At 36.8% G+C, this 72,089-nt stretch overlaps 3 protein-coding genes across 3 annotated transcripts in view; 1 reads left to right on the plus strand and 2 right to left on the minus strand.

Annotated features, from left to right (window-relative positions):
* Positions 1-43,099: 43,099 nt before the first annotated feature.
* Positions 43,100-44,038, plus strand: LOC308254560 (olfactory receptor 4F6-like; the record flags this gene model as incomplete). Its single annotated transcript, XM_080680760.1, has 1 exon — positions 43,100-44,038. One exon carries the CDS (start codon positions 43,100-43,102, stop codon positions 44,036-44,038), a length of 939 nt encoding a protein of 312 aa, XP_080536886.1.
* A 1,837-nt stretch (positions 44,039-45,875) lies between these two features.
* LOC308254621 (olfactory receptor 4K1-like) lies at positions 45,876-46,787 on the minus strand (the record flags this gene model as incomplete). Its single annotated transcript, XM_080680869.1, has 1 exon — positions 45,876-46,787. The coding sequence occupies one exon, from the start codon at positions 46,785-46,787 to the stop codon at positions 45,876-45,878; it is 912 nt and encodes a 303-aa protein (XP_080536995.1).
* Positions 46,788-64,589: 17,802 nt separating this feature from the next.
* LOC308236526 (uncharacterized protein) overlaps positions 64,590-72,089 on the minus strand; it is a gene marked incomplete at both ends in the record, with an annotated part of 21,200 nt that continues 13,700 nt past the window's right edge. The window contains one exon of the mRNA XM_080646311.1: positions 64,590-65,518. Coding sequence (XP_080502437.1) covers positions 64,590-65,518 — 929 coding nt within the window. The remainder of the gene's footprint in view (positions 65,519-72,089) is intronic.

Below are 72,089 nucleotides of genomic sequence, written 5' to 3' on the forward strand. Positions count from 1 at the left end.
TATGAAAGAAAAGCAGGCATCACCAGAAAAGGAACTAAATGAAATGGAGGCAAGGGACCTGCCAGAGAAAGAATTCAGAGAATTGGTTATAAGGTGGCTGAAAAGAATGGAAGACAAATTCGACAATATGTGTAAGAACCAAGAGGAAATGAAGAAGAACCAAGAAGAAATGAAAAATGACATTGATGCTGTGAAGACCTCAATAGAAAGCATCAAGAGTAGACTAGAAGAAGCAGAGGACTGCATCAGTGAGCTAGAAGACAAGATAGGAAAAAATACACAAGTGGAGCAGCTTCTAGAAAAAAAAGAATTAAAAAGCAGGAGGAGAGCCTAAGGGAACTTTGGGACAACAAGAAACAAAACAACATCCACATAATAGGGATTCTAGAAAAAGAGGACACTCAGCAAGAAATAGAAAACCTGTTTGAAGAAATAATGACAGAAAACTTCCTTATATGGGGAAGAAAAACCCCACACAAATCCAAGAAGCTAACAGAGAACCAAGCAAAATGAACCCCAAAAGACCAATGCAAAGGACATTATAATTAAATTGGCAAACACCAATGACAAAGTAAGAATCTTAAAAGAGGCCAGAGAAGGACAGAAAGTTACCTACAAAGGAACCCCCATCAGACTAGCGACTGATTTCTCAATAGAAACTCATCAGGCTAGAAGGGAATAGAATGAAATATACAAATCATGCAAAGGAAGGGTCTGAATCCAAGAATACTGTACCCAGCAAGGCTACCAATCAAAATTGAAGGTGAAATCAGGAGCTTCACAGACAAAAAAGGACTAAGGGAATTTATTACCACCAAAGCAGCAATGCAAGAAATACTAAAGGGTCTGCTGTAAAAAAAAGAAATAGGAAGCAAAGAAGGAACACAGGGGTAAAGAATAAAAATGGCGACAAACAAGTACCTATCAATAATAACTTTAAATGTAAATGGATTAGATGCCCCAATCAAAAGACATAGGGTAAAGGATTGGATAAGAAAACAAGACCCATATATCTGCTGTCTACAAGAAACCCACCTCAGAAAAAAAGACGCACACAGACTGAGGGTGAAGGGATGGAAAAAGGTGTTTTAGGCGAATGGAAATGAAAACAAAGCTGCGGTAGCAATACTTATATCTGACAAATTAGATCTCAAAGTGAAGGACATAACAAGAGATAAGGAAGGCCACTTCATAATACTAAATGGAGTGATCCATCAAGAAGAAATAACTCTGGTAAACATATATGCACCCAATACAGGAGCACCCAAATACATAAATAAAACTCCTTGAGGATATCAAGGGAGAGATTGACAGCAATACAATCATAGTAGGAGACTTTAATACCCCACTATCACCATTGGACAAATCCTCTAAACAAAAAATCAGCAAAGAAACATCAATCCTAAATGACTCACTAGACCAGATGGAATTAATTGACATCTTCAGAACATTTCACCCCAAAGCCACAGAATATACATTCTTCTCAAGTGCACATGGGTCATTATCAAAGATAGACCATATGCTGGGTCATAGGCAAAGTCTCTTCAAATTCAAGAAGATAGAAATCATATCAAGCATCTTCTCACATCACAGTGGCATAAAACTGGAAATCAACTACAATAAAAACAACCCAAAGAAATCAAACACATGGAGACTAAACAGCATGCTATTAAACAATGACTGGGTTACCAGAGAGATCAAAGAAGAAATAAAAAAACATCATGGTAAGAAATGACAATGAAAACACAACAATCCAAAATCTATGGGACACAGTGAAAGCAGTCTTGAGAGGGAAGTTAATAGCTCTACAAGCCTGCTGCAAAAAACAAGAAACAATGGTAATAAACTACCTAACCCTACAACTCAAAGAGTTACAAAGAGTGCAATAAGAAAAGCCCAGTGTAAGCAGAAGGAAGGAAATAATAAAGATCAGAGCGGAGATAAACAACATTGAGACCAAAAAAACAATACGAAAGATCAACAAAACCAAGAGCTGGTTAATTGAAAGGATAAACAAGATTGATGAACCTCTAGCCAGGCTCACCAAGAAGCAAAGATTGAGGACCAAAATAAACAAAATCAGAAATGAAAGAGGAGAAATAACAACAGACCCCACCAAACTACAAAGGATTGTTAAAAAGTACTATGAACAACTCTATTCCAACAAACTGCACAGCGTGGAAGAAATGGACATATTCCTAGAAAAATATAACCTTCCAAAACTCAATCAGGAAGAATCTAAACATCTCAATAGGCCAATAACTATGGAAGAAATTGAAGCAGTCATCAAAAAGCTTACAGCAAACAAAAGCCCGGGGCCAGACGGCTTCACAGGGGATTTTTACCAAACATTCAAGGAAGAACTAAAACCTATCCTCCTCAGAATATTCCAAAAAATTCAAGAGGAAGGAACACTTCCAAGCTCCTTCTATGAAGCCAGCATTACCCTAATACCAAAACCAGATAAAGATAACACAATGAAAGAGAATTACCAGCCAATATCCCTCATGAACATAGATGCTGTAATCCTCACAAAATTCTAGCAAATCGGATCCAGCAGTATATCAGAAAGATCATACACCATGACCAAGTAGGATTTATCCCAGGAATGCAAGGATGGTACAATATCAACAAATCAATAAATGTGAAACATCACATAAACAAATTGAGAGATAAAAATCACATAGTCATATCAATTGATGCAGAAAAAGCAGTTGACAAAATCCAGCACCCTTTCTTGATAAAAACTACCAACAGGTGGGAATAGAAGGATCATACCTCAACATAATAAAAGCCATATATGATAAACCCACAGCTAACATCATACTCAATAGGCAAAAACTAAAATCATTTTCTCTAAGAACAGGAAAAACACAGGGATGCCCACTCTCACCACTCCTGTTCGACATATTACTGGAAGTATTAGGCATTGCAATTAGACAAGAAGAAATAAAAGGCATCCAAATTGGAAAAGAAGAAGTAAAGCTGTCCTTATTTGCAGATGACATGATACTGTACATAAAAAACACAAAAGGATCCATCAAAAAACTAATAGACTTAATAAATGAATTTGGCAATGAAGCAGGATACAAAATTAACGTCAAGAAATCTATGGCATTTTTATACACCAATAGTGAACTTACAGAAAGAGAGACTAAAAAAGCAATCCCATTTACCATCGTACCAAAAAAATTAAGATACCTAGGAATAAACTTAACTAAGGAGGTAAAAGACATATACGTGGAAAACTACACGACACTGAAAAAGGAGATAGAGGAAGACATAAACAGATGGAAGAACATACCATGTTCATGGATTGGGAGAATCAACATCATTAAAATGTCCATACTACCCAAAGCAATCTATAGATTCAATGCACTCCCCATTAAAATACCAGCACCATATTTTACAGACCTAGAAAGAACTGTCCAAAAATTCATCTGGAATAAAAAAGACCCCAAATAGCCACAGCAATCCTGAGAAAGAAGAACAAAGTAGGTGGGATCTCAATACCAGATTTCAAGCTGTATTACAAAGCCACTGTTCTCAAAACAGCCTGGTACTGGCACAAGAACAGACATATAGACCAGTGGAATAGAATAGAGAATCCAGATATTGACCCAAACCACTATGCTCAATTAGTATTTGACAAAGGAGGCATGAACATACAATGGAGTCAAGACCGTCTCTTCTATAAATGGTGTTGGAAAAATTGGACAGATACATGCAAAAAAATGAAACTAGACCACCAACTTACACCATACACAAAAATAAACTCGAAATGGATAAAGGACTTAAAAGTAAGATGGGAAACCATAAAAATACTGGAGGAATCCACAGGCAGCAAAATCTCAGATGTATGTCGAAGCAATTTTTTCACTGATACTGCTCCTAGGGCAATGGAAGCTAAAGAGAAAGTAAACAAATGGGACTAAATCAAAATAAAAAGCTTTTGCACAGCAAAAGAAACCATCAACAAAACAACAAGAAACCCCACTGTACGGGAGAACATATTTGCAAATGTTATCACTGATAAAGGTTTAATCTCCTACATCTACAGGGAACTTATACAACTTAATAAAAAGAAGATAAATGATCCAATAAAAAAGTGGGCAATGGACCTAAATAGAATCTTTTTGAAAGAAGACAGAAGGAAGGCCAACAGACATATGAAAAAATGCTCAAAGTCACTAATTATCTGAGAGATGCAAATCAAAACGAAAATGCGGTACCATCTCACACCTGTCAGAATGGCACCCATCAACAAATCAACAAACGACAAGTTCTGGCGAGGATGCGGAGAAAAAGGAACCCTCGTGCACTGCTGGTGGGAATGCAGACTGGTGCAGCCACTGTGGAGAACAGTATGGAGTTTCCTCAAAAAACTAAAAATGGAGCTCCCATTTGACCCAGTAATCCCACTTCTAGGATTATATCCCAAGAAACTAGAAACACCAATCAGAAAGGATATATGCACCCCTATGTCCATAGCAGCACAATTTACTGTAGCTAAGATTTGGAAACAGCCTAAATGGCCATCAGCTGATGAGTGGATTAGAAAACTATGGTACATTTACACAATGGAATACTATGCTGCTATAAAAAGAAGGATTTCTTACCATTTGCAGCAGCATGGATGGACCTGGAGAGCATTATGTTAAGTGAAATAAGCCAGGCAATGAAAGAAAAATACCACGTGATCTCACTCATTTATGGAAAATAAAGAACATTATAACCTGATGAATAAAAAGATAGATACAGAGGCAGTAAAGCACGGAACAGACTGTCAAATTACAGCGGGAAGGCTGGGGAGTGTTGGGGAGGGAGGGAAAAAATCAATCAAAGGACTTGTATGCATGCATATAAGCACACCAATGGACATAAGACACTGAGCGGGGGTGGTGGGAGTGGGATGAGGGCATGCGACAGGGGAGGCTGGGGGAAGGTTAATGGGGGGAAAAAGGAGATATATGTACTAATATATGTAATATTTTAAACAATAAAAAATGTAAGTGCTAAATAAAAAATAAAAAGTGATACTCCAAAAATTTATAAGCAAGGACAAAAACTGGAGATAATGTGAACAAAAATGTTTAAGAAACAAATGGGATGAATAGTAAGTTACATGATACTTAGTGTACATATGACAAGGTAAAACAATTTAGTAGCTTAGAAGAAGTACAAATACTCTGAGATTATTGGGAATTTTTTCTTGTTGCATTCCCACAGGGCTCTTTTGCAACTTAGTGAACAGTACAGATCCTCATAAATTATTCTACCACACCAATGTACTGCTGTCCTGATATGCCTTTGTGGGAGACTGGAGTTTCAGGCAGAACAACTTATTAAGATGAATGAGGGAGAATCTAGGCAGAAATAAAATCCTAGGGAGTTGGCAAACCAGGCACAGAGCATGCTGTGATTTCAGGGCGATCTCCTGGGGCATGGAACATGAGTTTTCTCAGCAGTGGAGAAGACTCCTGGGCCAACAGAGGAGCAGGAGATGTAATTTAGAGTTCAGGAGACCTAGGAATATCAGAAAAGGCTGAGGCCAGGGATTTACAGGCTGCCTCAACTGAGATTGGCTCAAGATTCGAATGACCCTAAGCCTGCAAAAGTAACCCATCAGTAGATCTTATTGCAGAGAATTAAGGAGACGCAGGCAGAGAAAATTAATTGAGAAGAGAAAAGAAGAAAAAAAAAGGGAAGGAAGTCTTTTAATGATATGACCTTTGATTGAATATAAGGAGAATGCTCAGATACTATTCAATAAATTATGCCTGTTGCTAATGTTTTCACTCTTTGTTGAATATATTCATTTATTTAATGACTAGAGGCCCAGTGCACGATTTTGTGCATGGGTGGGGTCTGGCTGGCCTGCCCTGTTGGGAGCCAATTGGGCAAGGCCAGTCGGGGGGAGGAACTGTGGGAGGTTGGCCAGCAGGCCCTGTACCTGATTGGGGTTGGGGGGGCTGATCAGGGGGAGGGGCCGCCCTCCACCGCCCCCATTGTGCCCGTCGGCCGGCCACAGTGCATATCATAGTGACCGGTTGTTCTGGTCATTCCAGTCATTCCAGTCGTTCCGGTGTTCCGGTCCCTTGGCTTTTATATATATAGATAAATATTTATTGAACATTTTCTATACTATTATTGATGTTATAGACATAAACATGAGGGACACACCCCTCCTCACATAGAACTTAAAACGTAATGCAGGAGATACACTGAGTAAGAAATTATGGGTGTGATTAATGTTACAAAGTGATCAGAGGGAATGTTGTAACAATATACAATGAAAGGAACTCTCCTGGACCTGGATTCTGGGAAGTCTTTCCTGGTAAAATGATACTGAAACAGATTTGGAGAATAGTTGAAGCATGCAGAACCAACGTTTTAGGCAGAATGATTAGCCAGTGCAAAGACTCAGAGATGAGAGAGTATGAAATTTTTAGGTAAAAAAAAAACAAAATTGGCTCTGGAATTGCAAGGAGAGAGCATATTCTCTGAGTTTGGAGAGTGGGATGGGAGCCACCTCTTGGATGGCATGATAAACCTTGAAAAGGAGTTAGTATTTTAATTTAAGGACAGTGGCAAGTATATGAAGGGTTTAAGTAAAATAATCACACACTTAGGGTTATATTTTTAAATATCTATTACTAAAATGTAGATAATGAGAATTAAGGCAAACAAGATTTGAAGTTGGAAGACTGCATAGATGACTTAATATTTGATTCCTAAAATGACATGTGAAGCCTTAGAAAATAATGATGCTATTGTAGATGAAAATAAGGGGACATATTTAAGAGGTATTTAGAATGTGAAATTAATAGGACTTACTGATTGATTGAATATTGGAAATTAAGGGGGAAGGACTCCATTATTACTTTCAGAGCAACTGAATAAGTATTGGTGCCATTTATTGTGACTGAGGACTCTAAAAAAAGATCAGGTTTGAGGATGAGATGATTAGCTTAGTTTTAGACTTGTTGAGTGGGAGATGCCTGTGAAGCATCCATGTAAGTGGGCAGTTAGATTTGTGGATTAGGAACTCAAGGAATAGTACCTTAACTTTGAGAGCACCTAGCTCTTACACAGTAACTAAAGCCATGGGAATGGATGTCACCTAGGGACAGAACATAGAGTGAGAATAGGCCACAGATGGAATTATGAGGAATACTAAGTGTAGTCGAGCAGATGAAGAAAACTGAGGAAACTGATAGAGGGAAAGAATTCCCCCAAAAGTAGGAGGAAAATCAGGAGGCTTTGGTGTTGCAGAAGCCCAATAGAGTATTTGATGGAGAGCATGGTTAGCAATAATTAAGTAAAGAAGAAATTCCTATCCAGGTGAATACCAAAGCATTAGAAAAAAAGTATTATTGATTTATTTACACTGAGAAAACTAGAGATGTTAGTGGAAAAGTTCTTGGAGAAGCACAGGACAAAATAACACAAGCATTAATTACTTTTAATTGAGTAGATTTTACTTACAGAGCAGTAAAAACATATATATGAAAAAGTTTTGTGCAACTTCAATAAAGTTATTATTCCAAATGAAGAAATTCTCAAGTAAATTGAGTATGCCTCACCACTGTTGGCTTTATATTTATTCAAGACCATCAAACACAGATGGATAAAACTTGGGGAAAATCTTTTGTCTGACCAGGAAACCATGTTCAAGGAAAACAGGACCTTTAAACACACCTCCTGGGTGATTATTCTCCTGTGAAACACCTGTCATTTCTATGCCCCCCACCCTTTTTGAGAATATACTAAATAACTGAATATTGAAAGTTCTTCCTTTTTAGAATAACAGAAAGGCAGAGAAAAGTGTACAAATCTCTGGTCTGTATTTACCTAAAGTATTGATGGTACTAAAGAAATTCCATTTATACCTGCAATCACTCAGACCTAAACACAAAAGTAAAACAGCATCCTAGAATGATAAAGCTCAAAATAAAGTCAAATCTTAGTTAAGGTCTTAACATAGGTAATACATGGTTGATTTTCGTCTTATTCTAAGTTAAACTAAAATTTAAATAGAAATTTAAAAATATACTTTAATGATTAATGATTTACCCAAACTCACATTTTATCTATTAAATCTATAAGATTACTATGAGATATATGAATCAACTTTTTGAGGTATTTATTTATAATTAAGAGAAATTACAATTAGCAAGTACCAGAAAATGTCATCCAGCAAGTGGTATTTGAATATTAAGTTTATGCCTAAAAATCATCTTAGCTTTCTATTATCATATCTGTTTTTAATGGAAGTAAATGAAGTGAACTTATTCTCTGAGGTTGGCAAAATAAAGTTATCTCTGACTTGACAATTTCTACCTTTGTTGGACTATCTTCTCAAATAGTATTTCTTACCATATGATGAACCTGAAGCATCTTGTACTCTAGATCTGCTCCATTCATTATGAGATCCCACTAGAACCCACAATCCATTTTCCTCATCTTCTCACAGCCACACTCATGTCTTTGTTTCTTTTTTTTTTTTTTTTAAATATATTTTATTGATTTTTTTACAGAGAGGAAGGAAGAGGGATAGAGAGTTAGAAACATCGATGAGAGAGAAACATCGATCAGCTGCCTCTTGCACACCTCCTACTGGGGATGTGTCCGCAACCAAGGTACGTGCCCTTGACCGGAATCGAACCCGGGACCTTTCAGTCCGCAGGCCGACGCTCTATCCACTGAGCCACACCGGTTTTGGCTGTCTTTGTTTCTTAATGTACTGGTATAGATAGCAGTATTCAAGACAGGGATGATAGCAAAGTCAATAATAAACACTTATCCAGTGATGCTGTAAGGAAAGGCTACACATAGAAAAACATGCATTGCATAAAAATAAAATTATTACGGTGATGTGAGCTGACAATGTGACAAATGCTTTGGACAAGTCCCCTGAATGCTTTGGACAAATGTTTTTGGTAACATTTCCAGACAGTGACCAAAATGAAGATGAAGGATATAATTAAGGAGAAGAGGTAGCCATGAATATAAACCCACTTTTAGCAAGGATTACAAAATCTAGCTTCTAAGTGTCTACACAGCAAGTTTCATGACTTGAGGAAAATCACAATAAAAATTATCTACTTTACAATGGCCACAAAAAGGCAGGTTATGACAAAAAAAACCACACAAACCTGAGATATAGCACATATTATCCCCACTGTCCAGGAAGCCACTACAAAGAAAACACACATTTTGAGGCTCATGAGGGTCATCATATGTCATTGCTAAGAGCAGCACCATCATTTCAGCTCTACCCATGACATGAATAAAAAAATATTCGTATGATGCATTTTAAAAATTTTATTTATTTTACTTTATTAAATTTATTTGGATGACATTGGTTAATAAAAATATATAGGTTTCAGGTATACAATTCTATAATACATCATCTTTGTATTGTATTGTGTGTTTTCCAGGCCATGTCAAGTCTCCTTCCATCACACTTTACCCTCTTTAGCTCCTCCTACCCCCTTTCCCTCTGGTAATTAACATACTGCTGTCTATGTCTATGAATTTATTTATTTTTGTTTAATTCCTTCACCTTTTCCACCAAGCATACAGCTCATATTCTTTTCTGACAGCTGTCAGTCTGTTCTCTGTATCTATGAGTCTGTTTCTATTTTGTTTTTTAGCTTATTTCATTCACTAAATTCCACATACAAGTAAAATCATATAATACTTGTCTTTCTCCAACTGGCTTATTTCTCTAAGAATAATACTCTTTAGGTCCATCCATGCTGTTGCAAATGGTAAGATTTTCATGCTTTTTATGGCCGAATAGTATTCTATTGTGTAAATTTACCACAGCTTCTTTTATCTGCTCATCTACTGCTTCCAAATCTTGCCAATTGTAAATAACACTGCAATGAACATAGGTGTGTATATGTTCTTTCTGATTAGTGTTTCAGGATTCTTTGTATAAATTCCCAGAAGTGTAATTACTGGGTCATAAAACAGTTTCATATTTAATTTTTTGAGGTAACTCTATACTTCTTTCCACAGTGACTGCACCAGTCTGCATTCCCACCAACAGTGCATGAGGGTCCCCTTTTCTCCACATCCTTGCCAACACTTGGTGTTTGTTTATCTATTGATGCTAGCTATTTGGAAAGGTGTGAGGTGGTATCTCATTGTGGTTTTAATTTGCATTTCTCTGATGAATAGTGACGTTGAGCATTATTTCATATGTCTATAGGCCATCTGTGCTCTTTGGAGAAGTGTCTATTCAGATCCTTTGACCATTTCTTAACCAGATTATTTGTGTGTTTTTGTTATTGAGTTGTATATATTCCTTATAAATTTTAGATATTAAGCCCTTATCAAATGTATTGGCAAATATATTATCCTATTAAGTGGGATGTATTTTTATTTTTTTCATGGTTTCTTTGGCTGTACAAAAACTTTTTAGTTTGAATTAATTTTATTTTTTTTTTCACTTGCCTGAGGAAGCATATCAGAAAAAATATTGCTATGAGAAATGCCCAAGATTTTATTGCCTATGTTTTCTTCTAGAACTTTGATGATTTAGAGTCTAACATATAACTCTTTAATACATTTTGAATTATTCTTGTGTATGCTGTAAGAATGTGGTCTAGTTTCATTTTTGGCATATATCTGTCTGATTTTTCCAACACTATTTATTGAATAGGCTATCTTTAGCCCATTGTATGTTTTTGCTTCCTTTGTCAAATATTAATTGACTATAAAGGCATGGGTTTATTTCTGGGCTCTCTATTATATTCCATTTATATGTCTGTTTTTTATGCCAGTACCATGCTGTGTTGATTTTTATAACCTTGTGGTATAGTTTGATATTAGATATTGTGATTCCTCCTGGTTTGTTCTTCTTTCTCAAGATTGTTGTGGCTATTCAGAGTCTTTGTGCTTCTGTATAAATTTTTGGAATATTTGTTCTAGATCTGAGAAATATGCCATTGGTATCTTGATAAGAATTGTGTTGAATCTATAGGTTACTTTGGGTAGTATGGACATTTTAATGATGTTAATTCTATCTGTGAACATTGTATATGGCTCTACTTATTTGTATCTTCTTCAATTTCTTCTGTGTTTTATACTTTTCTGAGGACAGGTCTTTTAAATCCTTGATTAAATTTATTCCTCAGTATTTTATTTTTTTGGATACAAAAAGAGAAAAAGATCCATGGTGATGGTTATACCACTCTGAATTTACTTTAAAAAACCCAGTTCATTGTACACTTTAGGGGACATGTATAGTATATGAACTATATCTCAACGAAGCTGTTCTTTTATTTCTTTTTAAATAAAGACCAGTTTTATAATCAATTGCAGATGTTTTCAGAGGCCACTCAGGATTTGCTTACCGCATCCCAAACCACAGCTGTGACTCCCAGTTGCCTCCAGTCCTGGTGGATCTGGATGGTGTGGTTTGCAAAGGAGAAGGTGGCAAGAGGCTTGTGGAATTTCTGCAACCCCATTCCCACGGTCTCCTCATAGGGCACCAAGGCCATTTCCACTGTGCCAGCTCTCTGCTTCCTTTAACCTGTTGGGCAAAAGAATCTTGCATGCTCTGGCCAGAAAGTGCATAGGTGGCCTGAATGCTTTTTTTAAGGTCATTTTATGGATTCAAAGAATAGAGATGTGGAAAGCTTTTGTTGAATTCTTTTTACATGGTTCTTCCAGTCTCATGGAAAGTGAGATGTGGCTCTGAATTCATCCCAAAGGGTGTCTTTGGGCAAAAGCACCCAGAAGAGCACAACTCCTATAGGATGCCCTACACACTTCTCTGTCAGGACTCAGGGGGGCTTGAGGGTGAGCAAGGCAGTGGTGCCAGCAAAGGACCTGGGAGAAGGTAGCGCTTTCTACACTGCCCAGGCCCGTACGGACTGCCGCTGCACCCGCCGAGGTGGGCAGGGTGTTTCTGCTGTTTTGTTTTGTTCTGGCCTCCACCCCGTCAGCCATGGACCCGTGCCTGCACTGAGACTGTGAAGGGCTTGATGGTCCTACATTTTGGTGGCTGGTGGACTCATTCCCACCTCCTGGAGACTGGCAGTTAGACATTGGTGGCTTCCGAGCCGCCCCCCGGGGAGAGCGTGGCCCTAGGTCCAGAACAGACTTGGGCATCCTCGGCTAGGAGGCTGCCCCAGGCTAGGGCCCCCCGCAGTTTGAGGGCCGGCCACACTCCTTGATCGTGGAGGGAGTCTCCTCTGGGGCGCTGGCTGGCCTTGACTAGGGCTGCCAGCAGTTTGAAGGCCGGCCACACCCCACGATTGTGGTGGGGGTCCCCTCTGGGGTGCTGGCTGGCTTGGGCTAGGACCACCCACAGTTTGAAGGCTGGCCATGCCCCTGATCCAGGTGGGGTTCCCCTCATGGCGACTGTTTGTCCCACTTCCTCAGCTCCTTAGCCTGCTGTTCGGTTGTCCATCTGGTCGTTTTGGTCATTACAGACCCTGGCTCTTTATATTTTAGGATATCACCCCAATAAATTTAATTAATATAGATTAGAGAGAAAGAAAAATAATGGGAATATGGCAGGTAAGGTGGAGGAATCAGGAGCAAAGAGTAACATTCTCTTAGGAGAGTACTTCTTTACCAGGTTTATTGTACAATAATTCTGATGTCTTCAGTCTTGTCCATATATATTTAACAAAGAATCTTCCATGTCATGAATAGTCAGCCATCTTTCAAATGTTCAAACTCTTAGTCACATTTTTCTACACATACTCTAGGTGAACATATGCTCTGATTATTCTTTTATTTTAGACCTGAGAAGTAACAGGCATTAATCACACATAGCATAATAATCAGCCAATGTGGAAAGAACATTAAATTTAAGAGGGAAGGTAGCATTAACATGAAAAGGCTTACTCTTCTGAAATTTCCAATACTTGTGATTGCAGCCAGTCCCCCGGAGAATTAAGATCATTTTAAATCAAGTGAAACTCCAAAGAAACAGTATTAGAAGAATCAGAAAAAAGACTTTTTAGTACCTTCCTAGGATTGAGAGCAATTTGGTGCTTTTGAGATCTGTTCTAGGATTAAGAATTGGCAATTCAAATGTGAAATTGAGAAATAATGATATCTTCACAGCAATAAAATATTTAATCAGGATATATTAAGAGCATGTAAAACTACAGGGCATCTGAGAGCAAAAGATAAAGGTCATTAGGGCTCATCTTCAAATATTAAAAGCTTAGTTCTGCTAAAATGCTATTTAAAAAGGAGTAAAATTGCTACCAACAACTTTTAAATAGAGAATATCTGTAATTATTACTACAAATAAGTAGAAAGGTTGAAGATGTCTATCTATAAAATATATTTGAGTCCATTTATTATCTAATCTAAAGTGAAAAATTTAAAGTACATTTACAAGAGGTAATAAAATATGAGAAGATATGCAGAAAGAAGAAATTGATAAAGTTCATTCCAAAATGAACGTGGCAGTTAGAAATGATTCAAATTTAGATTTGTTGACATGTCCACTAAATTATTAAAGTTACAATAGTTGGTTACAAAGGAATAAGTTTTATATGATGTGTGTTTATATGAATACTAAAGGCCAATGCATGAAATTTGTGCAAGAGTAGGCCTTCCTTCCCCTGGCTGCTGGCACCAGCTTCCCGCTGGCACCCGGGACCCGAGCTTCCCTCGCAGCCCCGGCTTCGTCCAGAAGAACATCCAGTCTAATTAGCATATTACACTTTTATTATTATAGGTGCCACAAAAATATGTAAGCATATACTTCAACATATCATTATAATCAATTTGAGTAATGACATATTAGTTAATTATAATATTAGAAAGATTGACTATTTATATTTTGTATTTTTCTATGTTGGCCATGCATTTGTAATAAACATTATTAAAAAAAAAAAAAGCAACAGCAGAGAAAAAGAGGCAAGAAAAGGAAGAAGAATAATACTGTGAGATTCATGGAAGAAGTGAAGCATGCACAGATGTGATAGAGGTAAGTTATTAATTTTTGCACTAGTTTTATACTTCCTTTTTTTTCTTTTTAAAATTTTATTGTTTAAGGTATTACAAATAGTAGTACATGTCTCTTTTTTTTTTCCCCACTGACCTCCCCCCGGGCCTTTCCTACCCCCTGGCACTTGCCCGTGACCCCCGCCCCAGTGTTTTGCCTCTGTTGGTTGTGCTTATATGCATGCATACAAGTCCTTCAGTTGTTCTCTTACCCCCCTAACTCTCCCCTACCTTCCTGCTATAGTTTGACAGACTGTTCGATGCTTCTTTGCCTCTGTCTATTTTTGTTCAACAGTTTGTAATGTTCTTTATTATCCATAAGTGAGTGAGATAATGTGATATTTATCTTTCATTGCTAGCTTATTTCACTTAGCATAATGCTCTCCAGATCCATCCATGCTGTTAAAATGGTAAGAATTCCTTCTTTTTTACAGCATCATAGTATTCCATTGTGTAGATGTACCATGGTTTTCTAATCCATTCATCTGCTGATGGGCATTTAGGCTGTTTCCAAATCTTAGCTATTGTAAATTGCTCTGCTATGAACATAGGGGTGCATATATCCTTTCTGATTGTTGTTTCTGCTTTCTTGGGATATATTCCTAGAAGTGGGATTACTGGGTCAAATGGGAGTTCCATTTTTAATTTTTTGAGGAAATGCCATACTGTTCTCCACAGTGGCTGCACCAGTCTGCATTCCCACCAGCAGTGCACGAGGGTTCCTTTTTCTCTGCATCCTCTCCAGCACTTGTCATTTGTTGATGATAGCCATTCTGACAGGTGTGAGATGGTACCTCATTGTTGTTTTGATTTGCATCTCTTGGATGATTAGTGACTTAGAGCATGTTTTCATATGTCTCTTGGCTTTCTGAATGTTCTCTTTCAAAATGTGACTATTTAGGTCCTTTGCCCATTTTTTGATTGGATTGCTTATCTTCCTTTTGTTAAGTTGTATGAGTTCCCTGTAAATGTTGGAGATTAAACCCTTATCAGAGATAACATTGGCAAATATGTTCTCCTATGCAGTGGGTTTTCTTGTTGTTTTGTTAATAGTTTCTTTTGCTGTGCAGAAGCTTTTTATTTTGATGTAGTCCCATTTGTTTATTTTCTTTTTAGTTTCCATTGCCTTAGGAGCTGTATTGGTAAAGATATTGCTTCGACAAATGTCTGCTATTTTGTGGCCTATGGCTTCTTCTAAGATTTTTATGGTTTCCCATCTTACTTTTAAGTCCTTTATCCATTTTGAGTTTATTTTTGTGTATGGTGTAAGTTGGTGGTCTAGTTTCATTTTTTGCAAATATCTGTCCAGTTTTCCCAACACCATTTATTGAAGAGACTGTCTTGTCTCCATTGTATGCTCTTGCCTCCTTTGTCAAATATTAATTGAGCATACTGGCTTGTGTGAATCTCTGGGTTCTCTGTTCCATTCCACTGGTCTATATGTCTGTTCTTCTTCCAGTACCAGGCAGTTTTGAGAACAGTGGATTTGTAGTAGAGCTTGATATCTGGTATTGTGATCCCTCCAACGTTGTTCTTCTTTCTCAAGATTGCTGCAGCTATTCGGGGTCTTTTTTTAATCCAGATGAATTTTTGGAGAATTTGTTCTAGGTCTTTGAAGTATGCCATTGGTATTTTAATGGGGATTGCTTTGAATTTATAGATTGCTTTGGGTAGTATGGACATTTTAATGATATTGATTCTACCAATCCATGAACACGTATATTCTTCCATTTGTTTATGTCTACCTCTATCTCTTATTTTAGCGTCCTGAAATTTTCTGAGTACAGGTCTTTTGTCTCCTTGGTTAAGTTTATTCCTAGGTAACTTAATTTTTTTGTTGCAATGGTAAATGGGATTGCTTTTTTAATTTCTCTTTCTGTGAGTTCAAAATTGGTGTATAGAAAAGCCATACACTTCTGGGCGTTAATTTTGTATCCTGCTACATTGCCAAATTCATTTATTAAGTCTATAATTTTTTGATGGAGTCTTTGGGGTTTTCTATATACAATATCATGTCATCTGGAAATAATGACAATTTTATTTCTTCTTTTCCAATTTGGATGCCTTTTATTTCTTCTTCTTGTCTGATTGCAATGGTTAGTACTTCCAGTACTATGTCGAACAGGAGTGGTGAGAATGGGCATCCCTGTCTTGTTCCTGTTCTTAAGGGAAATGGTTTTAGTTTTTGCCCATTGAGTATAATGTTGACTGTGGGTTTGTCATATATGGCTTTTATTATGTTGAGGTATGATCCTTCTATTCCCACCTTGCTGCGAGTTTTTATCAAGAAAGGGTGTTGGATTTTGTCAAATGCTTTTTCTGCATCAATAGATATGATTATATGGTTTTTATCTCTCAGTTTGTTTATGTGGTGTATCACATTTATTGATTTGCGGATGTTGTACCATCCTTGCATCCCCGGGATAAATCCCTCTTGCTGTATAGTTTTATACTTTTTCTAGCCCTGGTTAAACCTCCATTTCTCAGTCAATGAATGATAATTAGGGGTATACTAATTATGGGTGTTTTAAGTCAAATTTAAATGAGCACTACACATGCTTTCTTATTTAGCATGAATATATGTGAGTGAGTTTTGAGTTAACAAATATAAATGATTGGTAACTGGATGGCATTTTATAGAATCCTGGTGTATCCACCCTAGTTATTTGGAATAAGGAAGACATACACTGAAAATAATGGGAAAATATGTTACCTATTTAGCTTGTCAACCAAATTTTATACTTCTTAAATTTTCATTACATTTTGCTAAAATAGATAAGATTGATTGAAGAAATCTATCTACAAAGAAAAGCTGAAATCAGATTACTCATAACTCTTCATACCACTAGAGTTGTGATGATTATCATCTTTAAAGAAAATCACATCTTTTGTTCAAAACTTATCAAGAGTTGTCATGGTGGGGGGTAGTGGGGGGATAAGGACACATATGTAATAACTTAATCAATAAAGAAATTTAATAAAAAGAGTTGGTTCTAACATTAAGTTAGTTAATTCTGAAATAATGAGTTTATGTTTAGAGCACGAGGGAAGAGTGAATTCATATCAGTTAAAAGTTAGTGCTTTTGCTTTTTTAGAAAACATTAAAGAATCAGAAGTTCTTTAGAGACAGAGTCCCCTAAAAGCTAGTTGCTATCCCTGCTAGATTTTTGGCTTTACTTGACCCTTTTCAAGTAGGTAATGCAGAAAATCAGAATTTAGATCTTTTTACTTTAGTGACTGAAAATTCCCCCTCCTTCTTCAACCTTTCTACTTATTTGTGTAATAATCACAGATATTCTTTATTTAAAAGTTGTTGGTAGCAATTTTATTCCTTTTTAAATAGCAATAGCCAAGAGCTATTATAACCATCACAAGATTAAAAACACAAAGAAGCAAAGCTGTTCAAACTCATTTTACCATTGTCTTGTTCACTGATGTACCTACCATATTCACTAATTTTTTAAAATATACTTTTCAGACTGATGGACAGCAGTTACATTATGCCATGTTCATTCTTGTCATTCTCTTTTAAATTTCTGATCTAGTCATTGGCTAATGTTATCAAATGCTTTACCCAAGTGACAAGCAAAGGGAATGACTGACTCCAGCATTCCCAATATAAGGGCAGAAAATCACTCCCCTGGTACAATCTGTTAGGAGTATGGGAGGGAATGAAATAGCAAGACATAAAAATATTTGGTCCTCACAGTGGGAAATGTAAAGTATATAAGATGTTGAAAAAAGTGGTGTGAGATACAGATCCTTGATATACCAACTCACCAAAGTGGGACATAAAAAATTTCAGTCATTTTAGAAACATCGCTTTCTTCAGGCATAATAAAATCTAGTAATCAGAATAGTAAGAATAGTGCCCAAAGGATTGGAACAACTGGAGACAGAAAGGAAGTAGACCAGTGGAAAAGAAAGACAGAAAATGGAGGGGAAATAGAAGAGAGATTGCTTTGGTATCATTCAACTTTAGGAGCAATTTTCTGACCTACCTGTTCGTTCTATGATGTGCATCAGCATTTGGATGAAATAAAATTTTATTTTGTGTTTTGTAGTGTAGACACCTCCAAGAAAAAAAATATGTTTCTTCCCACTGGGAATATAGTTCATTAGTAGCAGTAGGTGTTAGTGACCCATTGATGCTTCTGAGATTCCTAATAGCCAACATTTCATTGATTTCTCTTGGGAAACAGGTCTAGGAGTCACATTAATTTTCCCAAGGGACAAAAATATCAGGAGAGATAGTTGGTGATATTAGGTAAGGAAAGAAGGAAGATGTAAGCATATCTGCTGCATATTGGGTCAAATCATGTGCTGGGGGCATGGGAAATGCATTCCATTCAGGGCCTACTAGAGTAAATGTAGACTTATTGAGCTGGGAAAGAGAGACATCATCCATAATTATTGCATGTGCCCTGATTTGTGGAATGGGAGAAAGTAGATCGATGTATCAATATTTTATTCAGGAACAAGAAAGAGGCTTTATGCAAAGGAGATAGTCCCACAAACATTTTTGATTCCTTCACATTACTGGTATTGATTGCTGGATTGAATGGTAAGAGTATGATTAGTTTTGTATGAAATTGCCAAACTGTGTTCCAAAGTGGCTGTACCATTTAACATTTCCATCAGCAATGTATGAAAGTTCCTGTTGCTCAGGCTGGTACAATATTTGCAAATCAATAAACGTGATACATCACATAAACAAATTGAAAGACAAAAATCACATGATCATATCAATAGACACAGAAAGAGCATTTGACAAAATCCAACACCCATTTTTGATAAAAACTCTCAGCAAACTGGGAATAGAGGGAGGATATCTCAACATGATAAAGGCCATATATGACAAACCTACAGCCAACATCATACGCAATGGGCAAAAACTAAACTCATTTCCCCTAAGAACAGGAACAAGACAGGATGTCTACCTTCACCTCACTTATTCAACACTAGAGGCCCGGCGCATGAAATTCATGCATAGCTACGGTGCCTAGGCCTGGCCTGTGATTAGGGCCATCTTCCCCGGCTGCTGGCAGCTGGCCCTGCCCCCACCGCCACCCACCCCCGGTTCTCCATTCGCCATCTGGCAATTGGAACCTGCTGGCTGGGGAGAGGGACCAAGAGGTTGGCCATTCCCCCCATCTCGCTCCTGGTCACTGGCCCCATCCCCCAATGCTTGTTGCCCTCTGTGTGTGGGGTGACCAGTGGGGTGGGGGTCTTGGCCTGGCACAGTCAGTGTCCACCGCCACCCACCCATGGTTCCCCATTTGCCATTGGGCGATTGGAGCCTGCCAGCCAGGGGAAGGGATCTAGAGGTTGGCGGTTCCCACTCGCTCACCGGCCATGCCCCCTGCTGCCACCCACCCCTGGTTCTCCGTTCACCATCGGGCAATCGGGGCCTGTGGGCTGGAGGCAGCTCCTGCATTGAACATTTGCCCCCTGGTGGTCAATGCACATCATAGTGACTGGTCATTCTGCTGTTTGGTCAATTTGCGTATTAGCCTTTTATTATATAGGATAGTACTGGAATTCCTAGCCATAACAAATAGACAAAAAGAAAAAAAAATAAAAGGCATCCAAATTGGAAAGGAGAAAGTAAAACTCTGATTATTCACAGATGACATGATATTGTGCATAGAAAACCCTAAAGACTCCATCAGACACTGCTAAACTTAATAAATGAATTTGGCAATGTAGCAGGATACAAAATCGACACCCCAAAATTGATGGCTTTTTTATACACCAATAATGAATTCTCAGAAAGAAAAATTAAACAATCCCACTTACCATTGAAACAACAAAAAAATTAAGATACTTAGGAATAAACTTAACCAAGGAGACAAAAGACCCGTACTTGGAAAACTGCAGGATGTTGAAAAAAGAGATAGAAGAAGATATAAACAAGTGGAAGAATATACTGTGTTCATGGATTGAAAGAATCAACATCATTAAAATGTCCATACTACCCAAGGAAATCCACAGATTCAATGCAATTCCTATTAAAATACCAACAGCATATTTCAAAGATCTAGAACATATACTCCAAAAATTTATATGGAATAAAAAAAGACTCCAAATAGTTACAGCAATCTTGAGAAAGAAAAACAAAGTTGGAGGGATCACAAAACTAGATTTCAAGTTATACTACAAAGCCACTATTATAAAAAAAAAAAAAAGCCTGATACTGGCACAAGAAGAGCCATATATATCAATGGAACAGAACAGAGACCCCAGAAATCGACACAAGGCATTACGCTCAATACTTGATAAAGGAGGCAAGAGCATACAATGGAGTCAAGACAGTCTCTTCAAGTAATGGTTTTGGGAAAATTCGACAGATACATGCAAAAAAATGAAACTAGACCACCAACTTACACCATACACAAGAATAAATTCAAAATGGATAAAAGACTTAAATATAAATCAGGAAACCATAAAAATTCTAGAAGAAACCATAGGCAGCAAAATCTCAGCAAAATCATAGCAATATGTTTACAGATATATCTCCTAGGGCAAAAGAAACTAAGGAGAAAATAAACAAAATAAAAAGCTTTTGCACAGCAAGAGAAACCATCAACAAAGTGAAAAGGGAGCCTTGATACATCTGATAAAGGGTTAATATCCAAAATATATGAAAACTCATACAACTTAACAAAAGGAAGACAAACAATCCAATTAAAAAATGGGCAAAAGACCTAAATAGACACTTTTCTGAAATGGACATACAGATGGCCAAGAGACATGAAAAAATGCTCTAAGTCACTGATCATCAGAGAGATGCAAATTAAAATGATAATGAGGTATCACCTCACACCCGTCAGAATGGCTACTATCAACAAATCAACAAATGACAAGTGCTGGCAAGGATGTGGAGAAAAGGGTACCCTAGTACACTTCTGGTGGGAATGCAGACTGGTGCAGCCATAATGGAAAACAGTATGAAGTTTCTTCAAAAAATTAAATATGGAACTGCCATTTGACCCACTGATCCAACTTCTAGGAATATATCCTAAGAAACCCAAAACACCAATCAGAAAGAATGTATGTACTCCTATGTTCATAGCAGCACAATTTACATTAGCTAAGATCTGGAAACAGCCCAGTGCCCATCAGTAGATGAGTGAATAGAAAAACTGTGGTACATTTATACCATGGAATACTATGCAATGGATAAAAAGAAGGATTTCTTACCCTCTGAGACAGCATGGAGGGACCTGAAGAGTATCATGCTAAGTGAAATAAGTCAGTCAGAGAAAGGCAAGTATCACATGATATCATTCATATGTGGAATCCAATGAACAATATAAACTGATGAATGGAGTGGATCCAGAGACATGGAAACATGGAACTTAGTATGGAATCTCAGAAGGAAGGTGGGGGAGGATGGGCTGGTGGGAGGTAATCAACCAAAGACCTTGTGCATCTAACTCATGGACACAGACAATAGAGTGGGGAAAGTATAAGGTATGGGGTGGGAGTGGGCTGGAGGGAGTCAGTGGTGGAAAAAGGGGACATGTGCAATACTTTCATCAATAAAGAATTATTTTAAGAAAGTTCCTGTTGCTCAACATCCCTGTCAGCATTTGGTGTTGTCAATGTTCCAGAGTTTGGCCATTCTAATTGGTGTGTAGTGGTATCTCATTATTGTTTTAATTTGCAATTCCCTGCTCACATATGATGTGGACCATCTTTTCACATATTTTCTATCTGTACATATTTTATGGTGAGAAGTCTGTTAAGGTCTTTTGCCTTTTATTTTATTTTATTTTATTTTTTGAGAAAAGAAAGGAGCTTTATTTACCCATCAATTGGCAAGAAGACAGGAGGCAAAGCTAAAATCTGTCTCTCTGATCCAGGATTCAGGATGTGGTTTTAAGGTGTAGCATTTTAAGGATTCACAAAAGTTATTTGTGAGGATTGTATCCAAGATTTAAACTGGATCTGGGTCTTGTTTTCTTCTTCATTATATGTATTGGTTTGACATTGGTTAATAAAATTATATAGGTTTCAAGTGTACAATTCTATGATACTTCATCTGTATATTGCATTGTGTGCCTACCACCCGAAGTTAAATGTTCTTTCATCACCATATATTTGACCCCCTTATTTGACTTGCCTTATTGCATTAACAAGGGCTTCAGTATCACCCCATGGCCTTTTCCCTCTGTTAATCAACATGCTATTGTCTGTTCAGCCCTTTTAAAATCAACTATTTATTTTCATATTGTTGAGTTTTAAGATTTCTTTGTATATTTTGAATAACAGTCCTTTATCTGATGGGTCTTTTGCAAATATTTTCTCCTAGTTTGTGGCTTGTCTTCTTATTCTCTTGATGTTGTTTTGCAGAGCAGACATTTTTAATTTTGATAAAGTCCAGCTTATCAATTATTTATTTCATAGATCACAGTTTTGGTATTATATCTAAAAAGACGTCACCGCCCTAACTGGTTTGGCTCAGTGGATAGAGCGTCGGCCTGTGGACTGAAGGGTCCCAGGTTCGATTCCGGTCAAGGGCATGTACCTTGGTTGCGGGCACATCCCCAGTAGGAGGTGTTGCAGGAGGCAGCTTATCGATGTTACTCTCTCATCGATGTTTCTAGCTCTCTGTCCCTCTCCCTTCCTCTCTGTAAAAAATCAATAAAATATATTAAAAAAAATAAAAAGACATCACCATACCAAGATCATCTAAGTTTTTTCCTATGTTATCTTCTAGGAGTTTTGCAGTTTTTCACTTTACATTTAGGTCTATGATTCATTTTGAGTTAACTTTTATGAAGGGTCTAAGATCTATATCTAGATTCACTTGCATATGGATGTCCGTTGTTCCAATACCATTTGTTGAAGAGATTATTTTTGCTCCATTGTATTTCCTTGCTCCTTTGTAAAATCAGTTGACTATATTTTTGGGGGCCTCTTTCTAAGCCCTCTATTCTGCTCCATTGAACTATTTTCCTATTTTTAATATTTTCCCAATAATACACTGTCCGGATTATTATAGCTTTATAGTAAGTCTTGAAGCCAGGTAATGCCAATCCTCCAAGTTTGCTCTTTTCCTTCAATATTGTGTTGGCTATTCTGAATCTTTTGCCTCTCAGTATAAACACAAGATCCATTTTGCCAACATCCTTAAAATACCTTGTTGGGATTGAGTTGAACCAATAGCTCAATTTGGAAGAACTGACCTCTTGACAATATTGAGCTCCGGAGACTTTCACCTGAGGACTTCTTTGGATATCAAAAGTGCTCAACCCATTATGTTCGGCAGCCTGAACTTAATGCCCCAGAGCTACACCAATACAAAAATATATGGCTTTCTTGTTTCTCAAGTGGTACAACTATAATTCATAGACTCTATACATTTTTTTAGAGGGCACCCCAGCTGCCCACAGTAGTAGGATACCAATTAACACAGCCTCTATTCATCCTCTCTTTCCTTGTCTCCTGTCCTCATTGCTGAATGAGATATTTTTAAATTCACTACTTTATTAAAAAATAACATATGAATACTGTCTAATTAATAAGATTTCAAACAATTAATTATATGTATTTGGAAAAATATTAAAGGCCCCATTCATCTGTCCTCTTGCAAGCTCTTTTATTCTTGGAGGTAACAACTATCATTCTTATAGTGAGTGCATCCTTCCATTGCTGTTCCTATCAATAGTGATGAGTGTTTTTCTTTATTAGAGATTTTTCTTTATCTTTCTTTTTTTTTGGTTTGTTTTCAGTTTGAATTTTAAATGAATTAAATGTGAAAGACTATTATTAAATCCTCATTTCTTTCCTTTCTCTTGCCCCTACTTTCCCTGCTAGTCTCTTCCATCTTTAATTATCTCATTTTCTTCCCCCGGAAGTTTTGTTTATCTCGTTAATTTTTAGATTTGAAAACATTTAAATAAATTTATTTGTTCTATTAGAAATTTTGTGCTCTGAATCTTGAGTTCATAACCATCTCAGTCTGAGAACATAAAGATTCAATGCTTATTCACTTGCTTGGGTGCTGCAGTGCACTTTTCAGGCACTATCCTATATAATAAAAGAGTAATATGCAAATTAACTATCACTCCGCTACACCCAGAATCCACGCCCACCAGCCACGCCCACCAGCCAATCAGGAGCGAATATGCAAATAAACCCAACCAAGATGGTTACGGCCACAGAGAGCAGGAGGGAGACTTGGGTTTCCCCGGCAATGGCGGAAGCCAAGCTTTCTGCCTGCCCTTGCCGCCTAGGCCTCCACTCAAGGCTACAAAGTTTCAATGATAGAAGATACATAAACCCAAACAGAAATGGCGGCAGCCACGGAGCTGGAAAGAGCAGGAGGCTAGGGTTGCCCCCGGCGATGGAGGAAGCCAAGCTTTCCGCACACCCTGGCTGGCCCAGGCCTCTGCTTAAGGCTACAAAGTTTCAATGATAGAAGATACATAAATCCAATAGAAATGGCTGCTGCCATGGAGCAAGCAGAAGGCTTGGCTCTGCTCCAGGCTACAAAGTTTCAATTGTAGAAGATAAATAAACCCCAGATACCAGGGCCTCAGCTTGGGTCGCCAGGGGGCGTGGCTGGCCTGCAAGCCACCACAGGCCCCTCACCCAGGCCACCCCACGTCCCAAGGGAACCCCCACCCTGATCTGGACACCCTTCAGGGCAAACCGGCTGGCCCCCACCCGTGCACCAGGCCTCTATCCTATCTAATAAAAGAGTAATATGCAGATTGACCATCACTCCAACACACAAGATGGCTGCCCCCATGTGGTCAAAGATCCTTCCCCCATGTGGACACAAGATGGCCACCACAAGATGGCCAGCAAGGGAGGGCAGTTGAGAGGGACCAGGTCTGCAAGGGAGGGCAGTTGGGGGCAATCAAACCTGCAAGGGAGGGCAGTTAGGGGTGACCAAGCCGGCAGAGGAGGGAGGTTGGGAGCAACCAGGCCTGCAGGGAAAGGCAGTTGGGAGGGACCCAGGCCTGCAGGGGAGAGCAGTTGGGGGATACCAGGCCTGCAGGGGAGGGCAGTTAGGGGTGACCAGGCCTGCAGGGGAGGGAAGTTAGAGGAAAACAGGCTGGCAGGGGAGCAGTTAGGCATCAATCAGGCTGGCAGGGGAGTGGTTAGGGGGTGATCAGGCTGGCAGGCAGAAGTGGTTAGGGGCAATCAGGAAGGCAGGCAGGTGAGCAGTTGAGAGCCAGCAGTCCTGGATTGTGAGAGGGATGTCTGACTGCCCGTTTAGGCTTGAACCCACCTGGTTTGGGCCTAAACGGGCAGTCGGACATCCCTCGAGGGGTCCCAGATTGGAGAGGGGTGCAGGCTGGGCTGAGGGACACCCCCCTCCCCCCGTGCACGAATTTCGTGCACCGGGCCTCTAATAACATATAATCACCAGGACACTTAGATCCACTGACAGTAAAGAAAATAGGCAAAAAGAGGGTAAGTGACTTTCTTAAGCCTTATAGCTATTAAGTGAAAGACCAATGAGAGATATGTTATGGGAAAGGATGCTGGTTTATAGGAGAGTTTGAGGAAGTATATGAATTTTCTGAAACTTGAAAAACAACAAAACCTTTTATAATGCAATAAAGTATTTCTGGATAGCTAGTAATGTTCTGTTTATTTTCTTGGGTGTTGGTTGCCTATTTTAATTTTTGAAAACCCATACAGCTATCCCCTCATGATTTTCTTACCTTCTTGCTTTTCCAGGTCTTCCTTGCCCAGTATTTCTGCCACTGTCTGGCTCAGGTATAATAGACTCATTCAAGGTTGAACAATAATCAGAATTAGCCAGTTTGAAACTATGTAGGAACTATAAACTTATAAAGAATGTAATGATCTTATAAAAGGAATGAATTACATTGTAATTACAACAAAAAGACACTAAAGGAGACTTCTGACAGGTAAAGAGCTTGTAAATTTTAACATACATTTTTACAATAAGAAAAATGCTGGGCACTGAAAAATCAATGACTTTTTTTTTTGTATCCATGAGATAGCTGAGGTCATACAGCAAACTAGGAGAGAGAGGCATATTAAGAAATTAAATGATTGGTTTATTGATAGGTTTTTCACTTCTCCTTTGTTTATCAAGTGGTTGGATTATAAACTGTGCCAATTCATTTAATTCAACATAGGTTATAAAATTGTATAGATTTCAAGTGTATAATTCTATTAAAGTAATATTTAAATCAGTGATTGTTGAAATGCATTTTGTAGCTCAACAGTAATAGATAATGGGTAAACTATTTTACTTTTCAACTACTGGTTTTACCACTTAACGTGTATTACAAATTACACTTCAAAGGGGGAAGTTATATTAAACTCATAAAGTCTTCTGTATGAAAAGACTAGAATTTATCTAATTTAATCCTATAGCAATCATATCATTTTTTTGATATGATGCGATTTATTTAATTGGTTAAGACATTCTATTCTACTACTAGATTTTAAAGATAAAGTATTCAAACATTTGCACTGGTTCATACTTCCAATATCTTTTTTTGGAGGAGGGAGCATTTTTTTTTTTTGTTTAAAATATTACATATATTAGTACATATATCTCCTTTTTTTTTTCCCCCATTGACCTTCCCCCAGCCTCCCTTACCCTTGTCGCATGCCCTCATCCCCCCCGCCCCCAGTGTCTTGTGTCCATTGGTGTGCTTATATGCATGCATACAAGTCCTTTGGTTGATCTATTTCCCTCCCTCACCACAACTCCCCAGCCTTCCCGCTGTAATTTGACAGTCTGTTCCGTGCTTTACTGCCTCTGTATCTATCTTTTTATTCATCAGGTTATAATGTTCTTTATTTTCCATAAATGAGTGAGATCATGTGGTATTTTTCTTTCATTGCCTGGCTTATCTCACTTAACATAATGCTCTCCAGGTCCATCCAAGCTGCTGCAAATGGTAAGAATTCCTTCTTTTTAATAGCAGTGTAGTATTCCATTGTGTAGATGTACCACAGTTTTCTAATCCACTCATCTGCTGATGGCCATTTAGGCTGTTTCCAAATCTTAGCTATGGTGAATTGTGCTGCTATGAACATAGGGGTGCATATGTCCTTTCTGATTGGTGTTTCTAGTTTCTTGGGATATATTCCCAGAAGTGGGATCACTGGGTCAAATGGGAGCTCCATTTTTAGTTTTTTGAGGAAACTCCATACTGTTCAGCACAGTGGCTGCACCAGTCTGCATTCCCACCAGCAGTGCACAAGAGTTCCTTTTTCTCCGCATCCTCGCCAGCACTTGTCGTTTGTTGATTTGTTGATGGTTGCCATTCTGACAGGTGTGAGATGGTACCGCATTGTCGTTTTGATTTGCATCTCTCAGATAATTAGTGACTTTGAGCATGTTTTCATACGTCTCTTGGCCTTCCTTCTGTCTTCTTTCGAAAAGATTCTATTTAGGTCCGTTGCCCATTTTTTTATTGGATCATTTATCTTCCTCTTATTAAGTTGTATAAGTTCCCTATAGATGTTGGAGATTAAACCTTTATCAGTGATAACATTGGCAAATATATTCTCCCATACAGTGGCTTTCTTGTTGTTTTGTTGATGGTTTCTTTAGCTGTGCAAAAGCTTTTTATTTTGATGTAGTCCCATTTGTTTACGTTCTCTTTAGCTTCCATTGCCCTAGGAGCAGTATCGGTGAAGAAATTGCTTCTGCACATGTCTGATATTTCTCTGCCTGTGGATTCCTCAAGTATTTTTATGGTTTCCCATCTTATGTTTAAGTCCTGTATCCATTTTGAGTTAATTTTTGTGTATGGTGTAAGTTGGTGGTCTAGTTTCATTTTTTTGCATGTATCTGTCCAATTTTCCCAACACCATTTATTGAAGAGACTGTCTTGACTCCATTGTAAGTTCATGCCTCCTTTGTCAAATATTAATTGAGCACAGTGGTTTGGGTCGATATCTGGATTCTCTATTCTATTCCACTGGTTTATATGTCTGTTCTTGTGCCAGTACCAGGCTGTTTTGAGAACAGTGGCTTTGTAATACAGCTTGAAATCTGGTATTGAGATCCCACCTACTTTGTTCTTCTTTCTCAGGATTGCTGTGGTTATTCGGGGTCTTTTTTTATTCCAGATGAATTTTTGGAGAGTACTTTCTAGGTCTGTGAAATATGCTGTTGGTATTTTAATGGGGAGTGCATTGAATCTATAGATTGCTTTGGGTAGTATGGACATTTTAATGATGTTGATTCTCTCAATCCATGAACACGGTATGTTCTTCCATCTGTTTATTCTTCCTCTCTTTTTTTCAGTGTCCTGTAGTTTTCCACGTATAGGTCTTTTACCTCCTTAGTTAAGTTTATTCCTAGGTATCTTAATTTTTTTGGTGCGATGGTAAATGGGTTTGCTTTTTTAGTCTCTCTTTCTGTAAGCTCACTATTGGTGTATAGAAATGCCATAGATTTCTTGGAGTTAATTTTGTATCCTGCCACATTGCCAAATTCATTTATTAAGTCTATTAGTTTTTTGATGGAGTCTTTTGGGTTTTTATGTACAATATCATGTCATCTGCAAATAAGGACAGCTTTACTTCTTTTCCAATTTGGATGCCTTTTATTTCTTCTTCTTGTCTAATTGCAATGGCTAATACTTCCAGTACTATGTCAAACAGGAGTGGTGAGAGTGGACATCCGTGTCTTGTTCCTGTTCTTAGAGGAAATGGTTTTAGTTTTTGCCCATTGAGTATGATGTTGGCTGTGGGTTTATCACATATGGCTTTTATTATGGTGAGGTATGATCCTTCTATTCCCACCTTGTTGAGAGTTTTTAACAGGGGAGATGTTGGATTTTGTCAAATATTTTTTCTGCATCAATTGATATGACTATGTGATTTTTATCTCTCAATTTGTTTATGTGATGTATCACTTTTATTGATTTGCGTATATTGTACCATCCTTGCATCCCTGGGATAAATCCTGCATGGTCATGGTGAATGATCTTTCTGATGTACTGCTGGATCCTATTTGCTAGAATTTTGTTGAGGATTTTAGCATCTATGTTCATGAGGGATATTGGCCTGTAATTCTCTTTCATTGTGTTGTCTTTATCTGGTTTTGTTATTAGAGTGATGCTGGCTTCATAGAAGGAGCTTGGAAGTGTTCCTTCCTCTTGAATTTTTTGGAATAGTCTGAGGGAGATAGGTTTTAGTTCTTCCTTGAATGTTTGGTAAAACTCCCCTGTGAAGCTGTCTGGCCCTGGACTTTTGTTTGCTGGAAGCTTTTTGATGACTGCTTCAATTTCTTCCATAGTTATTGGCCTATTTAGATGTTTAGATTTTTCCTGATTGAGTTTTGGAAGGTTATATTTTTCTAGGAATATGTCCATTTCCTCCATGTTTTCCAGTTTTTTGGAATAGAGTTGTTCATAGTATTTTTTAACAATCCTTTGTATTTCGGTGGAGTCTGTTTTTATTTCACCTGTTTCATTTCTGATCTTGTTTATTGGGGTCCTCTCTTCTTTGCTTCTTGGTGAGCCTGGCTAGAGGTTCATCAATCTTGTTTATGCTTTCAAAGAACCAGCTCTTGGTTTTCTTGATCTTTTTTGTTTTTTTTTTTTTTGGTTTCTATGTCGTTTATCTCTGCTCTGATCTTTATTATTTCCTTCCTTCTGCTTACACTAGACTTTTCTTATTGCTCTCTTTCTAACTCTTTGAGTTGTAGGATTAGGTAATTTATTACCATTGTTTCTTCTTTTTTTTTTTTTGCAGTAGGCTTGTAGAGCTATGAACTTCCCTTTCAAGACTGCTTTCGCTGTCCCATAGATTTTGGATTGTTGTGTTTTCATTGTCATTTGTTGCCATGATGTTTTTTATTTCTTCCTTAATCTCTCTGGTAACCCAGTCATTGTTTAATAGCATGCTGTTTAGTCTCCATGTGTTTGATTTTTTTGGATTGTTTTTATTGTAGTTGATTTTCAGTTTTATGCCACTGTGATGTGAGAAGATGCTTGATATGATTTCTATCTTCTTGAATTTGAAGAGACTTTGCCTATGTCCCAACATATGGTCTATCTTTGAAAATGACCCATGTGCACTTGTGAAGAATGTATATTCTGTGGCTTTGGGGTGAAATGTTCTGAAGATGTCAATTAATTCCATCTGGTCTAGTGAGTCATTTAGGATTGATGTTTCTTTGCTGATTTTTTGTTCAGAGGATTTGTCCAATGGTGAGAGTGGGGTATTAAAGTCACCTACTATGCTTGTATTGCTGTCAGTCTCTCCCTTGATATCCTCCAGGAGTTTTTTTATGTATTTGGGTGCTCCTGTTTTGGTTGCATATATGTTTACCAGAGTTATTTCTTCTTGTTGGATTGCTCCCTTTAGTATTATGAAGTGGCCTTCCTTATCTCTTGTTATGTCCTTCACTTTGAGATCTAATTTGTCAGATATAAGTATTGCTACCCCAGCTTTTTTTTCAGTTCCATTTGCCTGGAAAACCTTTTTCCATCCCTTCACCCTCAGTCTGTGTGCGTCTTTTTTTCTGAGGTGGGTTTCTTGTAGACAGCAGTAATATGGGTAATCTTTTCTTATCCAATCCGTTACCCTATGTCTTTTGATTGGGGCATCTAATCCATTTACATTTAAAGTTATTATTGATAGTTACTTGTTTGTCTCCATTTTTATTCTTTACCCCTGTGTTCCTTCATCACTTCCTATTTCTTTTTTTTAACAGCAGACCCTTTAGCATTTCTTGCATTGCTGGTTTGGTGGTAATAAATTCCTTTAGTCCTTTTTTGTCTGTGAAGCTCCTGATTTCACCTTCAATTTTGATTGGTATCCTTGCTGGGTTATAGTATTCTTGGATTCAGACCCTTCCTTTGCATGACTTTCTATATTTCATTCCCTTCCCTTCTGGCCTGATGAGTTTCTGTTGAGTAATCAGTTGCTAGTCTGATGAGGGTTCCTTTGTATGTAACTTTCTGTCTCTCTCTGGCCACTTTTAAAATTCTTTCTTTGTTGTTGGTGTTTGCCAATTTAATTATAATGTGCCTTGGCGTCGGTCTTTTGGGGTTCATTTTGCTTGGGACTCTGTGAGCTTCTTGGATTTGTGTGGGTTTTTTCTTCCCCATATCAGGGAAGTTTTCTGTCATTATTTCTTCAAAGAGGTTTTCTATTCCTTGCTCAGTTTCCTCTCCTTCTGGAACCCCTATTATGCAGATGTTGTTTTGTTTTGTGTTGTCCCAAAGTTCCCTTAAGCTCTCCTCCTGCTTTTTAATTTTTTTTTCTAGAAGCTGCTCTACTTGTGTATTTTTTCCTACCTTGTCTTCTAGCTCACTGATGTGGTCCTCTGCTTCTTCTAGTCTACTCTTGATGCTTTCTATTGAGTTCTTTACAGCAGCGATGTCATTTTTCATTTCTTCTTGGTTCTTCTTCATTTCCTCTTGGTTCTTGCTCATATTGTCGAATTTGTCTTCCATTCTTTTCAGCCACCTTATGACCATTTCTCTGAATTCTTTCTCTGGCAGGTTGCTTGCCTCCATTTCGTTTACTTCCTTTTCTGGTGATGCCTGCTTTTCTTTCATATCTGGGCTGTTTCTTTGTCTCCCCATCGTCTCTCTTCTCCTGGTGTCTAGTTATGTTGTTCTCTCTCTCTCCTGCATTGATTTAAAGGCACAAAATACAACACAACCAGATGCAAGGCACTGAGCAGAAATGTATTCACGATATTAATAACCCCAAATAAAGGTGACCACCAGAGAAAGGCAAATTAGAGGATAGGAGAGAAAGAGGAAGAGAGAGAGAAAAAAAAGAAAAGAGTTCAAAAATGAAATTGGGAAAAGGAAAAACAAAGTAAGAGAGAAAAGAATGAGACTAAGAAAGAAAAGGGGATCAAACTATATATATGGGGTGAAAACCCACATAGAACAACCACTAATCCCAATAAATGCCAGCAACAAGTACCTGGAGATGAATACAAACTACAAACATCAACTAATATCAAGTGAGGTGAGAAAAAACAGAGGCAAAAAACAAACAAAAACAAAACAAACAAAAAACAAAACAAAAGAATAAGCAAAACAATCTCACAAACAAGCATAAAAATCGATATAATCAACATTCAAGCAAACAACAACAAAAGGACAGAGAGAAAAACAATTTTTTGGATAGTGAAGACAGAGAAGAGAGAGGTGTGTATGGACTTGGAGTAGGGGATTGAAAATTAGATATATATGTAGGGTGAAATTTTAACATGGGGTAAAAAGAAAGAATAGGGAAAATCTAAAGCAGTAAAAGGGTAAGAGAAACAGGACAACAAAAGGGGAAAAGTTAGGAAGAGAGTGATGGCATAAAGGTAGAGTTGAGATAGAGTAAAATAATGCTAAAGGAAAGATGAAAATAGAATGTAGAACACTACTCCCAAAGTAAAAAAAAGAGAAAATAAAATGACAGTTAAAAAAAAAAGGTAAAATAGTAGTAGTAATAGTACTGATTGGAAATAAAAATTTAATAATTAAAAAGGTAAAATCAAGTAAGGAAAAAAGAAAAATATTAGTTTATTAAGTAAAAGATGAAAAAAAATAAAAAAAATTTTTTTTAAAAGTGTAGTAGTGAAGGCCATTCACTTCCTCTAGTGTTCTGTTTGGCACACCTGTTTCCCAGTCAGGACAGTATTGCAGTTCCCTGCATTCCTCTGCTCCTCAGTGTTGTAATCCAGTCCTGATTTTTAAGCAGGCAGTGTGTCTTAATTTCTTGTATTCCTTTATTTATGATTACTCAAGAGTAAATTTGTGATTCAACCCCTGGATGGCAGTGTTTCTGGATTGACCTCCGGGTCTATAGGTCCTCTCTAGCCTGTGCTTAGATCCTGCTTTCCCTGTGGCACTCAATACCGGTTTGTGGGAGTGGGTTGCCCCAGAGCTGGTTCTCCAATGTTCACTCCCCGGTCTGATCCCCAGGTTCCAGAAAAACAACTTTCCCCTGCAGTCTCTTTGGGTGTCCCCAACTGGGTGATCCTATGTATTGGGCTTAGTATTCAGAAGCAAGGAGTTAAAGTGGAAATTGCAAGTGCAAGAACTCCGGGGCTGCGCGCAAGTCTGCGCAGTCCTTTTTTTCCCCCTTGTGTCCAAGCAGCCAGCACACTTTTAAAATTTCTAGGCTGTCCTGTGCCAGATCAAAATGGGTTGCCTTTTAGAGAAACCCCCTGTCAGCAGCTCTGAGGACCCCCTTCCACATTCACAGATCACGCCAGCCCCAACAGCCACGGATTTTTCTAGGTGCAGACTTACTCCGGTCCTCCAGCTCCAGCAGTGTGCACGCTTCTCTGTGCTACCGGGACCAGAGACCTCACCTTATCCCAGGCAAAATCTGACCCCTCTATGGTGGAGTGTAGAGCCTCTCTGAATCCACGTGTTTGCGCCAATTGGGGACCAGTGTTCTGGGGTTCACAGCTGTTCGGTGGGTGCCGTAGTTGCAGATTTTCAGGCTTCCTATAACATCCACTTTCCCCTTCAAGATGGCGCAGTCTCCGCGTCCAAGCTGGTGGCTCCGGGAGGGGACCCAGCAGCCGTGGGGGCTGCCTGGTCAGGGGAGCCCCATCCAGGAGTCCCCCACCTTCTCCTGGAGTATAGCTGTCCCTTAACTCACCAACAAACACTCCCCATGTGACCTTCAGCCATTTTTTTTAAATTTCTATCATATTGATTATTCATTTTTGTTTTAATTCTTCCAGTGACAGATAGCTTATTCCCTAACCAAAACAATAATTTCTTGAAAGCTGATATATGTACATTCTGTTTCTTTATTCATCACAATTTTATTAATTACATTTTTAGATAGATTTCCATAATTTTTGAGGGACTATTTTCTATTATTAATTACTTATTTGGTCATTTGACTTGGATAAGTATTATTTAAAAAGTCACACTTTGTTCATTAGATTCCCTGTATAAATGAGATCATGTGATATTTGTCTTTCTCTGACTGGCTTCTTTAACTTAGCATAATAATCTCAAGGTTCCTCCATGTTGTCTCAAAGGCTACTAGATCCTTCTTTTTTATAGCTGCATAGTATTCCATTGTGTAAGTGTACATGGAAGCATGCAACAGACTGATGAATCTCAGAGGGAAGCAGTGGGTAGGAAGAGATTAACTAAAGAACTTATATGCATAACCCATGAACATAGATGATAGTGTGTTGAAGGCCTGAGTAGGGGCTCAGAGGGAGGAGGAGGGGGGGGTCCATGAGGGAGAAAAAGAGAAATCTATAATACTTACAACTATAAAAATAAATAAAAATAATAAAGTCACACTTAACTTTGTACCTTCTCTGGGCCTGTGCAATTATTGAACAATTAACTTACAACATTTCTCAGATAAGGCTTCATGAAGAACTTGGTATAACATTTAGTAAACAGCTAATGATTAATAGCAACTTCAATAACAACATTTACATTTGCATTTTTATTTCAGTTGAAACTATGTGTTTAAAAGGAATTCTTATTATAGATTTGAATGCCCATGATTAAGTTGTGTGAGACTGAATTTAGCAGCATTCCAGGCATTTAGTATGTCTGGGATTAGGGCAGAATCTTAGGGTAATGTGAATTCTTGTCTCTGTCCTGTTACCAATATTAAGTAAATCATGTGCTGTAAGTTATCATTTTTTAAAAATATATTTTTATTGAATTCAGACAGGAAGGGAGAGGGAGAGAGACATAGAAACATCAATGATGAGAGAGAAACATTGACTGCCTCTTGCACACCCCCTAATGGGGATCGAGCCTGCAACCCTGGCATGTGACCTTGACTAGAATCAAACCTGGGACCCTTCAGTCTGCAGGCCGATGCTCTATCCACTGAGCCAAACCAGCTAGGGCAGTTATATATATATATATATATATATATATATATATATATATATATATTTTTTTTTTTTTTAAATATATTTTATTGATATTCTACAGAGAGGAAGGGAGAGGGATAGAGAGTTAGAAACATCGATGTGAGAGAAACATCGATTAGCTGCCTCCTGCACACCTCCCACTGGGGATGTGCCCGCAACCAAGGTACATGCCCTTAACCGGAATCGAACCCGGGACCTTTCAGACCGCAGGCCAACGCTCTATCCACTGAGCCAAACCGGTTTCGGCGGGCAGTTATATTTTTTTAAAATATATGTTTTTATTGATTTCAGAAAGAGAGGGAGAGAGAAATATTAAAGATGACAGAGAGTAATTGATCGATTGGGGATTGAGCCCACAAGCCAGGCATGTTCCCTGACATAGATTTGAACCGTGACCTCTTGGTTCATAGGTCGATACTCAACTAGTGAACCACATAGGCTGAACTGTAAGTTATCATATTTAACCTATTAATTTAAAAAACTGCTCTTTTGTCTCATTGCCTTATTATGTGCTATGAAATAATTTTCATATTGATTATGAAATTTAAGAACTACATAAACCTGTGAACCCCTGTTCATGTGCTATAACAATGACAGGAAAGGGAGACAGTACAGTACAGTACAGTTAATTACATGGTCTTGGAAATCAGACAGATCTGGATTTGAATCTTGACTCCACAATCAACAGGGTGGCATTGGTCAAGTTACTTATTTTACCTGAGACTTAGCTTCATTAAAATGGAAATTCACCCTGGCTGGTTTGGCTCAGTGGGTAGAGTGTCAGCCTGGGACCAAAGGGTCCCGGGTTTGAATCCGGTCAAGGCTGCATGCTTGATCCCCAGTAGGGGACGTGCAGGGTTGATCCCCAGTAGGGGACGTGCAGAAGGTAGCCAATCAATAATTCCCTCTCATCATTGATGTTTCTATCTCTCCCTCTCCCTTCCTCTCTGAAATCAATAAAAATATATTTTAAAAAATGAAAATTCAAGTGAACTTTCCCACTTAAGCCTTTTCATTGTGAATATGCTTCACAATAGAATTTTAAACCATACTTATCCAGTGTGTTAATAACTATTCTCTGTTCACTGATATCAGTTTTAAATGTAACTTATAGACATTCTAATATCAGGAAATATTGATTCTTCTTTAAAGGATTCCTGAGGTCTGCTAGGTTGCACAAAGGTTATTTTGTTTCCCTTTATTTTAATTCTGTATTAAACTTTTAATATTCCATCTTTCTTCAGGCCATGGGATTCCAAGGCTAAATTCCCAAGATGAATGGATTGAGAACTGTTAGGTCACCAAAGAATCAGGTGATCATTGAGAGTTGATGAAGTAGCTCTTACTCTAGTTATGTCCCCAAAGTAAGCACAGGGCAGCAAAATGGAAAGATTTAAAAAATCATACAGGCATATCAAAAGATATTGCTTTCTGATATATTTCCTCTTTTTGTGGTCAGGTAAGTGAATAAGATAAACTAAAGTTGGCAGTCTGCTGAAATTCCAGAATTATAAGGATTTTATCTCACTTTTTTTGATTCAACCAACCTTGAATACCTCCTAGGTGCTAACGTTTAGCAGGAGACAATCAAAACTTGTTTCAGGCTACGTGGGTGGTTCTATATGTCCAGTTTATGCCCTGATTTATGGGAAGATTTTTGTGTCTGGATTATAGCATATTCCAGGAAGGATGAGAATGACTTGGACAGCTGATGATTAGGTGCACTGTTTTGGACCGTGCCTAGATGGTTTTTGAAAACTAAGACAAGAGCTGTTTTTTCCCCTTCTATGTTCCATACTTTTGGGATAATCTTATTGGTTGTTTATATCTATTGAAGTATATTTTATAGAACAGTGAATTTTTTTTTACTCCAGACTTGCTATTATATTGTTCTTGAAACTATAGGAAAATCTAAGTGTGACTGTAGAGGTATTCTGGCACTCATGCTTTTCGAGGTGCAGTATAGGAGTGGGGAAGGAGTGAAGTGTGGTAATATTCTATCATTTCAGGTTTAGTGAATATTCCTAAGGAAATTAAATGTGTTATGGCATGAATTTCTCTTGATAGAAATATACTTTTTAGATGAGTTAATCATACTTCAGTGCCTTAGAAATTTCGACACTCAGGTGTAGAGAAAGTAAATTGAAGTTCACAAATTAGTGGATTCAAAATTGTTAGAGAAGTATCTCTACTTTCACAGAGGGATTGGTTTGTGGAAGGCCAGTCACAGAACCTTGTTGGACACAGTCAGGACCAGTGAGAATAGAATCAGTAGGGGAATGTGGAGAAGACAGAAATGAGAGCAGCTTTCTGTGATTCTTCTTCCTCTGCCAAGATCACACTGTGATCATTGTAATATTGTGCTTTATTCCTTCCTGTTATCATAGAATTAATGAAAGGAAAGAACAGAAACATTGGTTCCTCTGGCCCAAACCCTAAATTCAATATGCATATTTACTATAGAATTTTCATACTTTGATTTTTTTCTATTGGACAGACATTAGACATGTTGATAAACATTTATTTAATACTTATAATATTACTTCAAGAGCATGAAAAAATATTTGGGTATTATTGGGTAGATCATAGAGTTTAGTGATGTTAAAATAAAGTCATCAGATAAAAATCCCTAATAATATATTTGACAATACTTTAAAGTATTTGGAGGAGGGAATTTAAAATAAATATATAAACTGACATTAAAAATAATTTTTTTCGGGAGACTCTTTTATTTGGTTGGATGCCATAAATATCAATTAATATAAGCATGCCAAAGTTAATTTCAGAAATTTGGGGGGAGTGCAAAGTTGAAAAGTATCATATTTGTTTCAATTATTTCTAATCTGTATTAAAAAGATAAAGGACTAATAACAAAGGGAAGGCTCATCTAAGGAATGAAAGACAAAAGGTTATGTATAAACATTTGATCACTTTGAACTAATTAAGATTAGTAGAAAAGAAGTAATGAATATTGTAAAATAGTGATCAGTCCTATTCACTTTTTGACTATTTTGTTTTTTTATTGGAGACAATTCTCACATGTAGAAATAACCATCAGTATAAATGACTTACAAGAAAAGTATGCACTGAGATAATTGTTTTTATTAACAGAAGAACATGGAAGATAAATCCACAGTTCCAGATATAGTTTAAAAGATGAAGGAAAGTACTTAGTATGTTGATTGTGACTGAGGAATATCACCATGGTATTGCTTGTGCATTGCCAACAACATTCAAAGAGCTTCTGCTGCTATTGCCATTTCTATCTCCTGATTCATATAATGAGAATTGAAAGATTCATTAGAATCAAGTAAAGTAGCTCTGAGCTACAGTGAGGAGTGTAGTGAGGTCTGGGAAGTTCTCTGAACTGATAGGTTTCAGAGATGGACAAAAGGAATTAAAATTATGGAAGAATTTAAAACATAATGTAGTGTGTTTCCTAAGAAATAATTAAGACATAAATATTTAGAAATATATTTAGCCAATAAAGCAGAACTTGCCTAGACAGTGGGGTATCTGGAGAGACTGTCAGGAACCAGCCCCACTTCCTGTTTATCCTATCCTCTCAATGACATAAATTTAGACAATAACCCTGAGGGCATCAGCCTCCCTAGCACGTGGGTTCCAACAGGACTGTACACTAGTTAGGGCTATCTTTTCTAACTTGCTTATGCATGTTATTCTGTGGAAAATGGCACTAGATGAAGCCTCTTCTATCAATTTGTTTTAATTAATTGAACCTCTCTTAAACTTGCTGGAGTAACTCTATTGGCTTAGGATAAAGAGACAGGGAGGTTGTGAGGGATTAATTCACACTGCCAGATGCTTAAAACAATTTTTTTATTGAATTTATTGGGGGTGAAACTTGTCAATAAAACTATACAGGTTTCAAGTGTGCAACTCTAACACATTATCTGCATACTGCATTGTGAACTCACCACCCAAAGTTTTCACTACCATTTATCCCCCTTCTGCCCTCTTTTACCTCCCCCCACCTCTCTTTCCCTCTGGCAATCACCATACCTTTATCTGTCTGTGTGTGCATGTGTGTTTGCTTAATCCCTTCATCTTTTTCACCCAGTCCTCCAACTCCCTCCCCTTGACAGCTGTGCATCTGTTCTCTGTACCTATGAGCCTGTTCCTATTTTATTTGTTAGTTTATTTTGTTCATTAGATTACACACATACCTTGAGTGGCCAGATTATTATGATCTCTGAATGCATAATAATCTGGCCACTCAGTGTATATCCTATATAATAAAAGGCTAATATGCAAATTGTCCCCTCAACCAGGAGTTCGACCAGCAGCAGGCCGGCCAACTGCCCATGTCCCCTCCCCCTGGCCAGGCTGGCCAGACCCCACCTATGCACAAATTCATGCACCAGGCCTCTAGTATACACTGAGTAGCCAGATTATTATGATCTCTGAACTACTCAGTGTACCATATTTTACTTACACTGAGTATCCTGGGATGCTCAAGGGGATGTGGGAACAGCCACAGGTTTGGTGAGGGGGAAGCTCCCATCTTCCCTCCCCAGCAGCTGGGAAAGGGGAGAGGTCTGGGTGCCCTGGTTTTGCGTTGGTCCAGCCACTGTGGTCCCTGGGCCCGGTGGGCTGAGGGCTGAAGGTGAGCCCCCGAGAGGGTGGGGTGGGCACTTACTATGAGCCAGAATTTGTTAATGAGATACTATCTATCCTTAGAGAACTCAAAGGTATGTTAGGAGTGACATACAGGATGGTCAAATATCAATTATAAAGTAGCATCATATCTATTATGCTTGTACACCATAACATGAGAAAATAAAGGAATAAAGTAAATTGCAGTTGGAACAAAGAGGAAGCTCTACTTGAGGAAGTGATGCATGAATTGTATTAGGAGGTGAGAAACAGCAGAACTAAAAGCATTCAGTTCAGTTTGCAGGCACACAAGCAAGCAAACATTTAACAAAAACAGGTTTATCCAAGCAGTTCAAGAAAATTGAAGCATATTTTGTGGGAGTAGGGGAAATCTAGATATGTGGCTAGGAATAGACAAAGGATAGATAATCACCTCGTTGAAGGACTCTAAACTCTGTGAAGGAGTAAACTCATTGAAGGAGTTTAAGCAGGACTGCAACTCTCACAGAGACTGCCTTCTTTTTCTTTTACTCTCTGAATTGCTTATTTTTCTTTTCCCCTGTTTTTATTCTGTCACTTCTCTCCCCTTTCTTCTTTTCCCCCTCATCTCTATCCTTACACACACACACACACACACACACACACACACACACACACACACACCTCTCTAGAAAAAGATGGCGTTAACGATATAGAGGTTATAATTCAAGAGGGACCTCTTACTGAGAACTTCTGCTATACTAATAGTTTTGATTTTTGATGAGAAGAGTTAATCATCTACTAGTAAAATTTCATTTCATTTTACTATTTGTGCTGCCTTCCTTCATTTAACATGCTGTAACATCTCAAATTTTCACATTTGTATTTTAAAAGATCCATAATCTTTATTAACAAGTGTTGATTATTTGTAAAAGACATCTAAAATGCAGAAATAAGGATTTTAGGAAGGAGTTCAAATCATGTATAATCAATCACATTTTATTATGTTAATAATTCTTAAAAGTTGGGCATTTTAATTTTTAAAATTGATTTCAGAGAGGAAGGCAGAGGGAGAGAGAGATAGAAACAAAAATGATGAGAAAGAATCATTGATCGGCTATGGGGATCGAGCCTGCAACCTGGGCATATGCCCTGACTGGGAATCTAACTGTGACCTCCTGTTCATAGGTTGACACTCAACCACTGAGCAACACTGGCCGGGCAAAAGTTAGGCTTTTAAGATGTTTGTATGAGTATATGCATAGAATCATACTAAAGTAATATTTTTCACAGTTAGGTCTCTGTTATGTAGAACTATTATTATTTTTAATAGCTACATAATAGCTGATGATATAGCTGCATTATAATTTGATTTAAAATTCCATATTCATTTGTAATTTTGTTATTTATAACTATTTACTATTGTTATAGAAAAATAGAATGCTGAACATATGAAAATACATATCAACACTGTGTAATTAAAATGTGGAATTTCCTTTTGCTTATAATATTTCTTCCATGAATTTAACCCTTTGTTTAGTGTTAAGAGCCCCTGTATGCTTGTTATTGCATAGATTTAAACATTTTAAATTCTAATAAACATTACTAATTCTCACTCTCACCAATCATACATAAGAATTTCTACATATAAGGTTATGTGTATTTCCCAGTTGAATGTATTATTGTAACAGTTCCTCATTAATTTAATTTAGGTTATACTCAAATTTTTCCTTTTTATAAATAATTGTATAACATTTGCCCTAATAGCTAAATATTTTAGCTCATTTGTTGGTATACCTTAAGAAAAACTTATTTAATGGGAGTCTTTAGTCATAAGGGAAGTTTTAAATATTTGATATATATATTTTCAAATTGTGTTCTAGAGAAGTTGTATGATATGTGTACTCTGAATCCTATAGTATGAGAGAGTCTTTTTCCTCACAGCCTCACTCATATTATTAACTTCTAACTCAATATAGTAATTCTATATTTTTTTATTTACATTTCTTTAATAGTGACTCTGTTCTTCAGATGCTGACTATTTAGATTTCTTATTTGGTCCAAGTCTTTGTGTTTGTTCATTTTAAATTTGGCTTATCATTTTATTTAACAACTATTTTCCCACCTTTAATTTTTTCTTTTAAAATTTATATAGAAGATTTAAATTTTGAATCTGAAAATGTCAGTGTTTTCATGCATGATTTGCACATGTTAGGATATGCTTAGAAAGAGTCTTCTCATACAAAGGAGTACCTAAAAATAAGTTCATATTTCCTATTTCTTTTATTTTTATTTAAGTACTAGAGGCCCGGCATACGAAATTCATGCACTCAGGGGTAGGGGGTGGGAGGCCTCATCCTGGCCTGCGTCCCTTCGCAGTCCGGAAGCCCTTGGGGGATGTCCGAGTACTGGCTTAGGCCCATGGGGGGAGCAGGCCTAAGCTGGCAGTCAGACATCCTTAATGCTGCCACAGAGGCAGGAGAGATTCCCGCCACCACCACTGGGCTAACCAGCCTGTAGGGGCGCACTGATCACCAGGGGGCAGCTCCTGCATTGAGCATCTGCCCCCTGGTGGTCAGTGCACATCATAGCAACCAGTCGTTCCACTGTTGGGTCAATTTGCATATTAGCCTTTTATTATGTAGGATCCATTAAAATTTACTTTAGTGACTATTGTAAAGGAAGGAATTCAACCTATTTTTTCAAGTTTGATAAGTTGTGCCAACACCATTTATTGACAAGTTTATCCTTTTTGTACTGATTTAATGCGATCCTTTGACAGTCTTCCAATTGGTTTCTCACCCTTTCCTCTGATCCCTCTATTACATTCTTCATTTTACAGTTACTCTAAACTTTTTAAAGCACTAATATGATTATTTCATTGTTCTGCCTTAATTGCTTTGTATCAGTTCTAAGATATAGACCAAATTCTTTACACACCCTATTTGATTCTACTTTGATCAGACCCTTACAGGTCTTTTATTTATTCCAGATTGATCTGTTTCTTCATGTTTCAGAATATTTCCCATGGCCTTTCCCCTGGATAGATCACTCTTCCTATATTTCTTCATTTATTTAACTTCTTATAGTTTGCATAACCCTTTGTGTGTGTGTGTGTAGTTTTTTTTTTTTTTTTTTCAAGTAAGTTACTTCCTTTAAGTTAGTACCAAATAAGTTCTGGGACTTTAATTCAGTTGTTAAACATTACAAAAGAGATACTGTGATAATTGAATGTAACCTTATAATAAATTATCTATTCTAAATATTATAAAGTGGTGCCTTCAGAAAAACCCCCAAATTTTATATAATGATTTAATCATTTGCATTACTTGAAGTTATTATTATCATCTAGTTATACAATTAGTTATTTAATGGCTAGTTTCACAACTAGACTACAAGCTACAGAAAGATAGGGTGTTTATTTTATTCCAGAATGTGGCACAATGCAAGTACCTAGGAGGCCTTCCTGGTAGTTGCTCAGTGAATACATGTTAAATTACTAAACTATAGTATGATTTTTCAAAGGATTTTTTGATGGGTAGTGAAGATTTCTCTTTAATATCAGAATTTAAAACCCAGTAACAACTGCTTCTTTCAATATCTCTGGTGCATTCTTTTATAATTATTTTTACTTGTTTTTGTTTTTCAGGTAACACAAAGTCAATGAATGAAGCAAATTATTCTGAAGTGTCTCAGTTTGTGTTCCTGGGACTTTCTACCTATAGACCAGTGCAGCATTTCCTCCTGGCCTTCTCTACAGTGTCTTATGTAACAATCGTTCTCGGAAACCTACTTGTTGTGCTTACAGTGACTTTTGACTGTCATTTACATTCCCCCATGTACTTCCTTTTAGCCAACCTTTCAGTGATTGATTTCTGTCTTTCAACTTTAACAGTTCCTAAGATGATATCTGATTTGTACTCTGGGCACAAAACCATATCCTTCCAGGGATGTGTCATCCAGATGTTTGTCCTTCACACCCTGGGGGGATCTGAGATGGTGCTGCTCATTGCCATGGCCTTTGATAGATATGTGGCCATATGTAGGCCCCTCCACTACCTGACTGTCATGAGCCCACAAATGTGCATTTTGATTCTTTCTGGTGCTTGGGTTATAGGCCTCATTCACTCAGGGGTCCAGATAGCTTTTGTTGTTCATTTGCCTTTTTGTGGTCCGAATGAGATAGATAGCTTTTACTGTGACCTTCCTTGGTTTATCAAACTTGCTTGCACAGACACCTACATAATGGAAACCATCGTTACTGCCAACACTGGTTTTATTTCCTTGGCCACCTTATTCTTGTTGATTATCTCCTATATCTTCATCCTGGTCACTGTATGGAAACACTCTTTAGATGGTTTGTCTAAGGCCCTTTCTACTCTCTCAGCTCACTTCACTGTGGTGGTTTTGTTCTTTGGACCATGCATCTTTGTTTACATATGGCCATTGCCCACAGTGGCAGTGAATAAGTTTCTTCCCATTTTGGACTTTCTGATTACACCCATTCTGAATCCCATTATCTACACATTGAGGAACAAGGATATGAAGATGGCAATGAGGAGACTAATTAGTCAACTCCTGAGTTTGAGGAAGATCTCCTAAATAACTCATACGAGCATAAATTACTTTGTAAATTTTCAAGCAACTTCAAGTAATACAAATGCTTAAATAACTATATAAAATTTGGAGCTATTTTTTTCCAAAGGCCTATAACATTTAGAATAGATAATTTATGATAGGGTTACATTCAATTATCACAACATCTGTTTTTTAAACAACTTGTTTGGCAACTAAATTAAAGTCCCAGAAAATGTTTATGGAAAGTTAATGAAAAAGCTTAGATTACAGACTTAGAATCTGCTGAAAGTATGACTTCAGACATCAGCCTTCCTGGATTCAAGTGAATTAACTTAGAGCTAATATACTCAAACTTTTGAGGAAACTATGAAATGTGCAACTGTCCTCTGAATCAAACCCAGAATATGAATAATCAAATTTACATATTTTTCTGAAACATAAAAAATGTGTGTGAGAGGTTTTAAGAAAGGACCAAGTGATATTTTATAACTGAAAAGGAAACATATGAAATTATGAATTTAAGTAAACTTAAAAAACAGACTGGACACAACAGAAGAAAGGATCAATAGATTCAGACAAGTCAATAGGGATTATCTAAACTGATGTACAGAAATTAGAAAAATTTAAAAATCAGAGCAGATAAATATAAGGTGTCTGCAAGAAAGGTATACACACACAATAAATAATTAGAAAGGAAGTATTTATGAAAATAATTTCTTTTTCTCAAAATTGAGCTGTCAGCTGTTAAAGTGTGTATAAAATTTTGGGGACACCCTGTGTGTGTATATATATATATATATATATATATATATATATATATATGCAGAAATAGTGATTGTTTTTTTTAAGGGTCTATGCCTCAGACTCTAAGTTAGCAGGACCATGTTATCTCTAAAAAGCAATATGAAATTTGAAATACATCCATGAATTTCAAATGAGGGGATGTGAACATGTATATCTTTTTGAGGCAAAGTGTAGGAAGAATTCTTAAAAGTTTTATTATATGTAGTAATGAACAATTCACAAATATTGTACATAATCTAGTTGCTTATAGGCCACCTGAACACTACAATTACTTAAACAAATAGTTTATTCTAACTTTTATAATATCCCCCCTGATTTTATTGGTTTAGATATTAAACCCTTTCATCCATTTATAAATAGAAAGAGAAGTAGCAAAATACTCAAAGGTTGTTAGTATACCCATCATTCTATTTAATGTATATCTTCCGCAGACAACTACATACTTTTCACAAATTACAAAACATGAAGTTGAGGGAACAGCATTCTCTCCAGATTATAGTTTATAATTCATTTTTTTTCTGAGTGTGATGCAAAATGAATAATGATTACATTTATACCATCTTTTCAGATAGATAGGTAGTTAGAATGTTAACTAATTGAGAAACAAATTTACCCATTAAAAAAATAAAGATAGCAATATTCAATACACTGACATATTGAAAAAAATTTAGAGAAGATCTATGTGAAATTCCTTGCTCAAGAAAATACTCAGCATAATAAAGAATTTCAAGATATGTGGTGGGTGTTGAAGTAGCAACACCAACAGTAATAAGTAACATTAACATTGTTATCAACTTCAATTTATCCTTGGGCACAACCAAAATCATAGTTATACTGGCCAAATTTCCCAAATTATTTTGCATTCAATGATCAATAAATGATTGTGGACTATAAGAGAATTGATGTAAAACTTATATCTGGAGATACATCTTATTTCCATGTATGAATTGGGGAATGTTTCCAGTTCCACATAACAGGACAAGAGTGGCTAATTTAGGGAGCTTACAGTGGACATTCTGATAATGTAAGACCCCGAAATATCACAGAAATCCACATGCTAACATCGTAATCTCTTAATGGCATTTTTAATCTCTTTGTTTCTTAGAGTGTAAATAGCTGGATTTAGGAGAGGTGTAATGACCGCATAAAATACAGCAAGAAACTTGTCCACCCAGGTGATGCTGAGTGGCCACAGATAGATGAAGATGCAAGGCCCAAAGAACAGCACCACCACTGTGATATGGGCAGTACAGGTGGAGAGAGCCTTGGATGCTCCATCCTTAGAGTGAAGGCAGACAGTAAACAGAATATAAGAGTAAGATATCAGCAACTGTATGAAGCAGATGGTTGCCAGTACCCCACTGTCAGCATTTATCAACATTTCTAGAACATAGGTATCCATGCAGGCTAGCTTTATTACCAATGGAATATCACAAAAAAAGCTATCCAATTCCCTGGGTCCACAGAAGGGGAGCTTTATAATCATAGCTAGTTGGCTCACTGAATGCACAAAGCCAACGATCCATGACATCATCACTAACAGAATGCACATGCGTCTGTTCATGATGCTGGAGTAATGAAGTGGCTTACAAATGGCCACATAACGGTCGTAGGCCATTGACACAAGCAGCACCATCTCACCCCCTCCAAAGAAATGTCCAAAGAAAATCTGACACATGCAGCCTCCAAAGGAGATGGTCTTGTTTTCCTTGAGAAAGTCTGTGATCATTTTAGGGGTGGTGACTGAGGAAAGGCAGAAATCAATGAATGAAAGATTGGCTAACAGGAAGTACATGGGGGAGTGGAGATGAAGGTCAGTGATAATTAGGAGCACAATGAAGATGTTGCCTAAAATGGTGATCAAATAAAGTGAAGAAAATATCACTAGGAGGAAGGCCTGGAGCTCCCATGAGTGACATAGCCCAAGGATAATAAACTCTGACACCACAGACTGGTTAACTTCTTCCATTTGGTCCAGTTTGTTTTAAATTCATCTGAAGAAAAAACATGAAATTCAATTTGAGTAAACAGTATGTGAATCAGGAGAAGAGGATTTTTTATATATTATTAATAGGAGGGTATACTGATATAATCACTTTGGGCCTTATCTTGTATACTTCAACATTCACACATTCTATGACCTAGCTATTTCATTCCATTTAAATACCCAAGATAAACTCTTGCATATGTATATAAGGAGAAATTTATAATAATACCCATAGGCAGGACAATGCAATATTATTGTGACAAATAAAGTACAACTATATATACTGATATAGTTATATCTTAGTAAGATATAATAATAAAGGAGGAAAATCCAAAGCAGATCCATTCAGCATAATTTTAACAAGGTAAAAAGCAATAGAAAAACAACAGTATACTTTGCAGGAACTATATAAATAATAAAACTATGTACAAAAAGAGAAGATGCTAAAATGTAAGTAACTGCAAGTGTGGGAAAGCTGAGGGTCAGCATGAGGATGAACACATAGCAGTTGTATGTTATTATCAATTGTTTAGATCTTGGATTAGGTCATGTTTCATAGGTATAAACTTCGTAGTAAATACAAAATGGTCATGGAAAAAATGGTGAGAATATGTTTTGAATAAAGGATTATAATCAATTCAATACTGTGGACCTGAGATAAAATAACTTCTTTTTAAAATGGCTTTTTGTGTAGTGGGTATATGGTAGAAAAATAGTTTTTATATGTAAATTTGAAAAATTGAAATAATATTTAGCACATGACTGAAGGTTAATGATTTTTTTATTAATGCTTAAATACACGAATCAATCAGTTAAAAAAGAGATATTAATATTAGTCTCGCCAAATAGATGAAACTTTTTCACAGAGTTAGCTAAGTAGAAGAGCAGATAAATCAAGGAGAAGGTGAAAGAATGAATGTTCTAGGCATAAAGAAAGGATAAATCATGAGCATCTGGAAGAAATATTTTGTTCATAAAACTCAAAGCTTTTGTAACCTGCAAGAAATTACTCAAAGCCTAAAGTATACCTCCGCCACAGCTGAATCCTGAAGTTGAGTCTTGAATATCGAACTCTAAATTAAATTTGAAAGCCTATTTTGCTAGACATTATCAAGGACTACAGAATATAGAATCTGGTGTTAAGTTTTTTTATTTGAAACAACATAGCTTCTGAGAAACTAAAATCTGGAAGTCTCTGCAATGTCTAAAATGATCCAAAAGCTGTGGTGAACACTGGGAGAGAGACTGCATTGCTGTACTTGAGAGAAAGATTCTTTTGTGTTACACATGAGAGGGTCCTTGGGTTCTGAGGCTCTGGCTACAATTTTTAGAGTTAGGTAAATTCTTCCATTTCCAACATGTCCATAGGAAGCTACTTGCATTAGTATCATATGCCTTATCATGATTTTTGAAATATATGTTCTCCCAAACAATCTTTGGCAGAGTAAATTACAAATTAATTAGAGTTCTTATCACAAGTTAGAGTTTAAGTTTGTCTCTAAAGGAGTTGTTTGCTATTTAAATTACTTAAAAAAAATCTAACAATCCTATTATGCTGTAAAGTAGATCTATATATTTCTCTTTTAAACTTTTTTCTCTCTCCTCCCAGTTTTTCTTCTTCTCTTTTCACCTCCTCCTATTCCTTCTTCTTTTACAATTTTTTGGATCTCAGTCTTTGCCAGAATAGATCAATTATCTCTAACAGCCATTACTAAGTTCTTGATGACTGGTGTTCCTAGCCTTCTATCAAAGTTGGGAACAGCTATATAGTTTTAAATTTTTTCTATATAACTCAGAGCTATATAAAACATTTTTAACCACTCACAATAACAATCATACTCATTGTACCGCTGGAAAAACAATGTCAACAAAAGGTAAATGGCCAAACACAGTTAACAGAGGTCCTATTAGAATTAGGAAAGAATGTTAGTTTAGAGAAGAATTTAGTTTGTTGAGAAGAAATATGATTTCCTATAAATCAAGAAAAAAAAAAGACACTCCTTAAGAATTAATGATCTATGAAAAAGCATTGACATAAGAAGAAATATAAATAGCCAATAGTTGTATGAAATATATTCTCTGTATCTATAATAATTCTGTTATTGCTCTTGGCACCAGTTGCTTCAGGATTTTCTCTAATTTAGTCTGGGCTTACCCTCACTGTTGTCTATAATTGAAGTTGTTGTTGATGTTGTTTTTTAAATTCATTAGAGTTATCAGATATCAAGGATGAAAATAAAAACAAAATTAGAAAGTACTAAGTGCATAAGAGGCTTTTAATTTTTTCTAATATGGCCAAGAAGAATTTATAAAATATTTTCTTACTGCACACTCATCATTTCTGGGCTCTTTAAATGAAAAAAAAAAAAAAAAAAAAAGAAAGAAAGAAAAGAAAAGAAAAAGAAAACACCCTAGGTGCTGTAGGTTATACCAAAGAAGTAAAAGTCTCTGTCTTCTTTTTTACCTAATACTGGCTTTAAAAAATGTTAATATTATTTTAGTTGAGTTACTAAAGCAAAATATTACTGCTAAAATAATTATGTTAATATCCATACTAATAATACTTTTATAATAAATTTTCAAGCATATTCTAGGTGGGAGAGATAAATCTCCAGCTTCCAAGAGTATGTGTAGAATCAAAAGACTTAAAAGCAGAACTCACCAAAGAGAATCAAAACTTAAAAAAAGAAAAAAAGAAAAATGTGAAAAAATTTCCATTTTTCCTTTTGGAGCTACTAATTTCAGGATCATGTCAAAACTAAGTCTCTCTGTCTCTCTGTCTCTCTCTGAATGCATCCTATGTGCTAGAAACTTTCACTTACATTGTCTAAATTAAGCTTCACAATAAACCCATGAAATATGTCTTACTATTCTGAGGTTGACTCTCAGCAACCTGTTAGAAGTCTCAGGGCTAAGAGACAGCATGACAGGGATGAACACCCAATGTTCTCTGGCTTTAGTCCTTCTCCTTCTGTGATATTATTCTATATCTCCTGCTGTTCCAAGGGCAACCATTCCATTTCAAAGGTAACTATTGACTGTTATAGCTTTTGAGATATTTTCCTCCATGTTTCTATTAGGCTTCTTTCTGAGCTAAATCATTAATAATCAATTTTCCCCATGTTGGAAATTTCTGTTAATTATAGTACATATCTGTGCCTGGAAGAGTTACTTAACCCATGAAAATTGTGGAACCTGGTGATTGTGGTGCTGTGAGAACATGAAAACTTCCTCAACCAGGGCATTGAAGGCGCTATGTGACTGTATAAGAAGACATATCTTTTGATGCTATAGGAAGTCCAGAAGTACCAAGATGTAGCTAAGAGAACAAAAAACCTTTGATATTTCTGGTATCTATGAAGCAATATATGTACAACTTCCATCCCAATTAATATGTATGGATATATGGTATTAAAACATTGTGAAGTTGTTTCAATGTGACAGGGGAAGGTAATTAAGGGAGAAATTAAGAAATTTACATAGTATAAATTATATTTTCTTACCCGAGAGACACCATATTTGACCACATTTTTTTCCCATGGATAAACCATTGTTCATATTCTAACTAGAATCTGAAACAAAGTCATATTTCAGCAAAACAATCCATTTTCTGTTGTGACCAGTGATTGTGGGAGAGTGTGAGGCATATATTCACTATGGAGAGTAGCCTCTGGGGTAGGAAACTTTCAAGCTATTCATGCTATGCTCCTTTGGGACCTCTTAATTTCTGAGTTTCTCTGAATTAAGAGTATTACCTGAAAGTGTGCCTATGGCCAAAGACAGACTTGGTGAATATAATCATATAAGTTCTAATGATGAAATTTAAACACAGTTTTAAAATATTTTTCAGTTATTTTTTTTCAAGAGGAACATTCTCTCAGAACTGAGTTGTCATTTCTAGTCCCAGCAGAATTCAGCTGATGTGGATGAGTAGGCAGGAGATGTTTAGCAGAGAGAGATGAGCCAGTCACTGGTATATGCCAATGGTGCCTTGAATTGCTGGTTTTGTAGGGTTTTCATGAAGAGTAGAAAATATTTTGAAGTTTCAAAAATTTCTGTGTTTACTTGAGCAATGTTCTAGGTTTAACATTGAGTAAAAAGGAGCATTATTAATATTCTTCTAAATAACAAAAGAATGATAGAAACCTAGCTATTATTTGTAATACCTTTACAAAGTATTATGTAAATTCAGTGTTATTAAGATTCCAACACTTTATAGGTTTGAGAAGGAAATATTATGGTCTGCCTCTATTTTCCCTTTTTTACTACTTTCTTTTCACTGAAAAAAATAATTTGTCCACATTTTGGTGGCTGTTGTTTCCATTTCCTTTCAAAGCATTTACATAATTTGCATGCATTTACTTCTCCAAAGAGCATGTATCCACATATATACTTGGAGGAGTCTTGTTTACTATTGAGTATGTAGAATATAGAAGGTTACTTTAAATCGCAAATTATTTAAAATAAATGTATGCTTAAATACTTTCATTTAACAATAATGGTTGCCTTTAGAGAAATAAAGAAAAATTAAGATAAAATATATTTAAAACATACCTTACTTTTTGTTAAAAAGTAAAGATACCTTTTAAAAGTGCTCTCCACAAGAACAGGCATATAGATCAATGGAACAGAACAGAGACCCCAGAAATTGACCCAAGCATTGATGCTCAATTAATATTTGACAAAGGAGGCAAGAGCATACAATGGAGTTAAGACAGTCTCTTTAATAAATAGTGTTGGGAAAATTGGATAGATACATCCAAAAATATGAAACTAGACCACCAACTTACATCATACACAAGAATAAATTCAAAATGGGTAAAAGACTTAAATGTAACTTAAATGTAAGTCATGAAACCATAAAAATCTTAGAAGAAGCCATAAGCAGTAAAATTTCAGATATATCTCATAGCAATATGTTTATAGATACATCTCCTAGGGCAAAGGAAACCAAGAAGAAAATAAACAAATGGCACTACATCAAAATAAAAAGCTTCTGCACAGCAAGAAAAACGATCAACAAAGTGAAAAGAGAACCCACTGCCTGGGAGAACATATTTGCCAATGATACACCTGATAAGGGGTTAACTTCCAAAATATATAAGGAATTCATATAACTTAACGAAAAGAAGACAAACAATCCAATTAAAAAATGAGCAAAGGATCTAAATAGACACTTCTCCAAAGTGGACATACAGAAGGCCAAGAGACATATGAAAAAATGCTCAAAGTCACTAATCATTTGAGATATGCAAATTAAAATGAGTTGCCATCTTAAAAAGACTTACATATGTATATGTTATAGGGATTGTTAGTTAGTAATTGGCTGAGAAAGATAGGTAAACATCCATGTCTCAAACCAGGATGCTGAATTATATTAGAAAGGGCTACTCTAAGACCACCAACTAAATAAGAATTATGATTTGGAGTTAAGTAATCATTGGGGGGAAAGAAACCTTTAAATAAGGTAATAGATAGATTTTTCTTATTATTGTTTGAAGTATTACAAATAGTAGTACATATGTCTCCTTTTTTTTCCCCCCCATTGACCTCCCCTCCCCAGCCTCCCCTACCCACCAGTACATGCCTTTACCTGCTCCCCGCCAGTGTCTTGTATCCATTGGTTATGCTTATATGCATGCGTACAAGTCCTTCGGTTGATCTCTTACAGCCCCCCCTCCCCAACCTCCCCTGCCTTCCCGCTGTAGTTTGACAGTCTGTTCAATGCTTCTTTGCCTCTGTATCTATTTTTTCCCCATTTCTTTCCTTTAAAAAATCTTGCCTCTGCAGACTAGAAATAAACATATAATAACAAAAAATGTTTGAGTCCCAATTTCAATGTCCAACAGTTCTGAGTCCCCGTTTCAATGTCAAACAGTTCCTTATGTGTACATGTCAGAAATTATATCTGGATGGTGGGCACATGGTGGCAATGCAGGTCCAACCCTCTCTGGTTTGGTCCTAGGCAACCTGCTGCGCAGCACAGCTGCTGACTACTAGCTTGGCAAGGCATCGTCAGCGTCTTCCATCTCTGGACTGTTTCTCCTTTTGTCTTCATGGTTGGAACAGACCTGTCAATTCCTCTCTGTTGCAGGAATCCACATGGTCTTGCAGTTGTTTTCTGAAAATATACAAATATATTCTCGACCAAAAGTTAATAAAGGAATCTTTTCTATATAATTGATTTGGGATCCTTTTTATTTTTGCCCAAACGATTTTCCTTTGTCTTATTTAGACATCGTGTGTTTTTCATGGGTGTCTTGCTGTTAGTCTTACAAATGAAAATTAATTTTGTAAAGTAAAAATTTTCTAGATGTAATTTACTTATAGGATATTTTTCCTTACATGATATTACCCTACTATCCCCCCTTTTTTGGATTAATGGAGGCTTTTGTAAATTTTATAATGCAGTCTTGATAACTTTAAATTTTAATTTTTTGCACAAAAATATGACTGCTTTAATTTCATTGCATGTTCAAGAATTTTACCATGAGATGAACTACCAATAGAAATTTTAGTTACCACTTTAGGAACAGCTTTTTGTCCAGTACAATTAAATTTTCTTGAATATTCACTTATTTCAATTAGCCTATTTAAATTAATCTGAAAACTTCATTATTATTTTACTGTCAAATTTAATACTCTACCAACAATCTTAGTTTACCCTGTGAATATTAGTGGAAAGGATTATTTGCATTCTTGAGTAGGCCCTGAGCATTCCTGGTGCTAGGCTGGATTTAGATATAGGGCAGCTGCTGTCGGCCAAGTCTCTGTCTGTTACCTGGGTTCCAATCTGAGCTGGGCCAAGTCACTGTCTGTCACCTGTTTCCCGATCTGAGCTGGGCGTGGGAAGCAAAGCAGCCATGGGGGCAGGAGACCTCCCTCCGGTGGGGTGAGGGTTCAGGCCCCTGCAAGGTTGCGGGGGTGAGGGTAGATAGATTTTTTGAATGTTGGTCTGGATCCTCTCCCAGACTGATGGTGTAAAAAGTAGTAGGCTAGTGGCATGAATATAATTTTAAATAAGGTCAAGACATCTATGAGCTAAAAATTGTTGTGCAAGGGTAATGAGGAGAAAAGAATTAAGTGATGCAGTATTGAATGTAGTTCTCTTTCCACATTTTCAATAGTACTATTTTGATGATCTCTTCTTAGACTCAAGAAATGACACTTTCTGTTTTATCCCTACCTTCAACTTCTTCCCAGGCAGTTATGGAACCTAGAGATCTATAAAGTTATGATTTCTTCAACCTGCTGTTTTCAAAGCAAAGTGATTTTTAAAAAATGGGATACCACTGCCTGGTGCTCTGCATCTTTCTTCTGGCAGTCTGCTCAGGGAAGAAGCTGACATAGGACTCTGTTTTAGAAGAACTTCTAGATATAAATACATACAACACATATTCCTTCCCTTAAAGAATGTACTATTAGGTTGGTAAGTTAAGATTAAGAAATAAAACATTGAGCAGCAAAAGTTATTATACCATTGGGAGCTATAATACTTAGAGGATTAAAGGATCATCAAGGACAGGACCAATTTGACTGAATAATAGGTAGACTCCACAGAGATGCAGGGGTAAAGGAATGTAATTTCTAACAGTGGGAACCCTATTGACGTAGTGCATGAAAGAGGATAGTGAGTGCTGTGAACCAAAAAGCCCAGGCTTTGAAGCGAGGCAGATGTAGTCTGAGACTTGGGTCTATCACTGATGAACTATGGGAATTCAATCAAGTTATAAACTCTGAGCCTCATGTATTTTAGAATGTAAAATGATGGCTACAAACTACCTGGGCAGATGCAGGGAATTGTGGCCCCTGCAACAGGAGTCCTAAGGGACTTAGAGAGCCAAGAGCCAAGAGAGTGCACTCCTCTGTCCAGCAGTTTAAATATTCAGGTTTCATGCCCTTGCAGTGTCCACGCGTATTCTGGCCATTGACTAGCTCCCAGGTGTGACTGATAGGTAAGCACCTTTCCATATCACCCAGACCTTATGGGGCATGTGTCTATTGTCCAGTCTCTTCCCCCAGGGATCTCCAGGGAAAAGGCTTAGAGAATTTTAACTGCAGCTTCCTGGCAAACCTGTATAAATGGCATGCCTATATTATCTAGTCTCCCCTTTACTCCTTTCCTGTTAAATAATAACCATGTTATAACAGTATCATTTAGAGAGCTTTTAGGTTAGTGAAGAGTTGCTTACCCAAACTGAAACTTTCAAATAATCCTCATGAACTCTCATTATTTATAGTCTAAATGTCCCCTTGCCATAGTTGCTTCTCCATATGATCCTTATTAGTAAGCCTCCAACAGGGCTCCTCAGTAGCTGGGCTGCTGACTGCTTATCATTGACAATAGACATAGCATGATGTTATCCTGACACAACTTCATTTTTATATCAAAGCAACTTTTTTTTTATGTCATAAACAATCAGTTTAAAACAGTTTCATTTAAGTCATAAAAAAGTGGATTTAAAATCGTATTAAACCAATGCACAACAAGGAAAAAAATCTGTTAGGTCAGCTTAGCAAGAATCTTCCTACCCTTGATGTCTCTTCTTAGTAATTTTCCATCCACTCATCCCTCACCCTACTCCTATAAATAAATCCCCACTGTCTTTGCTGTATTCAGAATCAAGCCCAATTTCATTCCCCTATTGCAATAGTCTTGAATAAAATACCTCCCTTACCATTAAAAATAAATAAATAAATAAAATTATTCTTCGTATTATTATTTAGTGTTGATTTGTTTATTTATTTATTTTTTATCTCTCTGGACAGTGCCCAAACAAAATAGCACAGATAAACAAAGTAATGTGTAATCTGTTAAAATGGTGATAATAGTATACTAGATCTAGTTTATACATCACCCCAGATATACACTTATGCCTTCTTTCTAGCTGGAGTATACATAACAATGATGGCCTTTGACTCTGCTACATGGCCAAGGGCCCAATGTGGTTGCTTCTATAGGTCTCTCATGTTTCTCTCAGGCATATTAAAACATTGTTTTGTCTCTCACCAGCACTTCACCTTGGACTTCTCACCTCTGGCTCCTGTCTTATTTAAGTTTCCTTGTCCCAAAAAGGAGCTTGAGTTAAAGACTTGTGTGTAGTCAGTTCATGTGAGAAGGGGATCTCTGGAAGTAGGGGAGAGTGAGAACACGGGAGATGAGTGAGAGAAGAAGGAAAAACCAATATGAATGTACATTTTTAGGTCACTGAGTAGAGAAAATGTTTATGTGATTTGCCTACAATGTACAAAACTATGGTCTACTAATGGATTAGTAGTTTGACTAAACCAACTAGGTTGACCAGAAGTTAGAATTTGACCATATATCAAACAAATACTTATGTAAATAAATAAATAATTGAAAGCTATAAATAACTTATGTGGAAGAAAATGTGTATGATATGTGAGAGATTTATAGAGGGAACAATTTGGATTTGCAACTCAGAGAAGCCTTTTAACAGTTGAGACCTAGATCTTCAAGTACAAACAGATGCAAAACAAGTGGAACTTCAGAATAATAGTGGCTAATGTTAAATCACAGTTCCAGAAAGTTCTAAGGACACCAAGCAGGATAAAGAAAATCTACACCAGAGCATATTATATTCAAAATCAAACTAAAGAAAAGAAAAAATAAATCTTGATGGACTCTAGAGAGAAATAAATCATGTTACTTATAGAGGAACAAGGATAAGAATTACATCAGATTTCTTGTCATAAACCATGTACTAGAAAGAAAGTAGAGTAAAATATTTAGTGTTAAAAAAATCAACCTAGATTTTTATGTTGCTTAAAATTATACCTCAAAAGTGAAGGATAGAGAAAAACTGAGAGAAGATATTCATTCTCCAAAAAGACAACATTCCTTAATGTATATGTGCCTAACAACAGAGTCTGAAATATATGAGTCAAAACTGAAATAACTCCAAAGAGAAATAGACCAAGTCATTAATATAGTTGGAGACTTCAACACTCTGTTTTCAGCAGGCAGAAAATTAGTAAGGACATTGTTGAACTCAACAAAAGCATCAGTCAATTTTATCTGATTAACATTTATAAACCACTTCATCCAACAACAGTAGAATATACATTCTTCTCAAGTACACATGAAACGTTTGCTAAGCTAGACCACTTCTGGGCCATAAACTACAACTTAAATGTAAAAGGTTCACTCAGAGGGCACACCCACACCCGTACTCATTTATAAGGATGTGGGGGGAAACTGGAGTACCCAGAGAAAACCCATGTGGACATGAGGAGAACAGAATGTGCAAGCTCCACACAGACAGTGGACTGGGCCCAGAATCTATTTTTTCCTCACAATGTTATAATAAAATGACCTTGAATAAAATTATGTTATCCAAGGAGCCAGAGGTGGGAAGTCTGCTGTATACAAAATGAAGCATAAAGAGAATTAAAAGCAAGCAATACTAATAAAAGGGTAATATGCTAATTAGAGCAGACATATCTGGACAAAGCCACAGCGGCTGCGAGGCCCAGGGCTCAGGCAGCCGTGGGCTCAGGCAGCCATGAGCTGGCCTAAGCCGTCAATAAGACTTCTCCTGGGGGCTCCCAGACTGTGAGAGGGGGCAGGCCGGGCTGAGGGACCCCCCAACCTCAGTGCACGAATTGTCGTGCACCTGGCCTCTAGTTTTTATTATATAAAATCTCTTTAAAAGGTGAATGACTATATAAAGCAAAAATAACAATATACTAATGAATGTATTATCACAGTAGATAATAGTAGACATTTCATATAAAACAACACAACACAAGAGCTCAGGGGAGGTAAATGGAAGCTTACTGTAGTAACTTTCTTATATAATACCTGAAAAGATATAATATAGAAATTAGACTGTGATAAGTTAAAAATGTAAAGTATGCATTTATACCTCTAAAACAACCACTAAAAGTCACACAAAAAAGAGATAGCTAAGAAACCAATATTATTAATATGAGTAAGTTCAAATAAATAAAATAAATAACAAATATAAACAAATAATAATATAAAATAACACTCCAGTATATAAAAAATGACAAAATTGAAAAAAAACCACAGATAGAATACATATAAAATAAAAATTTTAATCAAAATGTAATCATAATATATGTAAATAACCTAATAACCTAACTAAACAGAGATTGTTGTATTAGATAAAATACATGTTGCAGGAAAGAAGCCACCATTAAAAAGAAAAACTCATATAGATTAAAAGTAAAAAGATAGAAATAGAAAACTATGCTAATAGGTTACTATTTATCTAAACAGTGGTGTATTAATTTACTGTTCTTGCTGTAGAAAACTATCTTATACGTAGTAACTTAAACTAGCAAATATTTATTATTTTACATTTCTTTAGTTCAGAAGTCTGATGTAAATCTCACTGGGCTAAACTCATAGTGTTGGCCGAGTTGCATTTCTTTCTTAGGGCTCTGGGGGAGAATTCATCTTCTTGCCTTTTCAATTACACCAAAAGGAAGCAAAAAGAGTGGGAAAATATAAATAAATATAAAATATCTCACAAGAAAGTAAATTTTAATCCAGCCATAACAATAATAAACCTATTACATGTAAATATTTTATTTTTAACAATTATCATATATGTAATTATATATGATTATATATATGACAAGCCCCACAAAACATCATGCTATATTTTTTGTACAGTCAATATTCACTGTATGCTTATTTACATATATCAACATATTTAAAAATCTACTTTCTCTTATTTTTTATTCTTTCTTCAAATTAGTGGTTTCCTACAGAATTATTTTCTATTACCTGAAGAACAGCAATTAATATTTATTTAGTGCAACTTCTTAGGAAACAGATTCACTCATTTTTGTTTTTTCTGAGATGTCTTTATTTTACCTTCATTTAAAGACAATGTTTTAATCCCATATAGACTTTCATTTTTTATTTTTTTTATTTTTTATTTTTTAAATTTCTTTATTGATTAAGGTATTACATATGTGTCCTCATCCCCCCATTAACCCCCAAACCCCTCACTCATGCCCTCACCCCCCTGGTGTCTGTGTCCATTGGTTGGGCTTATATGCATGCATACAGGTCCTTTGGTTGATCTACCCCTCCCCTCCCCTACCTTCCCTCTGAGGTTTGATGGTGTGATCAATGCTTCTCTGTCTCTGGATCTGTTTTGTTCACCAGTTTATGTTGTTCATTATATTCCACAAATGAGTGAGATCATGTGATATTTATCTTTCTGTGGCTTTTTTCATTTAGCATAATGCTCTCCACTTCCATTTATACTGTTGCAAATGGTAAGAATTCCTTTTTTTTTTTTTTTTTTTTTTTTTTTTTTACCGCAGCATAATATTCCATTGTGTAGATGTACCACAGTTTTTTAATCCACTCATCTGCTGATGGGCATTTAGGCTGTTTCCAAATCTTAGCTATAGTAAATTGTGCCACTCATATAGATTTTTAGATTGTTCTCTTTCAGCATGTTAAATATGTCACCCCATTATCCTTTGGCTCTCATGTTTCTGTTATAAAAAAGCTGTTAGTTGCCCTAACTGGTTTGGCTCAGTGGATAGAGCATCGGCCTGCTGACTGAAGGGTCCCAGGTTTGATTCTGGTCAAGGGCACGTACCTTGGTTGCGGGCACATCCCCAGTAGGGGGTGTGCAGGAGGCAGCTGATCGATGTTTCTCTCTCATCGATGTTTCTAATTCTCTCTCCCTTCCTCTCTGTAAAAAATCAATAAAAATATATATATAAAAAAAGCTTTTAGTCCTACCATTGTTCTATCAAATCAACATGCATTTCCCCACCACAGATGCTTCTAAGATTTTCCTTTATCTTTCTTACATTGATGTGTTTGTGTCTTTTATTGTTCTTTGTTCTGCTTGTGGTACACAGAGTGTTTGTATATGTGGATTTATGTCTTTGTAAAAAATAAATTTTTATTGTTGAAAGTATTACATATGTTCCTTTTTTCCCCCTTTCCCCTCTACCACCCGCCTCTCACCCGAAGCCTTCACCACCCACTGTCTGTGTCCTTGGGTTATGCATATAAGCCAGTCAGAGAGATAAATATCACATGATATCATATGTGGAATTTAATGATCAACATAAACTGATGAACAAAAATAGACCCAGAGACATAGAAACATAGAACAGACTGTCAAACCTCAGAGGGAAGGCAGGGGAGGTTGGAGGGTGGAAGGGATCAACCAATGGATTTATGTCTTTTATCAATTTGTAAATGTTCTTTGTGATTATATCTTCAAATATTGCATTTCTCCCATCCCCTCTTTTCCCTAGACTACTTGGAAGTCAATTGTACATCTATAAGACATTCTGATTCTATCTCACATATCTCTAATGTCCTTTTCTGTATTTTCCATTCTTGCATTTCAATTTTATTATTTTCTATTGATTTCAGTTCCAGTTCATTCTTTAGTCTTCTCCTGTGTTTAATCTAATTTTAAACTCATCTAATGAATTTAGATTTTAGATTTTTTTCTGCTCTAGAATTTTCATTGAATTCTTTCTATGGGTTCCAATCTCTGTTCAAATCCTTTTTTTTTTTTAACCTATCTATGACATTTTTTCTTTTATTATTTGGAACATACTGATTATTGTAATTATAATGTTATTTTTATTTGCTTTCTTAGGATAATGTGTGCTTATATTTTAGTTATCTCTCTCTTTTTCTTTTTTTTTTTTTTTTTTCCCGTGGGTTCCTCTTTTTTTTTTTTTTAATTTTTATTTTTATTTTTATTTATTTTTTTTAAATAAATCTTTATTCAGATTATTACAATTATTTCTCCTTTTTTCCCCCATAGTTCCCCTCCAGCCATTTCCCACCCCACCTTCTGCCCTTACCTACCCCCCACTGTCCTCATCCATAGGTGTATGATTTTTGTCCAGTCTCTTTATGAACCCCCCCATACCCCTTTCCCCCTGAGAATTATCAGTCCACTCCCTTTCTATGCCCCTGATTCTATTGTATTCACCAGATTATTCTGTTCCTCAGGTTTTTAATTCACTTGATTTTTAGGTTCACTTGTTGATAGATATGTATTTGTTGTTCATAATTTTTATCTTTCCTTTTTTCTTCTTCCTCTTCTTTAAGAATACCTTTCAGCATTTCATATAATACTGGTTTGGTGGTGATGAACTCCTTTAGCTTTTTCTTGTCTGTGAAACTCTTTATCTGCCCTTCAATTCTGAATGATAGCTTTGCTGGGTAGAGTAATCTTGGTTGTAGGTTCTTGCTATTCATCACATTGAAAATTTCTTGCCACTCCCGTCTGGACTGCATAGTTTCTGTTGAAAAGTCAGCTGACAGTCGTATGGGTGCTCCCCTGTAGGTAACTAACTGTTTTTCTCTTGCTGCTTTTAATATTCTCTCTTTGTCTTTTGCTCTTGGCATTTTAATTATGATGTGTCTTGGTGTAGTCCTCTTTGGATTCCTTTTGTTTGGGGTTCTGTGGGCTTCCTGGACTTGTAAGTCTATTTCTTTCACCAGGTGGGGGAAGTTTTCGGTCATTATTTCTTCAAATAGGTTTTCAGTATTTTGCTCTCTCTCTTCTTCTGGCACCCCCATAATTCTGATGTTGGTACGCTTGAAGTTGTCCCAGAGTCTTCTTACATTATCTTCAACTTTTTGGATTTTTTTTTTTGCTTTTTGCTTTTTCGGTTGAGTGTTTTTTGCTTCTTTGTATTTCAATTCTTTGACTTGATTTTTGTGTTCCTTTTGTCTGTTTTTGGGTCTCTGTATAATATTTTTTATTTCAGTCAGTGTATGTTTAATTTCTAGTTGGTCCTTTTTCATCTCTTCGAGGGTCTCGTTATATTTATCGGCCTTTTCTAGGATATTCTTAAAAAGCCTTATAACCGTGGTTTTGAATTCTATATCCAGTCGTTTGTTTTCCTCCATTTCTTTCGTTTGTGATCTGATTCTTAGACGCCGCATTTTCACTGCTTCCCTGAGTTGGTAGATTTGTGTGCTAGGTTTCCAATTTGGCCCAGTGGGTCTGCCTCCCCAGTTAACCTGAGGTGGACACTCTTGGTGCACCCCTTTGTGGACTGTGTGTACAGCCTTGTTGTAATTAAGTCTTTATTGTTGTTGGTATCACTGGGAAGAATTGACCTCCAGGCCAGTTGGCTGTAAGGATCAGCTGTGTCTATGCTGGGAGAAGTCCGGTGCTGGAGACAGCCTTATAGGATTAGACTTGCCAAATTGCAATAGCCTCTGTGCTCAGCTTGGATGGGGTGGAGTCTCAGTCTTGGCTTCCCGTCAGCCTTGCCCTTGCTAGCACGTGTGTGCCTTCAGTCCTCTGCCTTCCCGGCTCCCGATTCTCCGCCCGAGAGTCCAGACTCCCCCCACAAGAGCGTGGGTCCCCGGGGGCTCCCCTGGAACTGGGGTTCACTGCAGTCAGAACTGGGGCTCACTTCAGTCAGAACTGGGGTTTTGTGCCGTCAGGAGCCTCTCACTCCCTTCCGCTAGGGAAAGCCTGTGGCAGCCTCCCGCAGCCTTTGTGCGCACTGGCGCGAGCGGACTTTCAGTCTTCCGCCTTCCCCGGCTCCCGAGTCTCCGCCCGAGAGTCCAGACTCCCCCCACAAGAGCGTGGGTCCCCAGGGGCTCGCCCGGAATAGGTGTTCAGTGCAGTCAGAACTGGGGTTCAATGCGGTCGGGGGCTCCCTTCCCCCTTCCGCCAGAGAAAGCCAGCCAGGCACTCCGCCGCCCTTCCTCTCTGCGCGCACAAAGACCCTTTGCCGTACCTCCAATTCTCTGTGAGCTTTTCTCCTTCCTTCTAGTTGTAGAATTTTCACTCAGTCAGCTTTCCTGCAGTTCTGGATGGTGTCCGTTCTGTCTTTTAGTTGTAGTTTTGAAATTGTTGTGCGAGGCAGCAGTTTAGGTGTTTACCTATGCCGCCATCTTGGTTTCTCTCTCTCTTTTTCTCTTATTTTTTGATAACATATTTCTATCTTTTGCTATTTCTAGTGATTTTCTATTAAATTATGGACATTTCATTAACATTTTAAAGGTATATAGGCTTCCCCAAAAGATTATTCCTCTCACCACTAGATCTATATAGTGGAGGTTAATTCTCTTAATCCAGTGTGTCTCAGTGGGGGCAAGTTTGCCCTCTAGAGGACTGCAAATGTAGGGATACTTTTGGTGTTACAGCTGAGGAGCTTCTACTGACAGCTAGTAAGTGCAAGTCAGGATTGTTGCTAAGCATTCTGTAGAGCACAGAAAAACCTCTCACAACAAAGAATTGTATGGCCCCAAATGTCCATAATGCCAATGTTGAGACACTCTGCTTAATCCAAACAAAAGTTTGGATTTAAGCTGATTTGCAGCCTTCATAAGATTCAGTCTATCTCTGGTTCATCCACAGACCTCTAGAATTAAAATTGAACCCTGATGTATTCTCAGGAGTTCTGATTCACTTAAGTGAGATTTAAATTTAGGAATAATGAATGTGGGCATAAAGATAACAGAATGCAAGGCTTCCATTTTTATGGGGATACCTAGTGGCACTAAAGCAGCTCTGGAGTATTTTCAGGTTCTGTGACCCTGGAACCAGCAGGGAAAAAAAAGGACTTCTGTATTTCTTAGCTCCAAAATTGCTATGTGAACAGTAACTCCCTATGTATACCATTTGTTGGTAATGTCTTGAGGTTTGCTACTGGTTGCCACATCAAAGGCTACTCTTATAGGTATTTTTATGATTTTGTAAATGCCTAACGCCTTATATTATTCCCATTTTAAAAATAACCAGAGTGATTTAGTTATCTGTAACCAAATAATGACTGTCACACCAAATCCCTATCATCATTGCATTCAGGATAAAAAGATTTTCAAATAAACTCAAATTCCTCTCTAATATTTAAAAAATAGCTATTAGGAATAACCACAAAACTCTCCAAAACTTTAAATAGAAAGTTAAATAGTTTCATAACAGTGTCCCATGGAATATAACAGCCTTCTTTTCCTCTCTCCACTAAATTAGAAAAAAGTAACTAGACCTTTAAGTGTCCATAAAAAATACTTAACAGCATGATACTTTCTACTTAATGATATTTTGCTACAGATAGCCCTTTATTCAGAATCTTCAGGTTGTTGCCTAAGTCAAATAGGAAACATTAGGTAGTTATTTTTGCTTAATGTCTTTTAATGGTTTCTCTTTGAAATGTGAATAAATTGAAATTCTTACCATCACCTAAAATACAAGATTTTGCCCATACCAACTTCTCCAATTTCAATTCCTGCCACTTTTACATTCATTAATGGCATTACAGCTACCCTATATCTCTTTATGGTCTTCAAATGTACCAAGCTCATAAGATCTTTGTGTACTTGTACTAGTCATCATCTCTGCCCAGATATTTCTGTCTTCAGGTAATTAATTGCATGGTCGTTTCTTTCTAGTCATCTGGATATCAGTTAAATACCACTCAAGACCTTGCTTAACAACCAAAAGTAAAGTAACTATCATTTTTCCAGTCAAACTCTATCATAGCATTACTTTTGATTTGTTTCAGAGCAATATCTCGTTTTAATATTACAGTGTTTTCTTTTTAAATTTACTAGTTTAATGTGTCTTTATGTACTTGAATGTAACCATAGGAGACTGGGAATCTTACCTGTCTTATTCATACAACTATAATAGTGCCTAAAAATTGGAAGTGCTTAATAAACACAATGTTTGCTAAATGGTTGACTGATTCAGTGCATAATGAATACATTATTTAATTAATTCATACTGGACTTTCTCTTTTCTTTCTTTTCTCATTCTTTTGTTCCATTCAAAAAACCATGTGCCGACTCAGTAACCTCCTCATGGAAGCTTTCACTTCCTGATTGCGTAGGGTATAAATCACAGGATTCATCAAAGGAAAGATCACTGTGTGAAAGAGGGAAACCACTTTGTCAGCTGGGAAAGCTCTGAAGGGGCGAGTGTAGATGAAGATGGCAGGTCCAAACATGAGAAACACAATGATAATGTGTGTGGTGCATGTGGAGAAAGCCTTGTTCTTCCCTTCAGAGGAGTGCCCCTTTACACGGCACAGGATGACAGCATAGGAGGCCAGAAGCCCCAGGAAGCACAGGAGGGTGAGCAGGCCACTATTGGAGACCATCAGGAGCTCCACCACAAAGGTGTCTGTGCAGGCCAGCTTGATGACCTGCGGCACATCACAGAAGAAGTTATCCAGCTGGTTTGGGCCACAGAAGGGCAAGTGGAGAATAAGGGCCACTTGTACAATGGAATGAGTAAAGCCTCCTAGCCACAGAGACACCAGCAAGGCATAGCAGGCTCTAGGGTTCATAACAGTTGAATAGTGTAAAGGATGGCAGATGGCTATGTAGCGGTCAAAGGCCATCACAACAAGAAGAAACATCTCTCCTGCTCCAAGAAAGTGCAAGAAAAAGAGCTGAGTGATGCAGCCCCTGTAGGAGATTACCTTCTTCTCAGAGAGGAAGTCCACCAGCATCCTGGGAGCCACAATGAAGGAGTAGGATGCATCCAGGAATGCCAAGTTGCCCAGAAAGAAATAGAGGGGCGCTGTGAGGCCAGGGTCTGATCTGATGGTGAGAATGATGAGGAAATTTCCAGGGAGGATGATGAGGTAGAAAATTAAAACTAGCACAAAGACCAGGAGTTGAGCATCTTGAGACTGGGTCAGACCAAGGAGGATGAATTCTGTCACCACTGTGTTGTTTTTGCTCTCCATAACTCCTCAGTCTACAGGATAACAAAGCAAAAAATATTGTTATAACCTTCTTTTCATCTGTGCCATAGCTCTTCTCCAAATAAAAATATTTGCCACATCCAACATTCCCTAGCTGAAAACAACTTATGCCTCATAACTCTCATATGCTTTGAGTTAATCTTTCTACTCTTCATTTTCCCGATTCCCCTAGACACTGTTCTTATGACCACACTGTTGTTCCCATTTAAGTGCATCTATATAATTGTGCCCCTTTAGGACTCTGGGCTACTTTGCTTGAGGTATATTAAAAATTTCCTGATTAAAGCAAAACTTAACCATTATCAAAATGATCAGATTTTGTTGTTGTTGCTGCTAGTGGTTATATTACTACCTCCAATGTTTAGATTAGTTGCTGGATTTTGGTCCTCTGTCTTCATCCCAACAGAGCAAAGTGCTTTTGCAGGTGCTTCTTTCCTTCAGTTTCTGTAGAAGGCCTAGTTACCAGCTGGTAGCTATATGCTTTTTTTTCTGAATTTGTGCCTCAATAGTTCTCATTACATTGTGCTTCTTTGGTGCCCTTGTGCACCTTTAATCCAAGCCGGTCACCGGGATCTTAAGCAAGATATGTACATTTTTACCAAACTTAAAGGTATCCCCCCATTACACCCCTGGTAGAGTCCCAGTCCTGCATCTGTTCCACACTGTTCTTAAATCTTAACACTAATCTGCAAGTAACAGGATTACTTCTATTATATTCTAGGTCTCTTGTGCTCACTATATATCCATAGCCCACTTCTTCTTCAGATCTCATAATGATAGCCAAATGATTCTTCCCACAAATATTTTTATATAATATAAAATTTATTACAACATGTAAAATATTTTTGTTATCTCTAATAAAATCAGAGCACACTAGAGCTGGAATTGGTCATATAGCACATAGAGTCTAATATACTCACTTGGCAGATGAGAAAAATAAAGCAATTGCAGTTAAGATTTTTAAATTTGCAATGAGTTTTCTTCTTAATTCTTCTTAAGAAATTGTAGAAAAAAAGCCATGTTTTCCTTAGTTTAAATTGATTAGGAAATTGTTAATATCCCATCAACTGGTGGTATTTTATTTAGGCACTTAAATAATTAACCATGATATTGCTTGTGTAAATAAATATTTCCCATTTTGGGGGAATATTCTAGCTTAAATAAGAACTCTATTCATGTTAGAGACATTCAGATGTAAGGCATAGTCCAAAGGGTTGATTATGTTCACCCAGGAGATACACAAGATAATTAACTAAGGTACATAAAAATAGTAGACTTTCTCTCTGTATTATTATAAATTATGCATTTGCAATGTTTTATATTTGTGATTGTTTTATACTTTTTATATTACTACAATTGTAGAAACATTTTATAAATAAACTAGAGGCCCAGTGCACAAAATTTGTGCACTCGGGGGAGTGCCTCAATCTGGCCTGCACCCTCTCGCAGTCTGGGAGTGGGCCTAAGCCATCAGTCAGACATCCTTAGTGCTGCCACGGAGGAGGGAGGCTCCTACCACCGCCGCTGTGCTTGCCAGCCATGAGCCTGGCTTCTGGCTGAGTGGTGCTCCTCCTGTGAGAGCACACTAATTACCAGGGGGCAGCTTCTGCATTGAGTGTCTGCCCCCTGGTGGTCAGTCCCTGTCATAGTGACCAGTTGTTTCGCCGTTTGGTCAATTTGCATATTAGCCTTTTATTATGTATGATACGCATATGTAATATTATGATATATGGGCATGATTGACTGTAGGAATAATTTTAAAAGTGAAAAATTGCTAATTATAATAAAATAATATAATGTGACATACAACAATATTTCCCTGATTTTTAATACATGCAATAGTTGTATTTCTAAAGTGCAATGGATACAGTGTGTTACAATTTAGCAGTAAAAAGGAGTGAAGTACTGATACATGCTACAACATGGACAAACCTCTAAATATTATGCTATATGAATGAAGTCAGTCACAAAGAACTGCATATTGTATAATTCATTTTATGCAAAATGTTTGGACAAGGCAAATCTGTAGAGACAAAAAAATAGAGGAGTGTTTGCCTAGGGCTAAGAGTAGGATGTGGGAAGGACTGCTAATGAGTATGAGGTTTCTTTTTAGGTGACGAAGATGTTCTAAAATTATATCATGTTGATACTTACATAACTCTATGAAAACATTTAAAACCATTGAGTTGTACTTTTTAAATGATAGAATTTATGATATGTTGATCATATCTCAATAAATCTTCTTAAAAGTATACTATAATAGAAGTAATCCTATTACTTGCAGATTTTTAATATTTCCTTAAATTTTTGTGATATTATACTATGTTAGTACAGTTTGGGTAATATTATATTTAACATCTTTTTTTCTTGAAATATTAATGTTTATTGCATGTAACATTATTATATTTAAAATAGTTTTTCATGGGGAAATAAAGAAGAAAAAAAAGTACTATTGAATGGGGGGAGGGGAGTGGGGGGAAAGACTGTAGAGGGAATAATTCCCCATTGAAATTTGACAGAAATTATTGTTAACATCCCTAGAAAGAGAATCTAGGAGAGAGGAAAGAAGAAAAGAATAAAGAAAAGTCAGGCTTAAAAAGTCAATGGAGAACTCATGGGAAATTTAAGCAATACACTGGTGTTCTAGGCACACCTAAACATCAGAACATTTGTTCTATATGATTAGTAACCTTTGTAATTAGCAGTCAAATGTTATGGAACAGGAATTTATAACACATGGGCTCATATTCACACATGTAAGCACACACATAGTAAGTTGAAGCAAATTGGAATAGAAAAAAATATCTTTGGAGTCCTTCACATTAGCTTAGGAGCTTCCTCTTGTCTTTTATCCATCTGACAACTATTGGCTTCCACATTCATTCCTCAATCTGCATACAGAAACCTGCTCTCAAGAAAGTAAGTCAATAGTTCCCATTACCTTTTCTGAAGTGTGATGCATTCCGGGTTTTCGGGTATTTCATGCTTCTTTGGGTTGACAATTCCAGACACAGGTGACACTCTGAGAGTTACAGTCTCTTCCAATCCTCCTTTGTTTTTATTTTCTATCATCCATGTCTATGTCCTGTCTATTATTAATAGGTGGAATTGCTTACCACAGACGTCTTCACTCCACTTTCCTCCTCCCATTCTCATTTATGCACATTCTGTTCTGGTGATTCTCAAATTGTGCTCACCACAGTGGCTGAGGACAGATATGTCTCAGATGGACATTACTCCGTACAAAATGAATTCCTGGGGGGAAAACAAAAGCAATGGAGTTTATAGAGACACATTTTTTTGTTCTAGTCAGATAAGGCAAAGCAGTATTGTTAGTGTAGGCAAAGATAGAAACTTGAATGTTTCATCTCTAACCTTCTTTATTATTTCAACTGATACAAACACACGTCTGGCACCAAAGATGCACAGGTAGAAAGGGTGCCGATGTCCCTCCCCTATATCAGAGTGCACACACCCAGCATCTGCAGGCTGCACTGAGCTTGCCAGGATTCCGGCTGCTATCAGACCAACTCCTGGAGCAGGTGTTTGAAGACCTGATCACCGTGCTAGCATCTCATCCTTTCATCTTTCCCCATTCATTTCCTTTTGCTTCTTTTTATTTTATTTTCCTATTATCTTCCTGCTAATTTTACCTTCAGACACTCAGTTTTTTTCTTTTTTAATTTAATTTTTTCTTTTTTCTTTTTCTTTTTATCCATCACCATTTATCCCCCCTATACCTTCTTCCACTGCCACGCACCCCCTGCTCCCTACAAGCACGACACTGTTGTCCATGTCCAGGAGTTCTTTCTCTTTTTTTCTTTTTTTGTCCAATGCCTCCACCTCCCCAACAGCACACTCAGTTTTTTTAAATTATTCCGTTTACATGTGCTATAGTTTCTTTTATTTTTTATTTTATTCTTTTATTTTTTTTTTCTTGCAGTTTCTCTCACTTATTTTATCCCTGGCTTTTCCTTCCTTATCGCTCTCTTCCTTATCCCTTTCTTCCTTCTCTCATTCACCCACATTCTTTCAGTCTTAAATCTTTTTCACTTTGTTCTCTACATGTGTTCTACTTCATTGTATTCAATGCCTGTCTTTCCATTAATTCTGAGGCAATAGATTGTTTTTATCATTCCATGGTGGTCTGAGCATCGTAGGTGCTTACTAAGTGGTCCATTCCAATGGATTTTTCTGCAGATTGAAAATTCTTAACCTGCTCTTCAGTGTTAAGCCTTTCCTCCTGAATATTACCACCCTTGAAATTTGCTCATTCTCAACCATGCATTAGTTACTTCTCATTCTCTCACGTATAGTGTCTAATTCATTCTGATAAAAACAAAGTGACTTATCTTTGTGCTTTAAAATGAATCTCCTTAATATTATTCCTGCCAACAGGAATACAGTGAATAAAAGCTTGAAAATGATAGTGTCTTTTCTGATACTGTATTTATTTCTATATTTTAAGTTGTTAAAATATAGAAATAATAATTGCACTATTATAAAAAATGAAAATGGCAATAACTTTGGAAGAGTCACCATTTGTATTTAAATTTGGGTATCACACACATGACTGATTTTCCCCCATGATAACTCAGAGATAAAATGGAGGAAGAAATCAGAATTCACAAGTCAGAAGGAGTAGGCTGAGTTAAGTTGTTAAAATATACTGTTACCCTACAAGTTTTTAAAAATGTGGATCAGGCTGAAGAACATAAAAATATTTAGTTGATAGTAGAGTTGAAGATTATATAAAATTTCATTCAATTGCACAAATCTTCACCCAGATAATTACTTAACAAATAAATGGGATAGATAAATTAGATGATGGAAACCTCTATAGTTCTTTCATACTTAAAGGTTTTACACAGTATCATGAATATTGTAGGAAGAGCATTGGTTTGGGAATTATTCTACAATTTGGAAACTATAAACTTAAATGTCATTTAGTCCTTTGAAACCTGATTTTTAAATCTATAAAGGAGAAATAATATATTCATTCTTTTTACTTCACAGCATTAATATGAAGATCAAATTAGGTGATTAGTAGTCAATTCACATCTACTTAAAATGAACTAAGAAAACATTCAGTGATTAAATAAATTCTAGAAAAAAATGAGAAGTAGACACTAGATCTTTTGTCACTGTCCTGCAGTTAATCCCAGAGGAAATGGTGACTGCTTAAATGGGACATTTCAAGGTAGGAACTTGTGGAGGTTCAAGGAAGGGTCCATGTAAAGTTTTCTTATCTAATTCAGCTAAGGTTTGTGAATTGTCTTGTTTTAAGATCCCTAAATCAGAGCCTTATATTGGTCTATAATAGAACCATATGCAGGAAACTCATGACAGTTGAGTAGGGGACCAAAGGGTTTGCCAACTTGTAAAGTTAGTGAGGGTTGTCTTTGGAACTCAGCCTACTCCTTCTGACTTGTGAATTCTGATTTTCTCCTCCACGTTATCTCTGATTTATCATGGGGGAAATCAGTCATTTGTGTGATACTCAAAGTTGAATACAAATGGTGAATCTTCCAAAGTTATTGCCATTTTCATTTTTTATAATAGTGCAATTAAATATTTTAAGCCCTTTAAAATAATACTAAGCATCAGGAAGACGTAACGGGGGGTGTATTTGAGAAACAGAGTAGGAAGTGCTATATGTATGAATTTAGACCTTACCCTTTCTCTGTTTCTCCAGCATTATCCTATCCTCACGCATTTTAAGGCAGATGTCCCAGACAAAGAGTATGAATTTTGTTCTATTTCTTCTTCCTCTCAGTTAAAAAAAAAAATCAAAGAATGACCAAAAATTTCACCTTGCCAGGAGTCCAATACTACTCTCAAACATATAGCTATCCTCCTCTTTCTTATGATGAAAAGATCAACTGAGTATTCCAGAATTCTTCCTTAAATATATATTCTCATGGTGAATAATCATAAATTGTGAAATTTACTAATTTGTGATGTAATTGGGAATATTCCTTGGGGTTTTACAGCAACCTTCAGCCTGTAGATTCCTTCCAATGGTAATTATTCGAATGTAAACTAAAATTAGAAAATTTTAAGGACTACATATTCAAAACATAGGTCAGCTAAGGCCCCACTGGATCTCATTAGAATCTTGATTTTGACATTTTATCAGTAACAGTGATCTTATTAAATAATTCATATAAGTGGTGAGAAGGCATTGATGTTTAATAAGTTAAAGTACTGAGATTACTTAGTGGAAAGTATGCTGGCATATTTTTGGTGCAGAAGAGCTAGGTAGTAAAAGAATATGTTATGCTCAAAAATACTTTTCAGGAGTAAGTCTTCCTGAGTAAGAAAGCGTTACGCTTTCTTATACACTCTCTAGGGCTGTGTCCTCTCAAATAAGAGAAAAATTAATTTGGTGTGATTTTGGTATTCATATTCATTCACTTTTTGAATATGTTGTTTCTGTGTTCTGCTATTGTAAAATGAAGACCTTTCTGTTTTTAATTAAAAAAATATTGCTGAGGGAAAATTATTTAATCATACAAAAATCCATTTCATTCATTTTTTATACATTAAAAAGAA

The sequence above is a fragment of the Plecotus auritus genome (genome assembly GCF_963455305.1).
Source record: "Plecotus auritus genome assembly, chromosome: 1".
Taxonomy (NCBI): domain Eukaryota; kingdom Metazoa; phylum Chordata; class Mammalia; order Chiroptera; family Vespertilionidae; genus Plecotus; species Plecotus auritus.